Below are 72,089 nucleotides of genomic sequence, written 5' to 3'. Positions count from 1 at the left end.
CATTCTTCATCTTCTGTGTGGGTACAGATAGACTTTGCTGACAAAGAAGGATCATCACCTTTGCTGTTCCCTCTCTGGTTTCCTGCAGGGATCTCTATCTCCATAAAAGTGAGAGCCTGAGTCAGCAAAGCACTTGAGGTTAGTGTTCATAGTGTGGCTGTTTAAAATTTCATAGCGGGATTGCATTCTAGGCACAGGTCATTAGACAGTTCGTTCAGAGGCATGAAAGAAAACGTCTGTGAGTGCACGAAGGTACGAGATTTCTTGAGGACCCACCACCTGTCTGACCCCTGCCTAGCTTTTGGAGTGGTTGCATGGTTTAGTCACATCACTGTCATCAGAATTAGCCTTCCATTAGTCTACAAAAAATAGATGTTGTATTTAATTCTGAGTGTGCATTTATAAATCTGAGAAGGAATCATCTGTCTCAGACTGTTTCCATTCCAGCTTTCACAAACTGACTTAAAAGGATTGGTCGGCCGTTGGAACAGGCTGTCCAAGGATGTGGTGGAATCACCATCCCTGGTAGTGTTCAGAAAACGTAGATGTGGTGCCTATGGACATGGTTTAGTGGTGCACCTGGCAGTGCTGGGTTGATGGCTGGGCTTGATCTTAGAGGTTTTTTTCAACCTTAATGATTCTATGAAAAGTAACAGGAGGGCAGGGGGTTGCTCAACTCTAGACCAAGGCAGGAAAGCAAAATTTTTCCTGTAATAGAATGTTACATTTTTTATGCCAACTTTCTGCATACCTTTTTCTTCAAACCTATTTTTAAAAATCTTTTTCTTTTCAAACCAATATTTGATTAAATATTATCTCTACTTGAGGTCCAATTGTTAAGCCTGCAGGATGCTGGTGGTTTTCTTCCTAAAGCTTCACCTTCCCAAGAATTTGTTGACTATAACAGGAAAAGGATCTTCTTACCATCATGTTAGCTTGATCTGCTGTAAGGGAATAAACCAAGTGGTGTATGGTGCATGTAAGATGAATGTTGTGTACACTAAAGAAAACATAATCACCTCTCTCTTTCTGTAACAGTGGCCTGTTTTGTATTTACATTTTGCAGCAGTTACTATCTCACCTACTGCATATAATAATCTGTCAACATACTTACAGCAAGCTCAGTTGTTAAAGTTGTTTCTTCTCTTTACATTGGACCAAGGTGATTAGCAGGAAGAAAATGAGTCCTCTTTGCACATATTTTGTCTCCAATGATCTGGGAAGAAGCATAAATTGTTTTTAAGAATATGTAGATGGCAATTCAAACTGCTGTCTTATTGGTATTTCTGTTGGACGCAGCACTGAATCAGCAGCTCGGAGGGTTATCACAACCAGCAATGAACAGATACATAACTCAATTTCCCCATATTTTTCAGTTCTTTCTGTTCTGATTGTGAGACTTTGATTTCCATTTTCACCCTGGGGTTAGGAATATAAGAGATGACTGTACTGCATCAGGAAGAAGGTCTGTGTAGCCTGATATCTTATCCTCAGGAATTGATGCCTCAGCAGGTGTGTAGGAAAACAGTAATCATTCCACAATGCTTCCCCAGAATAGCATCTTGGATTATGATTGTGGCACGGGGATTTCCTCACCAAGACCTGGTGTGTGGCTTGAACAGCTCACAGTCCTTTCTTCTTTGGTAAATTTACCGGCAACATTTAAATTCATATAAATGCTACTTACAAATGTTTTGTGGCAACTTATTTGGCAATAGTTCACTCCCAGGAATTACACAGTCTGCAAATCATAGTGCCTTTACTGCCTGAAACTACTGATTTGATCACAGATATAACCGTATCACCATAATCATCACCACATTTTTAACTCAGTAGCCTTACTGCAGTTGTGCAGAGCTTTTTCTTCTGCCTGGTTAATGGTTTCTCAGGGCTCTGACAGGTTTCTTATACAAATTCCCTAAAAATTCTGTTGCAGGCAAGGCTCACATCAGTAGCTGTGTGTTGGCAACTCATAAATTCTTAAGAAACAAGGATTTTCATCACTGGGGAATACTCCTGAGCCTTTTGTGTCTTTATATATTTTCTCTTGTACACACTATATGTTATAGTCCCTAAAGGCTTACATTTCAAGGCATGAAGTTGATTCAAATAGTCTCTTTTTAGAAAAAGTCTACCTAGCATAGAAATGTTTCTTTCTCTTTCCTGCAGTGTAGAATTTTCTATTCCAAAACCTATTAAAAGCAGTGAAAGGAAAAGACTAAATTCTGTAGTGGAATTTATTTTCTGTCTCGTGCTGCATTATGCCTTGTGTGCTCCACTGCATTATTGCACTGCATGTCAGGGTTTAGTTTGTTATAGGTTTTATATGATTCATGTATCATGACAGTTTGCTGTTTTGGTCTTGCTCTTATCTTACTTTGTTATTGTTAGCGAATTATGGGTTTTGTAGTTCCCAAATCCTGACACATAGATGCTTTCTGTTGGATGAGCATTGCAGGCAATGTTTCATCCAGTATTGCAAGTTACAAAGTCATGAATTATGGAATCCTCACAGTTTAGTGAAAAGACTAATAAAGTTAATCTAAGAACAAATAAAATTTCTACTAATCCTACAGTAATTTTTGCAATAAACCCTTCAAGATTGAAGAGAAATGGCAACAAATATGGGAAAAAACCACCATCATCATGAGCAAAGACTTTCAAAATTTGTTTCCTTTTCTTCAGAAAAACCAATTGACTACTTCAGCCATATGTAATTAGTTTCTGTATGGAAAACCCCAGCTACATCTAAATCCCATTTAATATAAATGGTTGTAAGAACAATGATAACTCACAGAAATCATTATTCTTGCCATATTTTAAGTATTGCTTGGTTTCTGACTTGTCTAAGAGTAGTCTCATAGTACTCTATCTCTCCAGTGCACAGTGCTTATGTTTATCTATCTCCACAGTCACCAGCTTCTGATTCTTTGTTCACAAATCACCTTTATAAAAGTGTAACCTTTAATTTTATAGGTTAATACCTAAACCATATCACAAATGCAGCATTTTATAAGACCCCTTTTGACTTCTCTAATCTGGGACAGAAAATGCTATGCTAGAGGAAAGGAGAAAGCTTTCTTTATGATGGCTCAACCTTTTAAAACTCATTTTGTAAAACATAACTGTTTTAAGTAGTTCATTGGGCTGATATATGAAGAGGATGTATAGTGGAATAAGGTTCTCTATATGTAATAAATGCAATTTATCCCATGGCTGCCTCCACAACGGTCTGCAAAAACAGTCAAAAGCCAAACATACAATTTGGTTCTTTATAGTTATATCAACAACAAAGGGGACCAAGTATAACATCATTTATATAGGTATTGCAAATTAAGACTACCAATAGATTTTGTAGCTTCTCTAAATCAGATATCAGATCATGGGTGACATTAAAGAATCACACAGTCAGAGAATATTCTGAGTTAGAAGGGCCTCACTAGGATCATCAAAGTCCAGCTTGTGGCTGACAGCATCACCTGACTGCTGATCTGACAGCATTACCAGGTCTATAATCAAATGCTTTTTCTTCTCTCCAGTTGTAGAGGATAAACTTGTGTAATGTTGAGTTCCAGAGATGACAGTAAATCACATCACACTTGAAATCAAGACACTTTTAATGACATCGATGCAGTGAACAGCTTTCTTCTCAATATGTGTATGACTCAGTGGCTCAAGTAGTCAATGAATTGCAAAATGGAGTTTTCCTGATAGACTAGTGTGGAACAGTTTTATTCCTCTTTATTGAACAAAATTTCAAGGATTGAATCCTAGAAATGCACTCCACTCAGTGCCTGGAGTGCTCTTCAACTTCACGTTTCCTTGTAAAGTGGTAAATCAACATTGATGCCTCTTTCCTGGATTTTCAGTGAAACCAGGCAAAGTGGACAGGGCTTTGCTTGCTGAAAATAAAATCTAAATGCACTGTCTCCATCTCTAGGACAGGGAAACATCTCTCTTCCCTTCTTTTGTTTACATCTCAGTAACCCCACAATCAGCAAAGAATCTGAAATTCCACAGCCCTAATTCATTTACAAACACCCCTTCTCACTGAACTCAAAGACATCACATATGCTCAGGACAGAACTCCATGCTGAACATCACCAACACACATTACTGCATGTGCTTCACTTTTGAGCTTGAGCAAAACAATATTTTTCTGTCTTTTCTTGAGAATTTAATGCATATTGAGTAAAAAGATACGTACTATACACTGTCTTTCTAGATAATTTTACTTTTGCATACATTCTCTATTTCTTCAAAGCTAATATTGCATTGAAATCACAGTTATTCTTTAATTAGAGACAAATGTAACAGGAGCAAGAATTAAAGAATCACAGAATAATAGAATCATTTAAGTTGGAAAAGTCCTTTAAGATGAAGTCCCACTATTAACACAGCACTGCCAAGTCCACCACTAATCCATGTCCCCAAGTGCCACATCTACACAGCTCTTAAATATCCCCAGGGATGGTGACTCCACTGCTTCCCTGGGCAGCCTCTTCCAAAGCTTGACAACATTTCAAGGGAATAAAATTTTCTGAATAACCACTCTAAACCTCCCCTGGTGCAACTTGAGGCCATTTCCTCTGGTCCTGACACTTTTTAACTGGGAAAAGGGACCCAGAAGAAGAAAAGGGAAAACTATGCTGATGAGTCTAGAGTTAAGGGCACCAATGCACATATAAAAGGTCTATATTTTTGAAGTAGACAATTAACTGGTTTCATGTCCTTGTGTCCTGGCCTTCAAGGCTGGATTGAATGGGATTCCGAGCAATCTGGTCTAGTGGAAGGTCCATGGCAGGGGGATTGGAACAAGATGATTTTTAAGGTCCCTTACAATTTATGACTCTATGAATCCTGTGGTCACTCATGACGTTGTAACAACACTTACAAGAAAGAAATTTATTCTGGTAGCATAGTCAGCATTGTGACCCTTATTTGTGCTGAAATATCCTTTTCAAGCAGCTGATCTGAAAGGGTTTGTTCTCCGGCTTGTATTGTTGGATATATCCTGCAACAGTTCCACATCAGTAAAATTTGTTCATGTTCTGGGCATACTTCCTTAATTTTAGAACCACACCAGAGAACTTGCAACTGACCCTACCAGCAGCATATAATAATGGCAGCAGCTGATCAGATGTTAAGAGGCTGTGCATGACACACAGAAAGGTGTGTGCCACATGAGGGTGAGTGGTGCTGTGGGTGTAAAACCTTTCCCTGTGCACATTTGAGAGGAGAGTACTACCCACAATACAAAGCATCTGGGCAGCCCAAGCAAGTGCTAATCATACATTTCCTTTCCCCACTCCATCAGTCTGTTAGCTGGTATGTTGTGAAATGGTTGGAGGCTAATACTGTTTATCCTATCAACTACAGATTCCCAAGCTTACACCACCCAAGTGTCCTTCTCTGTGAAGCCTTTTGAAAAGTCCAGAAATATTTCCATAACATTTTTCTCCATATATTTTCAATGCAAAATAACATTCTCAATGAGTAAAGGATATATAGGACTAACTTTCCAGTCCGAATAATTTTATATCTTGGTAGCTCCTAGGGCTATAAGTTATATTTGGTATCCCACTGAGAGGCAAAAAATCACATTTTAACCAAAGATAAAGTCAAATTTCTTCTCCCATGACTTCTAGAAAATAAAGTTCTGTAGATTTTTATATACAGAAGACAAAAATAATGACTCAGACTGAATATGGCTTATTCATGGCCTCAAGCCAAGACAAATATAGAGGAAAATTTTAAAGGATTAAACTTGAGAGATGTAGAAGATATTCTCATATAGGAAAACTTATTTTAAATGGTAACTAATATTTTTTCTAGGTATGAAATATTACAATTAATCTGGGAAGAAAGGTTAGACAGCATCAAGCTAGTAAAGGGGTCAAAGGGAAATAATATATGAATTTATTACATGGATATCCATAACTCATGTATACTATATTTACTAGATAGAGGATGTTATTTCTTTCCATTAGACTTCAAAATAGAGAGAAATCAGTGTCAGTGTCAATGGTAACAAATGCACCTGGCTGCTATGTATTTACAAGCTGAGCAAGGTGATGGAAAAAAACCCTATGAATGCAAAATACATTTTCCAATTGAAAATATTAATGTATTTATTTTTGGTGCCGTTAAAGAAATGTTAACACACTAGCTGACGTATCATTTGAGAAAAGTCATGAGAAAAAGAAAAAGAAGAGATATTTTGAGAAAAGAAAGAACTGAAGACAATGTTTACCCTATCAGACAGGTGGGACGAGTTGAAGCGAAAGTAGGGAAAAGTGTGATTTTGGAGATTATTTTGTGCATATAAATGCATTCCACAGATGAGTGATTCACAGTGTATTGCTGGATGCAAGGAGCTGCAAGTTTGGTCTTCAGACATAATGTAAAACATGAACAGATGGAAAATTTGGGAGGAGAAAGGAGAACGAGTTGTGAGATTTCTAGAAGGAACACTTAAAGAAGCTTGAACTTCACAGAGTGCACATCAGGCAGCTGAGGGCAAAGTGGCAAAGCCAGAAGAGTGATTTTACTGGTTGCATTTTGAAGACTGTGGCATACTCTATGCGATTTAGAAATTACAAGAACATAGGAAGAACTCTACTGAGTCACACCAAAGTAGCACTTACCCCCAATCTTGACTCCATTAATAGCCAGTAAGATACTCCTAGAGAAAAACAGGATGAATCTGCAGTAAAGCTTTCCAGAATAATCTCTCTTGCTTCAGTAATTTGTATTTTTGTCCTTAGATGAGAGGATGGTATTTAACAACTTTCAGTGGACATCTCCCTTATGAAATACACAATAGTACTGCAAAGCTCTGCGTCTGTGATACACACTGTAGGAAGCTCTGGGTAAGGTAAAAGGCTGTGACTTGCAGTGGAGGGGGAGCCTGAAAAACAGAGAGCACTTTCCAACTTTTACTGAACAAATGCAGTTGTTTTCTGGGAAAGTGGCATATATTAAAAAAGAATCTGTTTGTCAAGTTGCTGATGTCATTCATTGTTCAAAGAAAGCTTTGCATCTTCCCAAAATTGATACAGAACCTTTCCCTGAGATGCAAGCTGAAAAAGCACAGGTGCTGTTCGAAGGAAAATACAAGTTCAGCAAGTGAATTATGAGGCCTTGCTCCTTTGGCTGGTCTGATAAGCTGCACTCCCTCAGGGAGGCATCATAGAATTGCAAAGACCTTTAAGATCATTGACTCCAACCATTCACCCAGCACTGACAAGTCCAACACTAAACCATGTCCCTAAGTGCCATGCCTACAAATCTTTTAAACACCTCCATGAATGGTGACTCAACCAGTGTTCCAAAGCTTGATAACACTTTCCATGAAGTGATTTTTCCTAATACCAGTCTAGACCTCCCCTGGCCCAACTTGAGGACATTTGCTCTCATACTCTCTCTTGTTACTTGGGAGAAGAGGCCAACTCCTACCTGGCTACAAACTCCTTTCAGGTAGTTGTAGAGAGTGATAAAGTTCCTCCGAGCCTCCTTTTCCCCAGGCTGAACACCCCCAGTTCCCTCAGCCACTCCTCATCAGACTTGTGCTCCAGACCTTTCCCCAGCTCCTTTGACACTGTGAACCCACTTCTCAGCAAAGTCTGCTGCCTCACTGGGGCCCGGGTTAAAGGTGTGGTACCTTCCTACCTTGGTACAGCCCTTGGGTTATTATTAATTATTTCTTTTTCATGTAGACAGCATTGAAGTTGCAATAAGAAGTCCAAGGGTGATCAACAGAGACTTCAGGACCTTGGCCCAAAACAATATCCGGTGTTCTAACTGAAGTCTCACAGGCTTTAACTGAAATGGAATAATTGATCCTCCTGGCCATTAATACTTTCCAGAATAAGATTTTCCCTTTTCTGCAGTTGAATTCTGCTGCTTGTTGCAGGAAATCTACATCTGGGAGTTAACTGCAGTAAAGCAGATTTAACATGCACCTTAGGAAGAGCATGGAAAAGGAAGGCAGTTGACAGCCCCATTGACAGTCACCACAAAAGCAAATGTGCAGGAAGACAAGCCCAAGAATTTCTGAAGGAGGATAAATAGTCAGACTACAGGAAAAGAAGACAGCAATGGTTTTCTGAATTGTTTTGTCCCATAGATGGGTGTGTGAGGAGATTCATTCAATTGCACTAAGAAACAAAAATGTAGAAATAATAAAACAAGGCAAGAAACCCACCAGCATAAACATAAGGTAAAAATCCTTCGCAAAAATATTTCCTGTTAAAAATGACTGTTTTAACTCAGCATTTTTTAGGTGAAAATTTTAATGTTCAGGATATTTGATAAAAGCTTATGTCAGGGCAAAACTTTGTGATGCAATCTGATCTTCTTTTTTGATTCATCATGAAACATATTTTTTATCAAGCCCTTTTAACTACTAGAATAAACTGCACAGAATAAATGTCTGACTATCAGGTATGGCTTTCCCAGGATACTCAGTCATGACATGCATGAAGGAAGGCACTGCACTTGGGGTCTTCTTGGGCAGGGACAGACTCTTTTTGGGTAGCAACAAATGTGGTGAGCATCAGACACAACCATCAATCATGATCAGCAAGTGCAGCTAAGAAATGGGAAGGCAGATTTGACCTTTACAACGTCTTTGCCCTCCCAAATGCCAGAGCAGTTAAAGAATTGCTCTTGTTTCATCAGACAGGACATTAATCTCTGCCTGGTCTTTTCAGCTTGTTATGTACCTCTTACTGAGATAACAGTTATGTGGGTTTGGAGAAAAGCCCCATCACAACAGATTCTTCGTGGGGAATTCATTTTTATAACTTTCTCAGTAGTGACGAAAAGAAATATTACAATGGAGCCAAAAACTGGTTCAGTAATTTTAGTGAAGTGTTCAATAAAGTTTCAAATAACATCTCCCATGTAGGATCTAGCTCATGGTATCAAGTGGAGCCTGAGATCTTCTCCTTCTTCTGTCAATGCTGAGTGCTTGTCTCCAAAACTGAAAATCCTTGTTAGGTGTCACAGCTTGTGGTGACTGTTTCACTCTCATCGCAAACTAAGTGAAATATCATCATTGAGCACAGCAGCACAGTTATATTCTCTTCAACACAGTCATAGAAGGAGTCTGCAGTGTCCTTTAAAACTCAAAGGAGTTTGCTACATGGTGCATCAATGAGTTTCATTCCACGAGTGTCACCACCGAGGCTGTACAGGATTCAATACGCTATACAAAAATATGCATGTTGCCAGGACATTGAGACCAAAGAGTCTTAGAGATGTGAACCTTCCCTACATTCATTGTCCATTTCCTTGTATTTTATAGCAACCATAAATTCCACCATATGAATGAAAGACTAAAATATTTACAACTCGGGGAAAAAAGCTTCTGCTCAGCCCCACTAAAATTACAGTTTTATGTCACTGGTGAAGTTACCTGTGATTTAATATGACCATGGCTTGAGGCAAATAAAGAACTTTGTAAGGTTCTTCCATTTAGCAGAAAGCTGGGTGACAAAGCAGCTTAGACTGGCACGTGATGACTTGTCTGAACAGCAAACCTGGTTTACATGGATAAGGAAAAATGTGAACATCTAGCTCTGCATGTGATTTATTTCTGAACTAATTGCTATATAGAAAGTCACAGTTCCTCTAGAATGATCTCTCAACTCAATCCCATGTCTTTGTCATCTGGCCTCAGCTGCCTTCACAGGTGACTCAGAGTTTTGGAAGCTCCCTGGTGAGACTATCACAGCATGTGAGTGATAGTCTCAGCTATTCTGGCTCAAGAAATATTTTTAAGGTTTACTACTCAAACAGTCTTCCAGATTAGGTTGCTCAGAGCCTTGTGCAATCTGACCTGGAATTTTTCCAGGGATGAGGCATCTACCTCCTTTCTGAGCAACCTGTTTCAGTGTTTCACCACCCTCTCGTAAAAAGCTTCTTCCTAATGTCTAGTCTAAATAGAGCCTTTCTGAGTTTTAAACCACTACCCTTATCCTGTCACAACATGCCCCACTACATTTGTCCTGAACACTGCTATTTAGTTGCCCCTCAGTACTCTCTTATTTCCTATCCTCAAAAGCTTTTCCTAGCCTTGTTGCTTTTTGTTCATACCTCTCTAATTAGTCTCTGTATTTAAGTTTATGTCAGTAGCTGCATATCCTCATCCATTCATAAATAAACATGAATAAAGAGAAATAATTTAGTCTCAACTTTTTTTCCACTGTCACCATTGTCGGCTGCACATTTATTGAAATTCGCTTTCTGCCATCATCCAGGTCTTTAATGAAGATAAATCAGTAACTGTGGATTCAGTACAGACTCTGATAGAAGCCTACTCAGCATCTCCAGTCAAACTGACTGAATACTTTCAAGAGTGACTTTCCAATCCATCATCCATACATCATCTTTTGCTCATTGTGTGTATCTGAAAATGTCACATTGGGTCTTACCAAAAGCCAGTAGAAGTCATAAAGTACCATTATGTCATTTCTCCTGTATCTGCTAATCCATTACTTTATAAGGAAGGTGAATAAATTGTTTTAATGGGATGTCACAGATTGTTGGACCCAAAAATTTAGCAGTCTGAGAACTTGAATCATAGAATCATAGAATCAGTTGGGTTGGAAGGGACCTCTGAGATCATCAAGTCCAACCCTTGATCCACTACTGCTGCAGTTGCTAGACCATGGCACTAAGTGCCGCATCCAGTCTCATCTTAAAAACCTCCAGGGACGGAGAATTCACTACCTCCCTGGGCAGCCCATTCCAATGTCTGATTACCCTCTCTGTAAAGAAATTCTTTCTAATATCTAACCTAAAGCTCCCCTGGCACAACTTAAGACCATGCCCTCTTGTCTTGCTGATAGTTGCCTGGGAAAAGAGACCAACCCCCACCTGGCTACAACCTCCTGTCAGGGAGTTGTAGAGAGTGATGAGGTCTCCCCTGAGCCTCCTCTTCTCCAGGCTGAACAGCCCTAGCTCCCTCAGCTTCTCCTCATAGGACTTGTGCTTGAGTCCCTTCCCCAGCCTTGTTGCTCTCCTCTGGACCTGCTCCAGGACCTCAATATCCTTCCTGAACTGAGGGGTGTCGGGTTTGGAAGCTATTAATTCACTTGTCTACCATTGGTTTCTGTGTTGCCATAGTTATTATACTGTCTCCTTGCATTGGCTAGCCAAATGGCCAAGCGCTTCTTTGGCCCAGCAACCTTTATAAGCTGCGGGAAATTTGAAGAAAGGCCTCTTCACTGCTGGATTCCCTGCGTGCTGCATGGTCTGTCTCTTGGCTTAAGTACCTCCGCCGCCTGTCCCTGCCACGAGGGATGGGTGGCGGGGGGATGATTCCAGCCCTGAAAACCTACACAGAGCAGCCGGCAGTGACCCCCCAGAAACCCCACGAACTGAGACAGAGGGACCCAGAACTGGACACAGTACTCGAGGTGTGGCCTCACCAGTGCTGAGTCCAGGGGAAGAATCACTTCCTTGAACCTGTTGGCCACACTATTCCTGATCCAGGCCAGGATGCCACACTGCTGGCTTATGGTCAGCTTGGTCAAGCTTCATGAGTGAGGATTGTACCCGGTTTTTAAAAGAAGACATAATCTATCAGACTTAAAAGCATTAGTCAATATCTCTCTCATAGGATTAGAACATTTTCCCATGCCCACAGCATCCCACAGTGATTGCCTATGAGGTTAATGGGATCATTTTTAAGTAGCAAAGATGACAACCATCAGATAGAAAGTAGATGTCCTATGGGTCTGTTTGTTCCTGTGGCACAGATGGGATGCGAAAGAAGACCTTCGAAATGCTTTTCAAGTTATTTTTTTCAATCTACTTTTGTGGGTTTGTTCACATTCTAAATATAAATTTCTATACAGTTACATGGAATACAGGCAGATTTCTTTAATCTCTTCACCTCTTCACCTGGAGGGGGCATTACACTAACAAAAAAGAAAGGTCCTTGTTGAATTGACAATTGCCACGTGGCAGAGCGGGTGCTTTCATTTGCAGACCCAAAGTTGTATATCCAGTACTCCTAAAAACAGCTTTTTACAACACTCAGAGCTGTGTTCTGTTTCAGGCCCTCCATTACAAGAATGAAGGGGCTGAGCTGGACACTATTCAGAGAGCTGGATGAACGCTCAAAAGTCAGGAAAGCATAACCTAAGCAAACACATTGAAAGGAATGGATTGTTTTGCCTAGCAAAGAGGAAATTGAGGGTGGACATGGCAGAAATCCTGAAATATGTAGGAGGTTGCTGAAAGGAGAAAGGTAGTAGATTTTTGTGCATACCCATCTGGGTTAGGTCAACAAGCAGAGGGCTTCGATTTTCTTTAGGGAGATAATGTGTCAGAGAAAAAAAACAGTATTCATACGGCTACTGAAATAGACATGTAATATTTATTCGTGAAAATTTGGGGCTTTGGGATGGTTGTGGGCTTTTGGGGTTTTTTTTAGAACTTGAAAAGCACTATTGGGACAGACTTGTATGAAGCAGAAATACAGACTAGGTGGGAGTCTCTGAAAGTCCATTAAACGCTGTTTTCTGTGATTCACTGTGCTGCAGCATTTACCACACAGCTGTGTCTCCCTGGCTGTGACTTCATCCCCTTGCTGACTGCAGTGGCAAAAATCAAATTGTTGTCAGCATAGTTATTGCAGAGACAGCAGTGATGGTACCAGAGAGTCTGTTCTGAATAGGCTTCCACATCTGTCGTTTATGACACTTGGACTCAGGGCCATATTTCCCCCTGTTTCACTCCAATAGTAGGGAAGATTTGGGATTTACATTCTTTTGCATGCAATGAGACTGCATGCTGAAAGATTTCAGGGCACATTTGTGTTCAAAGCAACCTGAGACCAGGTTTTGAAGATTTGCATGGCTTTGCTGTTGGGCAAACTCACTTTAATTCACATAGCTGAATGCTCAAGAACTACAAGATCATCTCACAGGACCATTTTTGTTTCATCTTTCCTTCTCCTACTGAGACAAATCAAATCTGTTTGCCTAGATACATTCAGCCTTTTCCCTCTTGTTCTGGGAAAGGGAAACAGCACATATTTTGGCATGACCCAAAAAGAATTTATCCAGAATAAAACTGCTAAGTACATTAGCAGTAACCGTTCTTAAAAAAGAGGGTAGAACCAGGAACGGAGTTTAGTGGTTTTCCTTTGGAGGGGTTGTGAATCTTTTCATGTCAGCAATTTACTTTGCTTTGTCATATTTGTCTTCCTTGAACTGCACAGGCTTGTTTTCATTAACAAATCCGAAGTGGAAAGAGAACTGCTGTATTAATTGATAGCCGAAGGAAATAAATCTCTGCTCTTTCCTGCAAATGTGCTGATGCATGATGTGTTTTCCTTGGGAGAATTTTATTCCTGACAGAAGCCAGCCATCTGCTGGAGTTCTGCTGCAATAACCCTTTCTAGGGCTGCAGGACACAGCCAATTGTTGATGTTTAAAAAATCAAAAAATCCTGTTTTTCTTCAAAGTTTATGAAAAATAAGCAACTTGAAAACGAAAGTGTGGAAAATATGCAGAGAACCCTTAAAAACAGACCATTAGACAGGTGTTAAATGCTGATGAAGGTGAAATTGTCTAACATGAGCAGGGAATGGAGCACAAAACATTGCATGCATATTTAACATCTATCTGCATGTTGAAAACCTGACCAATGAATCCAGAGCACTGAACCAGCTGCTCCTCAGACCTTCAGAGAGAAGGACTAGAATGTCAGCCTGGTATAGAGCCCATCAAGAGGAACCAACCAAAGACATTCCTTCCACAGAAAGCCAAGCCACCTGAACAGTTTGTTGCCTAAATGGATACAGTATTTAACACAGGTAGAGCACTCTGGAAATGCGTAAAATTTAGGGTGGAAGATTTTAAGGGGATTACGGAAATGTGCAAAATGTATTGTAGGATGGTTAGAGGAAGAATCGAAGGTGGGGAAAAGGGAGGGATTCAGGTGCACTGGGAAGAAACAAGAACAGGGAAATAAGGGGAAAAGGAGTCGAATATGAGTTACCATGTCCTAGATCCTCAGGAAATTCTATTTCCAGCCACCCTCTCTATTCTAAATGCACACGTCTCCATGTTAGTGAGCTGCCAGGTGAGTTGGCTGGTGACTGGATAAGGGGTCTGGATGCCAGCACCTAGAAAACACTGTGGTCCAAGGGTAGGGTATTGGGCAGAAGGGTGGTCCCAGACCAGCTGCAGGTGAGATCCACATCGTGGCTCTCTATTTCAGTAGCAGCCCTCAATCCTGAGCAGCTAGCCAGAAGGAGAGGAATGAGCCATCTTTGTTCATGTTCCTAAGAGTGCCGGGCACGTTTGTGGGTGGAGGTGTTGACAAAAAGAATAAAAGTAACCTGTTTCTGCATTGGTCTGTGTGTCTGGGCATGTGTGGAGCCTGTAGTGTGTGTGTGTGTATGTGTGTGCAACTAGGGGCAGCAGAGAAATTATCCAAGTCAAAAATCACCCAAATGACTTCATAGTGTATATTCAAAACTTAACTGAAGGAGGAGGAAGGAAGCAGGTGGAACCAACTGGTCAACATGGTCAGCTTGTAAAACTAGGACTGTGTTTTTATCCTTTTCCTCATGGAATCTGTGGCTGCTGGTCTCAAGCTTGTCTTTGCTACTTGCCACCACAGTCAGATGGAGAAGGGATCAGGTTATCCCACTCCTGAACACTCTGGTCTTTGCCCCACAGTTCAAGATGGTTTTTAGCAAGGGTGTAGGAAGTCATATCTCAGAAGCAAAAGGCTGAATATACTGCTTCAAGGCGAAGCTGATTAACATCTTTCCTTGGGCAGAGAGGTGTATCCCTTTAGCTAATGGGGCTGAAATAATAATGGCTTGCTTAATAGTCTCTGGCAGTAACCTGGTACAGCACTGCTTAGAAATGACAGCTTGATGATAGGACAAACTGGTTGATTTACCAAGTGAATTACCTCTGGAAGTGCACCCAGACCTCAAACTGTGATTTTTAACTTAACATCAAAGTTTACTTCCCGCCCACACAATGCTGGCTTGCTTACATTTTCATTACCTTCCACTGACAGATCCCTAAAATGAGAAAATGAGAAGAGGAAACCTGGTGATGGAAAAGCATTAATTGAATTGCAGACATGAAAAAGCACGCTCACTTTCAGGAGGAAAAATAAAAATCTTCCACACCTCTGTTCACTGCTGTTCTGTACAGCAGTCTTGGTTGTCTGGGTCTAAGAGGCTACTAAAAGTAACTTTACGTCCTTCTGCCTCCGGATGTAGAGGTTGCTCTGCTGGAGGGCTAGATGTGGCACTTGGGGACACAGTGTAGTGGTGGATTTGGCAGCTCTAGGTTAATATTTGGTTGGATGATCTTAGAGGTTTTTTCAAACCTAAATGATTCTGTGATGCTGTGATTCTATGAGTAGACCAGTGACTATCACTGGAATTCCTGTCTGTGGAAGAGTGTCAGGGCTTCTCTCTGTGCATCCAGTGGCATTGATGTGGCTACTGGGGCTTTTCACAGATGCAAAAATAGTCTCACAGCTAAAAAGTGGCCTCTGAAAAGATAGTAAATCCACAGCATGCTCCCTGTCATTCATCCATGGGGGCATCTTGGCACAACTCTGGAGTGTACTGGGTGTACAAGCCCAGAAGCAGCTGCCACAGAGAGCCCCAGGGGGAGCAGCTGTCCCTGAGGGGCTGCAGCCCAGGAAAGGGTCCAACCTGGGGCAAGGAGCAGGGAGGAGCATCCCAGAGGTGCTGGGAGTGACCAACCAGCAGTCTCATCCCCACCGCTGTGCCCCATAGAGGTGAAGAGTCAGGAGTGAAGGGGGGAAGTGAAGTACTGGGAAAGACCCTTGGGTAGAGAGAAGGTGTTGCTTCTATATTTGTGTCTTTGTGTCACTGTCAGAATCTATTTTAATGGAATTTCTTTTCTTGTTTCAAGTCTGTTTTTCCCTCGACAGTAACTGGAAAGTGATTTTCTTTCCAGTGGACAAAATGGAAATACAAACATTAGGGGAAAAGCTTCTCCCAAACTTTCATCTTGCAGAAAATTAACAACAGAAGCACCACACTTTTTTCTCCACTAAGTAATTAGTCATCAAGTAACTACTTTTCAATAATTTTTCCCCCACACTTTCATGCTAAGTCTTCACCTATATCTTAAAATGTGCAGCCTGAATAAAATAACCACTAGCCAAATAAGTCAGCCAAGTCACCCAAAGCTGAGATTGTAGAGAGGATGCCGTTTACACAACCTGAGTGAATTTCATCTCGGACATTCTTAATTTTGCTTTTGAGGAGTCTTTATTGCCTCCAGTTTGAGCAGAGATATGTGCCACTGTGCATTTGACTCACCTCTCACATACAGTGTAGTACTGTTAGAATAAATCCCTGCCCAGGTGTCTGTCAGGAGCTGGATAAATGTAACTGCAGAAGGCCTAAGAAAAAAGGTTACCTCAGAAATGCACTGAAGTCCTCCTGATTGATTCCCATTGACTACAAAGTCAAATAAAAGGTCTTGGTCACACCAAGATCTCTTACACTCTTTGCTCATCTCAACTTTATTGGCATTTTTGGACCTTTCTTGCTCTGAAAACCTGACTGATGCTTGCATGCTGTTCTCTGTTCCTTACTGGATCAGAAACAGTTACAAGGCCTTTCATAGCTTCTGTCCCTATTTCCATCAAGAATTAGCAGGAAAAGAAGGATGAGGAAGGAAAATGCACCATGTGTGTTGTACCTCTAACAGCTCATCTTTTGGGTTTGCCTCTGGAGGCTCCACACAACCTTTATTTTAACTGAACCAGTTTCAACTTCCAATGTTACAGTAAATTCCTGGAGAGAGAAGTGTCAGCAAGCTGCCCAGGGTAGAAGATGATGTACTCAAGGAAGAAAGTTAAAAGTACTCCCTGCTAATGATTTTCCAGCACTGCTCCTTTTATTGACATTCCTGCTGCAACTACCTGAAAGCATTTCACCCCCAGGGCCTTGGGGAGTATTCAGAGAAAACAATTATGTTTAAAATCATGTCTCACACACTGAAAACTAAGGCAACCTGTTGGCACAAACAGCCTGAGAGCACATTGATCTCAAAGGCAAGCACAGTGCCAGCTCGCTCCTGAAGTTTTAAGGCTGTTTTTCAAGGATTTAGTGTGCCCAGGTTACACGAGCAGGAGCAATCAGAGCCAGTGTGTTTACGCTCTTCCAGCCCCACACTGATAGCTAGAAATCTCAGTTTAGTATAACAGGCTTTTCCCTACTGCTGCTAATTGCTGAGCTCTTCTGGAAAGAAGCCTACAGCTGCTTAAACTCGAAGTCAGGCAGTACCAGTGGGATCACAGACTCAGTGGTGGGATCCTGATCCTTGTAGTTCACCCCAGAGAGATGCATGGACAGAGTCTTGTGCTGTGTCTTTGATTCATTATTAGTGATCCCAATTAAGGCTCCTCCAGACTTGCACGAATTGCTAGATGGAAACTTGGGGATTTTTCAAACTTTCAATTTTCACAGTTTAAAGAGACAGGAGGAAGTTTACAGCAAGCACAAATGGAAGTCAGAATAAGAACTGCCTCTGGAGATCTTCTTGGTTTTGTGCTGCTGCTTCTTATCTTTCCCTTTCTCTTGTCTGTTGATGACTGTGTTGTTGTTTCCTGTAATTTTTCACAAAATCCATATGGCAATCTCTGTAAATGTAAAGGCAATTGCAAAAGGAATCTAATAATAAGCAGTAATAAAGATTAAAAAAAAAAAAAAGTCTGCTGTTCTAGTTTATCACCTCTGAAAACTGGATTTCTTCTCTGTTTTCCTTCCATCCAAGACTGAGTTATCCTGTTGTAGGCTGAAAGGAGAAAGGACTGAAAGCAAATATTCAGGCAGTGTCTCCAGGGACATTTCTACACATCGTGGGGGGGGCAACCAAGATATTTGGCTATTTCGTAGTGTTCCCATCTGTTTCAATTTGTGATTGAGATCCGGTTATCTCTGGGTTTTCCTCTTCACACTTCCAGTTAGGCACCGTGTTTGGCTCTAGAGGTCTATGAGTCAATCAGAAATTTACCCTTTTCTCCTCATCCCAGGAAGTGCTATCCTGCTGTTCTGCGATACCTGTAAGACTCTCTGGCGGTGGAAGGTGTTGTCTATGAAACATGCACCATTCCTAAATTAGGTAATTGTGATATTAGTCTGTAACTTTCGCTCGTGACTCTGATTTAGAAAGGATCTCACTACGCCACTTGGTCTGTGTTGTGCCTGCCCACTGTCTCTTATTTTACATTGAGGCTAGAAAGTTTTTGGGGTGGAGACCATCCTTGAGTCCTGCTTTTCCACAGCCTGGGGGAAAGGGATGAAAATTGTTTTACAATACACAAAAGAAATTACCTGCTGGGTTCCTGAGTTGCAAAAATGTTGGAAATAAGAGCAGAAAAGCGGAATATGCAATCAAAGAGATTTTCTCTTGGAACCACCCACTGAACAGATACATGGATATGAATCCTTAAAACACTATTTATTCCTTTATTTGCATAAGAATGTATCCCCCTCATTATTAAGTTGCTGGGTTTTTTCCTTTTGTATTCAATATTTGAGAATGTTTATACAGGTCAGTAAGAGTTCAGCTCCACTGATTGCATCATCCACAGTTCAAACACATTCCTGAGTCATTTTCTGATGTCAGATTGAAGACAGAGCAACTGAGTTCACTCCAGGGAGTGTTGCTGTGCATTCAGCATGTAAAGTAGAGCAGAACATGGTTCCCCTTCCACAATACCCACCTTGACATGGCCAGAATTAACTGGCAAAAAAAAAATCCCTCTTTTGCCCTAATCTTGCCTTTCAGTGGGATCCTTCTGAAATTCCATTTGCCTTCCTAATGCTATTTTATATGTGCACAGGACTGCTTTTTTCGTGACTCACTTTATACAATAGCAAGCATTAGATAATATTGAATCACACCAAGGTTTTTTTTTTACTAGCAAAAGACAAGTTTGGATAAGCTGGAGAGTTCCCCTGATGCTCCCATGTTGATACAATTTGATGTTATGGAAAACATGACTTTCACCACATTTCAGACTGAATAGATTCAAAACTATAGTCAAGCAGCAGTATTAACAGGTTCAGAAGAGAGAGTGGAGCATGACATTCCCTAAACTGCTCTTCCAGCCAACACTGGCCAGGCATTTCTAAACCAAAGACACCATTATACTTCATTCCACAGAAGTCTCAGTATGGCTCAGATTTTTCAAGTATTTGTATCGTATCACAGAGCCCACTGTGATCCTTGTCACTTCAATAAAGTAGTTTATTGCCTTTAGAGTATAATTTAGATACATTTTAGCATGACAGAAGCACAGTCAGTGACCAGAATGAGTGTGTGCTTCCTTGTCCTTGCCTCCTTCATGCTGACACGAGCACCGCTGAAATCACTCACTCTGGTACAGATCCCAGTTGAATACTCACCTTTTGGGGGAATTTTCTAAGTTAAATTCACTGTTCCAGATCATGGTGCTGCAGTTTGAGAAGCAGTGACAGCATAAGGGGGTAGTGGGAAGGTCTAACCAGTGCAAAGAGCTGGGGCAGAATGCATTTATATTGGACAGCGGCTCGAGTTAAAAGGCTGCACCCAATGGCTGTATGAATTTCTCAAGGTTCAGCTTCCACTAAATCATTTATATCTTTTTTTCTTCCTCCTACTTAAAGAACCTTGTACAAAGTACAAATCAAACTTCTTCTCTGTGTCATAGAAGATAAGTTTTCCAGAATTCACATTAGCCTTCTAACACTTTTCCAATAAGTGAAGATGTTTTTTTGAAGCATGAGACACAAAGCATGATATTCCATTTAAAGTTAGACACCAGGTCCTGGAGACACCATTCCAGCAATGACCTTGCTGATGCTGGAGATGGAAAAGTTTAGTTCCTTCCCCTAATCCCAAAAGTCTCCTACTCTTGCATCCAACAAAAATTTGCCATTGCAGCCACTGGGTAAAGTTGTGACCTCTAAGTCCTTTTCCATCTCATTGCTTTATGTTTTTGAAGAAACATTGAATCATTTGTTCCCGGAAGCTTGTTTTAATGCATTTAATTGCATTAAATGAGGTAAGTAAAAGAGTAGGGGAATAGCAAGTCACTTTGATACATGTAGTAGCCTTCCTACAGTTCCAGACAATTGCAGGCTGCTCATCCTGGTTGAGTTGTCACTGTATTTCCAAGGCAGGAGTCTCCACCGGGGGGGCTCAAACACCCATTTGAGGCACCTTCTTACATCATGGCTTAACAAAAGGCAATATCTTCTCAGGTGAGCCAGGTCAAACTTAACTCACCTGTTCTCTCATGCCATCCCTCTCCTACTGAAAACTGCACTTTCTTTGGATATCCCATTAATAATGTCTGGAATGCTGTTTGGCTGGGATCTTGTGAGATGCCACCAAAACATATTGGAATTGCAGTTTCATGTCAGAATTAAGTAGGTGTAGTAAGTCAGACATGCAGTTGAGTTTATTAGTTAAATTATTATTTCTTCTAACTGCTGAGATATCACAAGGAGGACATACCTCTCATATTTTTTTTTTTTATTCCTGGTTTAGCATCTCATTTTAAATCCATTTTATGTGTTAGACTATTACAAAAATCCTTATTCACCTGGAATTGTCTTGCCCGCATAGCTTTGAGCCCTTGTTCCCCAGGTATTCTCACCATAGAAAATAGACAGATAAAGCTGGTGGCAAGTCACGGGGTGACTGGTTTGTATAGGTACAGCTACTGCTGCTGTGACAAACCTGGGCAGAGTTTCAATCCTGGCAATGTCTATTTTCTCTTCAGCAAGAAATATTCAAGAATGAATTCCAGAGGAATCTCTGGATTATGGCTTTTCTCTTACTAAGAGAACAATCAAGGAACATATAATCCAAAAAAAGTCTCACATTTTCTGAAATCCAGAAAAATACTCCAATAATTTTCAAGCCCTCATCTGCTCTGTCCTTGGCCGTCTTTGTCACATACACAGCAGAAAGAAGAAGAGGCAAAAGAAGCCTTACCTCTTGCCTGTAGGAAAAAATCTTCATTCTTTTCTCATCTCCCACCAACCTCAACATGTTTAAAGGCTGATTTCTGCTGGTTCTCCCCACCTTCTGTTTTTCCAAACATCTATGTATTTTTACCAACTCTTGTAGTTATATGGCAAGTCTCACCATTGTTTGTTTTATGTCCCAGCTTCTAAGATAATTTGAAAAATAGAAAAAACAAATCTAGCAACCAAAGAAGTGAACTATCAGAAAAAACTGAACATCCTAATTCTTTCTCAGAAAGTAATTTATAAAGCAAATTTTATAACATATTAACCTTATTAATAATATTTGGACTGTGCTAACATCTCTGGCAAACTGTCATAATAGCTGTTTGGAGCCCCACAAAATACGTTTTGCTCCCTAAAAAGATCCTGGAACTAAGCTGAGTCTGTATATGCTTGGTTTATTTCATATTACACGTAAACCTAATATTCAACCTTCAAAAGATGACTGAGATCTTAAAAGGTGACCAAAGATGAAAAGGTAAAAAGTGTAACACAGCCGTTTGAGACAAGACAATGAAAATATATGAATTAACTCTTCCTCCCTTTTCCAAAAAATTGGGAAAGAACGGGAGTAGGTGTGAGGAAATGAAGAAGCAGTCGTCTACTAGATGCTGCCTTCTGAAGGATTCAATTATTATCTTGACATTAGCTGTAAGAATGAAAAAGTATCAGTATGAAGCAAAAAGTCGCATTTATTGTACATTTCTGCACTACATGGTTTATTCAGTAGCCCTGCAAGTGGACAACTGAAAAAATAGACCATACAATGTAAGAAAATAGAGATTGAAGGACATTACAGATCATCTGGTCCTTGTGTGTGAATGAAGGATTAACTTGTCTGAAATCATCCTTAGCAGGTGTTTGTCTAATGCATTATTTAAAATTTCAAAGACAGAGATTCCCACCTCTGTAAACAACATTCTTCAGTATTTGTTGTTCTTAAAAGTTTTTTTCCTTTTCTAACTTTAGTGTTTCTTGCTAAACTTGAGCTAATTACTTTTTGTTCTGCAAACTATAGATATGAAGAACATTTTCATCTTATCTTTCTGAAACAAACTTGCCACAGGTGAAATTGGAAGGGCTGTATTCTCGGGAGCAAAAAGCCCCAGACACAGTATTTTCCAGGGTTTTGTGTTTCTCCTGGTCCCTCCACCCAGTCAATATCCAGATTTTTCCTTCATGGTCCACATGTGTCTTGAAAATTTGTACTCCATGCTGGGCTCAGGATATCTGGGACCTTTCTAGTATTGCGCAGAATAGGAAGGTATTTTCTCCATGACCCACTTGTTTGAGCATCTCAGAAAGGACAGTGCCCTTCAACAGTATTAGTTTATTTTTATTTTGTGGTGCACTAATGTCTCCAGGCACTCTTCTGAAGACTTCTATCCAAGCAGTCAGTCTAAAACATTTTACTGGGTATCTGTATTGTGATATTCAGTCATCATCCACCTGAATAATGTCTCCCAAGGCCATCCTTCGAATAGACTGCCTCCTCACAAGACAGGCTTCATCAATTTCCCCTTGTTTTGCTCCTCGTTCCTTCTGCTTTTTGGCCACATTTTCAATGAGCTTGCTGGCATCACTGAGGGTTTTCTGCGTTCGCTGACCTGCAGTTTTCTTTGTGCCTTCTCCCGAACTTGGATCCATGGCCTTTAAGGGTTTGGCTTTCCCGTGGTCTTCCTGTTGCTCTTTCGTGTGTCTTACTCTGAATCGACGCCGAGGAACATTTTGGGAAGAATCAGGGATGCTGTCAGGGCTGTTGGACTCCTCGTGCATGTCAGATACCTGGAGAGTGGGGATCAATGGTTTACGGAGTGTCTTGGGAGCCTCCTCAACACCTGGTTGTTTAGTCGATTTTGAGGTTGTCTCTGAAGGCAAAATAATTTGGATTTCTCCTAGGGGTTTGCTGCTTTTAGGAGCTGGGGGATCATCTTTATTCTCCAGAGCGGACTTCTCATTCAGCTTGACCTTTTGAAGGTTCCCCACCTCCCCCTGAGCCAGATTCTTCACCCGTTTCACATGAGGTTCATTGTTGATAACTGTCAGCTTCTGAGCAGCCATTTGGGCTTCTCTCTGGATGCTCATAATCTTTTGGAGCTGGGCTTCTTTTACTTCCATAGGGATTTCCAGAGGGGCCAACCTCACTGGCCTCTTCAGAGTAACGTTCTCTGTGCTACACAACTCATTTGCACGATGCAGGTTGGGAGACAAAGTTCCCTCCTTTTTCACCTTTTCTGACCACAATTTTTCCTCTCCCTGGGATAGCCTCTTCTCTGAAATCCTTGGAGAAGCAGGTTGGAAACCAAGGTTTCTAAGTTCATTTCCTGGCTTCCCTCCCAAAATGAGAGTTGGATTTTTCTCAGGCTGCAGGCTCACAATGGTGATTTCACTGACAGTGCAGTTATACTTGGGCTTTTCTTCAGCCATTGGGGCAGCCTGAAAGAAAACAAACAGATGTGGAGATCACTATTCTACGTCGTATTAATCATCACTGTCAGGTTTTTAAGCAATGTTTGGAAGTCTGACAAGAGTGAAACCTTGGTGTCTCTTGAAGCGTACTCCTCACAGCTTTAAATCCTAATCTCTGTGCTCCTCATTTTGGCTTACCCCAGAGTACTCTAAAATAAAGGGTAAATTTAGTCTCCATACGCGAAGAACAAATTATCCTGACAGCTGAGGAGCCAGGGCTTGTCTCCTCCATTTGTTACCAGTGCAGCTCAAACAACATCACCATTCTTTCTGCTACTCTGTCCCAACTTTGAGTGTCCTTTTTAAGCAGTGAGCAGTACCAGACTGCACACTGCAGTGATTAATTTAGAGGAAGTTTACAACCTTTACAACACATAGAAAATACCAGAGAATATATGTTAGCCTGGGGAAGCTGCTAGTTGTGGCTCAGGCATAAGTTCTTCCATTTTCATCTGACATTCTATGATAGGCATTTTTGATGAGGGTGATCATCCAGCTCACTCCTGTATGTACACTGACATATGCTATATAGCACAGGGCAAGTATCTTCATTTCCACCAAAATTCTGCCTAGTTTCACAAGGTGCTTTTCCATACAGAATAGATTATCAAACCGACAATGATTTTGCTTGTGTCAGTAGAAAATATCCTGAAATGGGCCTAAATGTTGTTCGGAATAGTGTAGATATTGTTCAGTTTCAAAAACAGTGTTTCTGAGGTGCTAAATAAGGAAACTGTTGGATGGCAGACGTAGCACACCTGGAGTTCTTTAATTTTCCTTGTTTGGAGAAACTTTATGTCATGGTTGAGAAAAGTTCCTCATTATCAACAGTAATATAAGAATCTCATGGTAAACATGCCTTTGTTGTTCAACTTTCTAGTTCTGAGTAAACAATGACAGGCTCACAGGCAGCATCAGGAGATGGGCTCTGTCCGTGCCTCTGCCCAAACAAGGAGTTCCTCTTCCCTAAGGTCCATTTTCCATTCCTATTCTGTTTTTTGTACAGACTGTACATTTTATAGGACAGACAAAACCAATATTCTTAGCTGTATCTTGGACTTCTAGGCCTTATTATTACAAATATATTTTATTGAATTATAATATTAACTGGCTTTTCCTCTGACGAACAGAGAACATGAGCTCTTTTCATCTCATCTAATTAAGTGTGGCTGGTGATTCCTGTTCGCTATTATAGGTGGAATTTTTTTTTTTAATACCCAAGCTTAGCATGATTGTAAGTAAAAATGATACTCCTCTTGCCCTTTCTGTGCCTTTCTGTGTTCCAGGAAAGGAAGGCTGCCTGTGGCTCTGTAAATATGGAGTGAAATAAAATAAACCTTGTCCTAAAATGCAGGCACACAAAGCAATGGGACAGAATGGAAGCTCCAATGCAAAGTGAGGTATGGCAATGGGAAAGAAGAAAAGATAAGCAATATAGTATTGACACATAATCTTTTTTAAAAAATATTTTGGTTGAAAAGCCTTTTATTTGCCTTTAAAAATTGAGTACCCATCTAAAACCCAGCCACCTAGTCAAGCCTATAGACCAACCTGCCTAAACAATGCAGCTTTCTAGCCACGACCATTTTTTGTTTTCACGCTTGTTTCAGACAAGAGTAAGTGATTGGATCATTCTCTGCTGCATTCATCTGAGGAAAACTGAGACAAGTTAAGAAGGCTTGGAGAAATCTTACATACCACCTAAATCCGATTGGAGTCCTAATGTTAATACACTTAAAAACCATCCAAGGCTAATGTGCAAGATAAGCTGTATCCTCTGTTACCATGCACACCTTACTCAGTACCATCCCAAAATGTCCATCTGCTATGTATATACTCCTACTTAAAATTTAATTAAGTAATTGGCCCAATCTTGTGTAGGTAATTGCTCTGTGCCCAAAATTCCCTTTGCAGTCAATGAGAGACCCATACAAAGAATGACTGCCTCAAGCTCTCAGGATCAAAGTATTATGATAGTGGTATTATCAAAGGGACCACCAGCCTTTATTTAGAAACCACAACCTTCATGTAATTTAAATACTTTCCTTCCCAGTCTCAGCTTGCTGATCCTTCTGATATAAACTGCAGAGTAATGGAACAGCAGAAACAGAAGGGTCACAATATATTATCCCTATTTAAGTAAATTTATTGTATGCCCTGTGGCAAATTAGCATGGAGTGGCCTCAGATCTAGGGAACCTGTTTTTCCCCATAAACAGAAATCTGATGTCCCTCTAAAGCCATCTTAGTATCCAGACTGGATGGTCCTCAGACAGAGATGCTTCTACTATTTTTAATTCATTTTGATTTCAGGAATCTGCTTATTGCAGGGCAATAAATACTTGACTATAGGCAGAAAGTGAGATCTGCAATAAAGTCCTGTTTTACTGACAGGTTCTCACCCATTACAGTCTTATGGAAACTTTTTTCATCAGCTTGATGCCTGGGTCAAGAGAAGGTTCCTTTCCGGTATTGGTCTTCACCTTCATTGTTCTACAGCTAATGAAACCAGACAGATATAAAGCAGCCTCAGGTACCCTGAGGTTTCTTGTTGGTATGTACCTGGCAGAAATGGGGAGCCAAAATGAGCCAAACACATAGCATGTGTTTAGATATTCTGACAACCAGCTGGACTTTAGCCAGAAAGTCAATCTGTCAGTGGCAGACAGCAGGTTGTGCTGTCACAAAGCTCTGCAGGGCTTGAGATCCAAACTCCTATTTTACACGTCACTTCCCTATATGTCTCCAAAATACTCCACCATTTCAATCCTGTTGTGAATGTAGTAGCCAGGGGTAATATTTGTTTTGCAGAATACATGATTATGGATACATAATGGTTAAAGGGAATCCTTCAAAAATCTGGAAGGGTTCAAGGCCAGGTTGGATGGGGCTTTGAGCAACCTGGACTAGTGGAAAGTGTCCTTACCCATGGCAGGGGGTTTGGAATAAATGATCTTGAAGGTCCTTTCCAACCCAATTCCATGATTTTATGATCTCTGCTTCCTTTAAAAATCACTGTTTTCTTAGTCACCCTTAGGAGGTTTCCTCTTCTTGCTCGATGAAACCAAATTTATAGTGCATTTCATAAGAATTTTAAAAAAAAGCGAGTGCACACACACAGAAAACCACCACTCTAAATCCCAAACTCTTCCTACATAACCAAAAGCTTTAATCTCATTGCTACAGGATAATCTGTAGTGATAAGCAGATGTTACACAACTCGGATGCTTTTCCTTCCCATCACGTGTATCAACTGATGCTGCTGTTCAAAGGGGAGGGCAGAAATACCTAAGAAAGGAAGTTCACAGATCAAATCCTCCAGCTTATCTGGTTGAAAGCTTTCCCCAGAGTGGATTTTTTTTTAGTTCAGTTCCAAAATAAACACCAAGCCTTCGGTGTGCCTTAATTCTCCATGTGATGCCAAAGCTTTGCCACTGACAAACCCTCTGGCATGTGGAAGTCCATTACACGTGCTGTCATTCATCCAGGGAGAGAAACAATTCAGTTTAAACTTCTAGAGGTGAATAGCTTTGCTTCCACTGTAGATTGTGCATGTACAGTATATAGCTCAGGTCACCATGGATAGATAACACAGCAAACTGAGCCAACATCTGAATAACGCCCAGAAAAACCTTGCAGATTGTCAGATGGCATGATAATCCCACCTGCAATATCAGGAACTTAGATCATGATTTGCTGTTCAGAAAAACTTAACAAAATTATGTTGTCTGTGAGCCAGTGGGTCTGAGGAGGTCGAGGAGTCCACTGGGCTGGGGAAGACAAAACAGCCATGTTCCTAATCAGCAGTACTGAGGACAGTGCTAACATCATACTTGGCTGTCTTGGAACCCAAAACAATCATGTACCAACGTGGACTGAGAACAGGGACTTCATACATAAATCCCTACTCTCCGTCCTCAGCGCAGGATCCAGAAATCATGTTCCGTTCTGCCACAACTACCTTTCCACTGCACTGCTTGGTAACCTAAAAAAAACAATGACAAAGCAATGAAGAGTTTTGAAACAGAACAAAAGACAGTTGAGTGGTCTGAAAACCAGCCCAGCCCAGCATCAGGGAACTCACTTCAAATCTCTTTTCTACCACAGGCTGCTCAAGTGATGGCAGGAAAGATGTTTTGTCTCTCTGTAACTGTGTTCCTCACCTGTAAATTTGTACTGATTTCCTCTCCTAACCCATAGGGCATTTTGGATGTAAGTATACTAGAGAGTATAAGCTACTCAGCAAGAGGTGAAATAAATTTATTTCAGTTCCCAAAATAGGTTTAATTCCAGATAACTTAATTTTCAGAAAACAAGTACTCTATAAAAAGTGGTACCTGTTGAATAATCAAAGCATGAAAAAATCTATAATCATTTGAAAATTATGTCAAATAATGTTAAGCACATATTCAACATTTCTTGATGCCATTCTACCAATTTTGTTACATTTCTTAGGATTTTAAAAATACTTAATACAGGTTTTCCTTAGTAGTAGAGTTGTTCTTACATTATGGGTTTTATTTTGTGGGTGAGAGGTTTTGGGCATAACCTAGTATTTGCAATCATTAATCTGAAAGAATGCTTAGTGAAAACATATTTAAAATTTGTCCATAAAATTTGGGGGATCTTAAGAGGAACTACACAATTTTTTACAATTTGCCACACGCTTATTCCTAGTGTTATTAATACTTTAATAGTTCCTCCCTGAATACATGAGGTGACCAGTTGGAGCTCTAGAAAACCTACAGCAGACCATCTCTTGCAAGCACACTCAAATTCCAAACCATGGAGGCTCCAGACTTCCCATAAGCCTCCCAAGATTTACTGAGCAACCTAAATCTTGGGAAGCTTCTTACTGGGATTTGCAATATTGCAGAATAGAAGGGAAGGTGCAGAACTCCAGGCCTGGACTAATGACTGGCACTCTGTGATAACAAATAACTCATGTAAACTAACTTTTCAAACTTCCACATCTAAATAGGGACATCATTCTTTATTTAGACCAAGACAAAGATTTATAAAAAATGAGCAACTAATATTAGACTTCTAAATCCAGTTTTAAGATATAAATAAATGACCTGATTCTCAACAGTAGGACTGGCTTTGACTCCTTAAATTTAGCCAGTTTATTTGAGGATCTAGATTGTAACTCAAGATTCAGGTTTCAGCTTCAAAAATCTTATTTTCAACTGTCAGAATAAGGAGATTAATCAATCTCCCAAAGTCCTGAGAACCTGCAGATTCCAACCATCTCAACAAGACTGTAAGAGAAGTAAAGGTCTGCCCGTGCACTGTGGGTGGGGGGGTGTGTCTGACATTATAGCATCAGCCTAAATCTCACTGCTGTGAGGGCAGGAAAACAGAAGTGAAAAATGTAGTATTTCCTGCGAACTCCCAGATCCTGCTTATGTTACATGCCCACAAAGACAGCAGTACAAGTAAAACTTGCAGAGAAAAAGAGATTGAGCTCTTCCCTTACTGTTTTTTTTCTTAATTTAGAGCTTGGCACTGTAAAATTCAGAGCAATGGAACTATCTGCTACAGTGGAAGCTCATGCCTAGGAATTAATGTGGTACCCTGCAGTGTTCCACTGATAACAGAGGCCAGCACCTTGGAGTCAGAGAGAGCAACTCTGCAATCATTCAATCTGCCTGTTTTCTGGGTGCCACTCATCCATTGCACTCAGAAATACCCAGGGAGACAAGCACCTTTTCTCAGCTCTCCCCTGCAATATTTCATTCAGAACAGAAGAGTGAACATCCCTGTCTTCTGAAAAGGAGGTGTCAGCAGTGCCATTATCTTTTCTTAAAATACATAGGCTAGAAAATTCACTTTTTCAGAGACCCTCAAGCCCACATATCCCATCTCCCCACAGCACTGGAGGATGATTTCTCCTGCCAAAATTGTTCCTTTTTGTTTTCTTAGACCAATTAGGTCTGAGGTGAAAAAATGGCATGACTGCACGCTCTGGCAGTAAGGGCACCTTTCGACATAACCTTTGACAAGGACAATTTAATACAATTGGCTTCAGCGCGAAAATCTTCTAGAATGCCCAGATACAAGTCTAAAAGGACCTCTCTCACTTTCTTACCCCTTACTGCAATACATTTTCATCTCCATAGATCCAAAACCAGTTGAGGTTGTTTCCTAGCCTCATATTTTTGGGGGAAACATGTTCCCAAGGGGTTGCTTGGGTTGCTTCAGGTTAAGCCTCATGAGAACTGTGGATTTCCTGTTACAGGAAAGGCTTTGGAGAGGCATTTGGGAGCTATTTGAAGGCTGTGCACAGTGGACAGGAGCCAGCCCCAGGTAAAGGAGGGAAGCTCAAACTAGGGAAGCAGCAGCGGTCTGGAGACTGCAAAGGAGGTTCCAGCTCTTTAATATCTGGGATGGGCCCTGAATATTTGTTCTACCCTATGTGATTATTTCCTTACCCACAGTCTATGGCTGTTACTCACTTCATACTGTCGCTCCTCAAATACATTTTTTAAAAGTTCCTATTAAGCTGTGGGCAGCATACAGTGTTATACTATTATTGATGTTAAAGCAGAATAAGCTGCTAGTCCTGCTAATCCACCCATGCTTTGACAGCAGGATTCTTACAAATAGAACTTCCTCATAAAAAATGGTTAAATATTACCTGAAAGGCCACATCTTCCAATTCCACAAAAACTCACCATTTCCTTGTTGAATGCTGTAGCGTTTAAGGCCAGAAGAATCAACGATAGCTCATCCTCTGATCCACTAATGACATGGATGTTGAAGGATTTGGATGTCACTTTTTTTATCCTCAAGCCTATTATCTGGACCTTCTGCCTTTCGCTCTTCAAACGGGGGCTGCTTTACAGAGATTGCAGTGGGCAGGTAGGGGATGTAGGAACTTTTTCTACAGACTTGGTCCACAGCCATAGACAAGTCACTGAACATCTCTGAGCCTTACAATCGAGGGATGTCCTTAGGATAGTTTTTTGAGAATTGGGAGTCTATTCAATTTGCTGCACTGTTTGAGGCAATCACTGTAACCTCTTTCAACCTATATTTACCTCTGGCTTCAGCAGGACACTGGTGCATTTCACTCTGCCCAACAGTTCTAAGATTGTGCAGTGCTGTTGGTTTCCTGTGCTCTGCTCTGGGAAGGGCTACATTTCAATGACATGTGGATCCGTGCGCCATTTGGAGACCGCTGTAGGATGTTCCAGATGGTGAGCAGAATACATTAATCTATGTCATGAAAATTTAATTCATTTGAAGGTAATAAATTGTTTATGTATGAAATAGGCAGGACTAATACATAAGCATTCAGGGCTGAATCGCACCAGGATACAGGCACAGTGAACTCATACAGTGAGCTCGCAGTGAACTCAGTTTTTTGGCTGCTACAACAACAATCAATTGAACAGAATTATTAGGTGCAGATATTCTGTATTTGGATAGGATATGCCAACACAATAGCTACTGCACTGTTAAAACAACCCGCCCCTCTCCATAGTAAATTTAACTCAATCTTAAGAAACCAACCATGATTGAAGAGAAAAAAAAGCACAATAATAGAGAGCATCTAACAGCCTGGGCTTGCTGCTGCATTTGCATTGACGTCAGAGCAAACAAGATTAAATGAAGGCAAGCACAGCTACAGAAATGTGACCTTAAACACAGCCTCAGAGTTGCAGATATTGCCAAAATCTCAGCTGCAACTCCACCTGGTTTGCTGACATAGCCACAGAGATAATGTCTGCAAGAAGCAGCCGGAGATCGCTGTGGCAGCTGGCACAGGGAGAGTTTTGCTCACTTTTGAGCACAGGGCATGTTGCCACAGAGAGAGGAACCAGGATGGGGCAGAAAGGATCCTGCTGACACTGTCCTCCACAAGGAACCATTGAGGCTGGCAGAATTTGCAGCAGCCTTTTACTGCTGGGGTTGCTTCAGCCTCTGCCTAGTCCAGGATTAGGGAAAAGATGAAAAAAAATTAATCTTATTTTCCCAGTCACTCACTCGCTTTCCCTTTGCCCGGTGTAACCTCGAGATCCAGTCTTGGAAAGCCCAAGCCACACAGAGAACCAGGCCACTGGGAACAATGGTTAATGGCACTTTCAAAAAGCTAAGAACAATTGCAGCTAAAAATTTGTTACCATAGGAGCAAAGCCCATTCAAGTCTACTCAATCAAATAAATCATGATTACATGGTGACATTGCCAAAATCTGAACCACTGTTCACTGAACAAAACTTAAAAAAAAATATCCGCAACCAGTATAAAAGCTCTCTGGAAAGACAGAATCCCTTCAAAAAATATAAGCAGGTAGATCCCAGTCTTCCCAGACACTGTGACTTGGAGTGAATGAACGTATTTTCCTTTGAATTAAGAATGGGATTACCTGCTGTGCATCATTTAAAACTCTCAAAAATAGGCTGAATTGGGATATAGAAGATTTAATGACTTCGCTGTGTCTCAGTGCTCTCACCGCTATTTCACTTTACATTTACCATAAAAGAAATTCGACTTCGGATGTATGGGGTAAAGCACCTTTCTAAGGATTCAAATGGAATCAACCAGAACCACAATTGTATGCTATTTCCCCTATTTGGAGACAATAATCCAAACACAAATATAAGTCTTTCTCCGTGTCTCTGAATAGAGGAGTTGTTCTGGAATGGTTCAAGCATATTGGCAAGCTTTGGCAGACAAGTTATACTGCAAAACCTTCCCCAATCGATTTGTCCCAGCTGAAGAAAACTGAAGATAGTTTATCCATGAACTACTGAGAATTAAATTCTGAACCCATTTCCTCCTTGAGGCATCTCTGTGTAGCTACAGACAACTGGGCAATTTTGTGTTACCTGCAGCTCAGAATCCATAATATAACCAGGTAAGTTCCCTGGTGGGGGTACAGATGCAATAATTAAACTTAGCCTAATAACTGCATTACACTCAGGGCTCCAACCAGATGCTCCTGTTGTAGGTCAAATGTGTCCTATGAGGAGCTAAAAACCCTTTCGAAATTTTGTCCCTGTTGCACGCAGAATTCATGGGGGTTTACTGCCTTTCTGATCTTGTTTCAGGCACAACATTCAGCCCATATTTTTGGGAAGTGCAGGAGGTTTTGAGAGCCTCTTGGATCAGGTTTCAAGATCTTGTATCACTTTCTGACCCCAGCATGAAGAAAGGGGTGAGAGGGTTTGTCTTTTATGTTGTTTGGTTTGGGATTTTTTTACCCATGCAGCTTTATGGGTGCAAGTACCTCTGCAGAGATATTTTTCGTTGATGCTGGTCAGTTTGAAAAAAAGCAACGCATCTCTAGTCTAATCAAATTTCACCAAGCAATTGTTCCCCATCCTTAGAAACCCTAGGATCTAAGCTGTATTATGGTATCCGGCTTTTTACTAAAAGGTCATTGAAGACTCAATGGATCCTTCACTGCATTTCTTCTGTTCTCTCCTTGACGTGTCAAAGAGCTGTTGTTGCAATAATTGCAAATGGGTCCTGTTTTAGGACGAAAAATCTTAGAATATCTCATGCAGAACTTGCTGTTCTGACCACATGGATCACTGATGCTATTCTGGAGACACTTAATGTACCACTGAATGCCATAGAGCAGCAGTTTTTGTTTCTTCTGAACCAGGAGGTGTGAGATCTTGGCACCTGTGACTTGTGCTTTTGAGCATTTTCTGGTCCGTCAATCAAGAGTTGCTTTTTTGATTCAACATTTAGTAGCTGACTTTACTTAATCTCAAAATATAAATGGACCCTTCGCTTCACTCTGACTGTCTATTTAACTCTTGGACAAAAGACAACCAATTTTAAACTAGACAAATCTCATTGCAACTACAGCACTGCTCCACCCTCTGTCTCCTGGCTTACAAGGAACCATGTTATTGGAATAAGAAGCACCTATTCTACCAAGCCTCGAAGCATCTGAATTTTTATGTTAGTGAAATTCTAGTGACTCTGCCAATGAACAGTACACCCTTGTTTGTAGATGGCCCCATTAGTCCAAGTGTTCATGTGGGTGGGGGAATCCATTAATTCATTGTGGATTTTTTGAATTCAGTCCTGCCAGCTTCTGAGGAATTTTTATGACTTTATTCAGTTCCCACTATTTTATTCATTTTTGTCCTACTTATTAGCATTGTTTTGCACCCAGGAGTTAGGAAGGAAAGGAAAATAGCTTTTGTCCTAGTAGTTAAACACATCTCGCTGCAAAGAAGAAACAAAGCCTGGAAAAACAGCAGCTTTCCAGCACAATGCCAGGACTAAGGCAGCTGTGTGCTTCTCCAGGTAAGCTGCTGTTCCTCAAATTCTCAAAGATCTCTTTTGCTATGTGAGCAGCTGGTCATGGAAACAATTTCAGCTCTCCTGGTAAGTACAGTCTAAAGCTAGAACTAAGATAGCACAGTCTTCTTTTGTACAGGAGAATTAAATTATATTATCCATAAGTAAATTATATTATTCATATGTTTGAAGATACTCCTAAAAAATTGGTTTAGTTCTGCCCTTGTGCTCAGAAATTCAGGAATCTTTCCATTCACTTTGGTGAGTATTGGAAGTAAATCAGATAGAAAATCTTCAGTATCTTCAGAAGTCAGATGTGCATGCTGTAACACAGAGCTGCACCCCGGAAAATCCCTCCAGATCCTAAAAAGCCTTGATCCTGCACCTTTCACAATCAATGATGATCCTGTCCTTGATTTCAACAGAGGCAGAATCAAAATGGGGATTATTTCAAATTCACGAGGACAATTCCATGAGTTGTATTTAGTCTTCACCCCATTTTATGTGTGGCTAAGATAAAATGAAGCCTCCAACCCATATTCCTCTTGGGCATAACACATGTCCCTTGGCTGAGTATTCAGTATAAACATCTATACCTTTGTCTCCCTCACTACACTTGTGCAGTCTATTCAGGTATTCTTTCCAGAAGAGAAAGGTGAATATGAAGCCCATACCCTTTCTAAACTCCATGCAAACTCCAATTCAAGTGTTAGTAGTCTTGCCTGCTCATGATTTTTTTGAAAAAACACAGAGTTTTCCTCACTAATAGAACTGTGTGCTTATGAGTTTCAGTAGGAGGAACCCTTTGGGTCTGTTAAAAATATCTCTGTCTATACCAACAGTTTTATTTTCAGCATCAAGTAGTCTCCAAAACCAGCACTATCTCCCAAAGACTCAGATGCTTGCTCTTAGCATTGTTTAGCACCTTAGATTGCTCTTAGCTGATGGACCTTGAGTCTGTTTCCTCAGAACTGTGGTCCCCTTGCTTTGTCTCACCGCAATTTCTATTTCTGATCCCCACAATTTACTTGTGAAGAAGGCAATTTCTCCCTATCAGACTTGGAAAGATTTTTGGGTTTGTTTTCTCAAATGAGAGGTACAGTGGGCTACCTTGGCTATCAAGCTGGTGTGCCTTGACACACGCTCACATCTTCTGTGTGCCTGTATTACTTATTCCAATTCAGCAGCCTACTGTCTTATCTAGTCAGAGTGGTTTGAAAAGCAAATCCTATCAGAGCATAATAGGAAAGGAAGTTAAAGCTATTAGTACTTAGCAGTTTCTCAGAGGGTCAGAAGACAGAAGAGGAGCTCTCTAATCATCTTCAGATACATTTTCTTTTCTTTCTCATAGTCTTGAATAATAACTAAATATCAGCTCCTCCAAATAGCTTCAGCTGCTATTAACACATTCTTTATCAACTCAGAAAGGCAGATAAAAGCACAAATACATAGAATCACACAGTCATAGAATCACAAAATGGTTTGGGTTGGAAGGGATCTTAAAGATCATCTTGTTCCAACCTCCCTGACGTGGACAGGGACACCTTTCACTAGACCAGGTTGCTCAGAGCCCCATGTGAACAGGCACTGCAGGTCATTGGCTGTGGAAGAGCAGTGGCTGCTCATTCCCCATCTATAGGAACAACTTTAGGGGAAGGGGTCCACACTCAGTGGAGTCATGTGCTGATTGTTCTTCCTGATAGTTATGTTTCTGGTAGAAAAAAAATAGAGGCATGGAGAAGCTTAGAGTGAGTCAGGAAGGGTCATGATACCTTTAAAAAGAAGGCCTCACCGAAACAAAAGTTGTTTCCTAACACCGTCCTGTGATCAAATAACAGAAAGAAGAGTCCTCCTTCTGCTCTCTACCTCCTTCATGGCCCTACACTGTATGCCTGGCTGAAATCCTCACCTGCAAAGCTGTATACCAGAGGAAGAGAGAGGATTTTTTCCATGGCTACTGTCGTGAATTACCTTGATGACAGTCTGCCTCCTTAAATGGTCTACTTTAGGTCTGAACTATTACTCATTTCCCATCATGCCCAACCCACAATACTATCTACACATCTCATTTGGCAACTGGACAGTATGTGCATTGCTGCCTTAATTAAATAGTTGGTACGATGCATATCTTATTACCCTCAGTACAGCCCCTAGTCAGGGTTGTTTTTAAGCATCTCCTTCCCAGGAAGGGTTAAAGCAAGGGTGAAGGAACTAAAGGGAATCAGAGAAGGTTGTTAGCGTCATTCAAGACAATCTTTAGCCATTTCAGAGCAATGAATAACACCTTGTGTACTGGAGATATGTATAAACTGTATAAATCACAGAGATTTTAGTTTCTCTTGCCATATCCAACCAATGGTGGGCTTAAGCCACACATATCACTTGTTTTAAATAACTAAAAATCAAGGCCTCTTGGTGCCCTGTAGGACATTTGGTCCACTCACTCATGGCAGATTACAAAAAGAAATGGAAGGAATTAGCAGATATCAGCTCTTAATTTTCAAGTGCTCAGGCTCAGGAGAATAAGGAGAAATAAAATCTTTAAATGTGGTTCCCACATTGAAGGCAGCATGACTAGCACCACTGAAACTAGAATAGAAATGCCAGCTCTTTCCCCATGTCTCCAGTAGTCATCTGAAATGCTTTCTTCATTTGAAAAACCACGGAGTAGGACCCCAAGTTTACAAATTACATGTGTGTAATAACCTTCTTGTGAGATTTTCCCCTCTTACTGCATTTTCATATTGTAGAAGTAAGACAAGTATTCTCTTCTTCCCATCAGTTTCCTTGTTCAATTCATGGATCTTGGAGATGTCCTTAAGGAAATTAGTGAAATGAGGCTCAAAATTTTCCTGAAACCTTTCCCTAATTCTGAAAAGCTGATGGTGGTTGGTATTAGTAGCTTGGCTTTAGAGTTGTGTGACAGGATACACTAGTCTACCTTAGTAGTGGCAATTTTCTAGTCTATCAGAAAACATTGGGGATTTCAACACAAATACATCATGGAAAACAGTAAGCATGCTTTACTTACAGAAAAATCCTAAGAAATGTAGTAAGAAAGGATACATAAAGTTGCACTTCCACCATCTTTAAAATACATAGAATTTAGTAGAGGTCTCCTGGGTTTTTTAGCCATCCTAGAGGACTGAATAGGAAGACTAGACATTCACAGAATCATAGAATGGTTTGGATTGGAAGGGACCTTAAAGATTATCTCGTTCTCGTCCCCCTGTCATGGGCAGAGACACCTTCCACTGGACTAGGTTGCTCAGAGCCCCATCCAGCCTGGCCTTGAACACTTCCAGGGATGGGGAGTCCACAACCTCTCTGGCAACGTGTTCCTGTATCTCACCAACCTTACAGTAAAGATTTCCTTCCTAATATATATTCTTTCTGATATCCAGTCTAAATCTACCCTCCTTCATCTTTGTTGGGATTCTGTGAAGTTGAGGGAAAATACTTTCCTTTCTTTCACAGCTACAGGCCTCTTCCTCTAAAGGTGACATCAAGTGATCCTCCAGGGAAAGATGCCAAAGGTTGAACAATCATATTACATAATGGGAGGCAGTCCCTGCAGATGAAGGAATTTGTAGAGCCTAAACATTCAGTTTCCAGCTGTGTGAAGTTGTCCCACTGCTAGTAATAATCAGAAGGATTGAGATTGCAAACTTATCTGGCATCTTTTTGCCAGCATTATTTTCAATTTTTACATGCTCCAAAGATCACAGGTTCCTCTTCTCAACCTCTGTTAAATATCCTGAAATATACCTCCTCTAGAAAACTGTTCTGTTTTAGCCTTTCTTTTAACTAGATGCTTCCACAAGGAGGGATTTTCATCCCATTTTTGCTGTACAGTTCATTGTTTCTAATGTCTCCATTGCCATTGCTATGGCAATCAAGTGCCTGTGAGATGCCCCAATTAGAAAATGTCTTTTTTATTTTATTAGCTCCCAAGTTGAGTCTTATTGCTTATTAATAACCTTATTCCATCCATGCTCTGCATTGCTTCCTCTTACCAGCACTTGCTCCTGCTCTCTTCTCAGCTTTCTCAGAGTATGTTTTTAAAGGTAAAATTTTCCAGCTACCTCTCTCAGCAGGATGCGTGTGCAATCAATAAGAAGCTCATCACTTCCACACTTACCAGCCGCCCGGGCAGTTCTTGCTTTGCTCGTTGTTTTATCATCCCCAAAGCGTCTCCTTCTCCTGATGAGATGTATTTACTTGGCAGTACTCAAGCTGCTATGGCAGGGCATGCAGAGACCAGGTGCCTTGCTTGCTCAGGAGGACTGAAAGGCTTAGAAATCTTACAGGGAGATAAGTGGGAGATTAAGGTCAGCATTACTGCAGGCACTTAGGGATTGAACAGATTCCAAATGCCAAAAAAAGCACATATGAATGTACTGTATTCTTCTTGTTTCTTTAAAGAGAAGAGTATTCTCACTTTAAGTACCCATCTTTAAAGAATCATCCTCCTCCACCTATCTTTACCTTTTCCATCCTTTCATTCTTCTTGCTCCTCTTCTGTGCCCTCCTTGTCCTTCACCGTGTCTTTACACTGGCCCCAAAATCCTCAGTCAAGCCTGCTCTGCAATTAAGGTGTAGATTCCTAAAACAGTGCCCTCACTTTTATGTTTCAACATCTAAATAGGAATTGTTTGACTTTCAGCGAAACCAGTGATGCAGTTTCTGGGTATATTTAGTTTCTGAGAACCCAGTCATTTATGATATATTCAAATTTCAGTGCATGATGGGGTGTCTCAGTCCAAGGAAGTCTGGTAGCCTACAGGGTTGTATGTGTAGCAAGAGGTGTTTCAAGCCATATCAAACTTTTGGTGTTACCCACTCGAGGAAATTGCAACTGCAATAAGGTCTCCCCTCAGTCTCCTCTTCTCCAGGCTGAACAGACCAAGTGTCCTCCCAAGCTTCTCCTCATACAACTTCTCCTCAAGGCCCTTCACCATCTTCATTGCCCTCCTTTGGACTCCCTCTAATGGCTTAATATCTTTCTTATATTGTGGTGCCCAAAACTGCCACAATATTCCAGGTGAAGCCACCCCAGTGCAGAGCAGAGCAGGACAATCCCATCCCCAGCCCGGCTGGCGATGCTTTGCCTGATGCCCCCCAGGACATGGTTGGCCCTCCTGGTTGCCAGGGCACTGTTGACTCATATTCAACTTGCCACCAACCAGGACCCCCAGGTTGCTTTCCTGGTACTGCTTTCCAGTCTCTCATTCCCCAATCCGTATTGTTCATGTGTCCTGCCACCTACAGGTTTTGCTTTCCCAAAATATAGTCCCATGGCAAGGTCATCAGAATTATGTGGATCTTCTGATAGCACACAGATGATTTGGTCTGTGCTTCCTCACACCCCTGAATCGTTTTAGAAGAAAAATCAGATCTCCAGAATTTTTTTCATTTTTTCCACAGATCCTTGTTTAGAGAAGATGCAGATGTTTCCCATTTGGCCAATGCCTCCACTGACAGATGCTTGGCAACGTCAGTGCTTATTTGCAGCCTCTCATCAGATGTACTGATGTCATGTTTGCAACAGTGTTGTCTCCTATGTTTTTCAAAACCATTCTATTGTGGCAAGCAAACCTGTTCACAATTTCTGTCCACCAGTGGGTCTAGCCTAAGAGTGGTTCCTGAGCCTATTTATTTTCACTTCTGTCTTGAACAGCTACAGGAGTTGGGCTTTTATCAGCACTAACAGAAATAGATAAATTTAGTACCAGGCATCGAGCAAGGAAACATGAGAACTTTGGAAATGTCCTGGAATCTACACAAATAAATTAAATGTGCTTGGGTACATTTTTTTCATACTGAAGCCAGCTATTCAAAGTGCAAAATGCCAGGCCTGGATTGCTGATCACAATGGGATTGTACATGGAGAGAATTCAATTATACAGCCAAGGATGGTGGCTGTTGCCACTAGTGTCACTGGGGAGACCAGTGTGCTCTCTCTTCTGATTTGAAGAGTCCATGATCTTAATCAGAAGAGACTTTATTTTTTTTTTGTAGAGGAGTGTTTTACAAGGAGATAAATGAATATCTAATGTTTTTCCTTTGCATTATTTATTCTGAAAGGTCAGTCATCTTCTCTGTGAACAAATAAAGGATATATCATCACTATTTCTACGGTATCCACATTTCCCATCCATCACTGGGTAGGAAGATTACTCTGCCACAGGTATGGAAGCCAGGGGAGCTGCATGTGTCTCTGAGAAGCAATAGATGAACATTCACTATCAGCAACAACCACAATAAACCATATCCCTCCAAACAATGTGGGACAGTGCACACATACCCTTAATATTCCTCAAATTATGCCTGTGCATAGGAACTTGCTTAACTCTATGTTCCTTCTGTCTGCATATCAAAATGAGAAAATCCTGACTAATGATGCTGTTGTTCTCGGACCTTGTGTAGGATAAAACAGGAATGAAAAATTCACAACAGTAGCGATTCCTAAAGGCCAACTTCAGTCAGTTCACACGCCACAGCATGAAGAGCAAGAGCAGTTACAGGATCTGAATGTGCAGCTGTTGGTTGTTGCAGGACCAGTGCATAAAACTTCCATCCTTCCTGTGGTCCAGTTGGCCACTAGGACATCCTGAAATCTCCTGGGCCCCATTGTGCTGGGCACAGTGTAGATACCATTCAACAACAGTCTCTCAAATATTTACAACCCAAATAGATAATGCATAGGCTGGGGGAGGATGTGGAGGGAGCAGAGGAGAGATGATCCATTCCAGTCCCAGCAGGAGGTTAATTTCAGTCATTTGGGCAGCCCAGCTGATGCTGCCTTCCAGCTCCTGGCTGTTATGGGCTGTGTGTTTCCAACCCTTTGGACTCTGCTTCCTTCTTGCCACCAAAGTGTTTTTCTTTGGGTTTGTTGTTTTGTTGTGGTTTTTTTTTAGCCTGATTGACCTGGATGTCTCACGATAACTTTGGGAAACACAGTCCTGGGCCAGCCCTATCTCCAGTGTGGAGCTGATATTCCTGAAGACTCCCAGGGCTTTGTACTCCCAGAAGGACCAGAATGACTCCCTACTCTGTAAGGCAGGTCTTAACTTTTCTAGTCAGGACGGATCCTTCCACGCAGTGATGATTAATGGCTGTAAAGATTCATCGGGGCCAGTGTCACTTTAAAAAACAACAAATATAGAATATGTGACTTTTCCAGAAATAAAAGTAAAATAAAATACTGCATTTTGCTGTTAACGTGATGATTTGAGCTAGGCACAACACTGTGGGAACTGCCTGTTTAAAAGAGTTAGATCTCTGCTACAGGACTTTGTATGTGCCAGGATCCTATCCACAAATAACGCGGTCTGTAGAACAAGTCCTTCAACCCCTGTGAAAATGGGCTATTGATTTATTTTTTCACTTAAAATTATGTCCTTTTTCATCCCTGATGTGTTTTGCTGTTGTTTGTCTAGAGTACACTGAGTTGCACTGAAGTGAACAGACAAAAGATATGTGCTTACAGTTTGGCAGGGAATTGCTGAGGTGGGGAGTTTCCAAAAGCAAAAAGAAGGATGGAAATGCGTAAGCAGTTATTTTAATCAGTTGCTCTTTCTAATGAGAGCAGCTCAGGGAGTGAAGTAAGCAACTCAACATTATGTGTTAATATTTAAAATCCTTCTAAATCAAAGCTTGGAGTGGACTTTGCGGCTTGGGTGTCAAACTACAATTATTGAGACATATCCATACATCACCAAGGCATTTCAGGCCCCCTAGTTTGTCAATACTAATATGAATATGTATATTAACAAGGATATGTATAATAACATAAATCTTTTTTAACACACAAACTTAAAAAGGTCCAAAAAGTATTCTGGAAACAGCAGTTAACATCTCTAGGTCGTTGTGTAGCGTTCCTGAAGGATTTACATTTTTACATAGGCAAATAGTGATAGGACAAGGGAGAAGAGCTTTAAACTAAAGGAGGAAAGATTTAAAATAGATATATGATGGTTTGGGCCCAGCACAAGACATTATTTAGAAATTCTTTACTATGAGGGTGGTGAGGCACTGGAACAGGTTGCCCAGAGAAGCTGTGGATGCTCCAGTCCTGGAAGTGCTAAAGGCCATGTTGGATGGGGCTCTGAGAAACCTGCTCTAGTGGAAGGTGTCCCTGCCCATGGCAGAATGAGATGATCTTTAAGGTCCCTTCCAACACAAACCATTCTGTGATTCTTTGGTTATGTGACTCCTCCTGACTCCCCCAGCTATTCCAAAAACATCAGCAGTAGACCAACTCTCTTGTGAGACTACCGCACACTCACTCTCTTGCACGCATTTGTTGGACACAAACAGAGTCCAGCCATGTTTCAGGTTCTCATGCCAATGCTCCATCCTGTTTTTTCACCTGCCTTTGAAAACAAAATATTCAGAAATTGCCTTAGGCACAAGTAGGTATGGCTCTGGACAGATTATGTGGGGGAAAAAAGGCTTTTGCAAGAGAAGTTAAAAAGAAAAAAGAGGATTTGTTTTTCAAAAGAAACACTATACAAAATCTTGTTCTAAAGTATACGTGAGGAATAAAGGAATAGCAAAAGACAAATTGCACTGAAGACTGAAATACAATGGAGATGGGGGTAATCAGCTTATAGGCTGCTTTCATGCAATAAAAACCATGCATAATTTCAGAGGCACCTTCAGATCTCACTGCATTCAAACAACATCCTAATGTAAACAGAGGCTCATCAGAGCAGACCTTTTCTGTTTTCTGCCTTCCATTTACATCATTGTAGACATGAGTGACAAATCTGATCAGAATCCTCCATTCTTGTGAAAATGAGAAATAATTTCAGCTGCATCTGTTGCACACAACATGTTAAATTACAAATTGGTTACTGTCTGTAGAAAAGAACTCTAGGTGACCTCTTGAACATTTATAAAATAATATTAACAATTATGATATATTACAGCAATTTTCTTTTCAAGTCCAGTACAGTTGCCTCTGTGGGATTAAATTCATTAACTGCTTGCAGAAGGAAGTTCCCCTTTTTAATTTTTGATCCTGCTTAAATGTTGCTGCAGCCAGAAGATGGGAAGCTTGAAAGTAGGTGCAAAGAAAAGCAGAGTCAAGCGCACTGTCCTTTGCTAATGTTCACACTTTTATGGTAGATAATAAACTAGACAAGAAGGTAGCCAGAAATATCAATAGAATGTCTCCACAGGTAAATTTTTGATGGTTAAGACTGCATATAATATATCCTCATTCCCCAACACAGACAGATGAGGTTTAATCTTCCATACAGTCTCTCCCCAGATCACTACTTAGCTCACAAGTCTCAAGCATGAAACCCAAGGAATCGGAAAAGAAAGAACCAGAATGCTAATTGGTGCTTATTGATGATAGACTTCTGAGCTGTCAAACTCAAAATCTTATTATGGGCAAGAAGGGAGCGTACCTCACAAAGACATGGACCTGGATGAAGCCATTGCTAGTTCAAAGTTTTCATAATCTAAAACAAAATCTCCAATTTTTATCTGTGCTCATTCTTCCAGTGCCTGTCTGGCTTCTATCACTGACCATTTCAGCCTTACTCAGGAAGAGTAGGAGGTGGATTGTGACATGTTGCCAGTACCCTGAGACGTCTGTCACAAGTAGTATAACATTTGTAGTGGGACTTTCTTCACCTTCTCTTCTGAGAGTTCTGTGATATTGATGCTGTTACTTTGCTATTCTCAGTTTTGGGACTGCTAGGGTTTATTTTTATATATTTTTAACACATTCTTTCTTCTAATTATGCTTATTATGTAGTTTTTCTGTTCTTTGTATCTCCAAAACTAATTCTACCTGAGCAACATAGGACTGCACTTCTACAGTGACCACTGATTGATCTTTAAGGTTTGTGTTTACAGTTTGGGATCTCCGGTATCATCCCATCTTTCACACCCCATTTTATTTTGAACTTAGAGACTGTTCAATCTGCACTGCAACTCTTTGTTATCACTGTGAACTGAAGTTGATCTAAAACAGACATGGGCCACAGTTATCTGACTGCAAGACAATTGCTATTTTTTAAAAAACAAAGTTAAAATCAACTCGGCCTGGGCAAGCCAAGACTAGTCATAGGTCTGAACTGACTAAACCTTGATTGTCAGGTCAATATGTCCTTTAACTTTTATCAGCAGAAATCATAGTTACTGGACTGCAAAGTCTCCCTGCTATACCAATGTCAAGAGCCCTCTCAGACAGCTCTCAAAGAAGACATTTCTTGGAACGTTGTCGCTTGTACGTTCCAACCGTCTGATAAGCCCTGACAACTCCCATCAGTTCAGCTGTAGCACCAAGGCATCCCTGGGTTAGTATGTCAGGTGGCTGTTCCTTGGCTGCTCCTCGCTACTTAGCTCTTAGTCACAGGGTCAGCACGATCCAAGTGTCCTGCTTTCCAAGTGTCTCTCTGTAGTCTTTAATCACTCTTAAAGACCATCTCCAACATCATGTACTGATCATGAGGTTGGTTTGCCAGAATTTTATGTTACACTGCCATGCTTTCTAGTACTTTTAGCATTGATCTCAGCTTCCTCTGTAATAATCTGCTTTGCATTGCAATACAAATCTGTGGATTTTCCTGCATTACTGTGTGTCAGTAAATTATAGAATCACGCAATGGTTTGAGTTGGAAGGGACCTTAAAGATCATCTCATTCCAACCCCCCTGCCATGGGCAGGGACACCTTCCACCACCAGCTTGCTCCAAGCCCCATCCAACCTGGCCTTGAGAACTTCTGGAACTGGGGCATTCACAGTGTCTCTGGGCAACCTGTTCCAGTGCCTCACCATGCTCACAGTGAAGAATTTCTTCCTTATCTCTAATGTAAACCTACTTTCCTTCAGTTTAAAGCCATTTCTCCTTGTCTTGTTACTACATGCCCTTGTAAATTATACCTTTCCTTGTATTGCAAACCTAATAAAAGAACATTTAACCTCGTAATCCTCTTAACTAACTCTTCCTTCTCTTAGTTTCCATCTCACTACAGTACTCCAGTCTTTGTGTGGGTGCAGGCTGCCATGAAGCAGACACTGATTTTTCAGCAGTTTCTTTCAAATCTATTCACAAATTCAGAAGTGTTACACAGAACAGCTCCCAGTCTTTGACCAAGAAACTTCTCACTGAACTGAAAGGTTAATTAAACATCGCGTACTTTGACTCACTGACTGCATATGAATAAAAGCTGTGCAAAAAAATTAACTTTGGATTCCTGAACCTATTAACTTCTTGGTATTTGTCTTCTGTTCATATCAAAGAAAAGTCAAAGTTAAACCAGGCAAACAAATAAATACCTCAACGCAAGCTGGTGATTTGGAAGGTTCCCTGAAATTTTGTGATTAGTACCCAGAATTACCTGCTGGACAGGACCTCTAGATATCATCTCATCCAACCTCGCTGCTCCAGGCAGGGTCAGCTAGAGCAGGTTGCTCAGGGCTGTGTTCCCCTCACTGCACTGACTCACAGTGCAGCTCAGAGCTCTAGATCACTGGCCAGGCTGGTTAACATGATGATTTGAGCAGTTTGACCACAGATACCCTTCCATGCAACTGTTCTTTGCATGCTTTGCAGAGATAGCAGTGCTAATATTTAGTTTTATAATATGTTCCTCTATGGACACCTGCAGAATGCAGGAGTCAACAGCCTTATGAATCCCTGGATGTCTTCACTCATCCTCTGGTGTGAGGCATGACCTTACTCTTCCCCTCTGCATGAGGACTGGTTGAGGTTCTGCCATGCCACAGTGGTGACTCTGGTCTTCCTCTGCTGTGCTGTGTATTATTCCAATCTAATACTGCTGTTTGGTAACATAGCTCTGTATAACCTCTTCCTTACCCTAAAAGAATGCTGTCATTTGCAGTCGTGATGCCTGGAGGACTCTCTGGTGGCTGGTACAGTTTTTATGATATGCTCAGGAGATGGGCTGATGTCCCCAGGCTTTCATACTGCTGCAGTGCTACTGTAACTGGTATAGTGATCTCTCATTTTAGATATGACAGTTTCTTCTTCAGTGGGCTCACTGGACCACATCACAGTCTGTGTTTTGAGAAAGCAAAAGGCTGTAAAAATTGGGCCGCCTTCTGTTTACCATGTTACTGTGTTGTCTTTTGAAACTGTTATCTGGTACTAATGATCTTTAATGCTAATATTAAGATATTACACTCAAGCTAAGTAATTAGAGGAAGAAAAGCATCTATTCTTATTAACTAAACTAGCTAACAAGCACAAGCAGACGCTCACTTGTTCCAGTTTTCTCCTGTTTCCTGCAATTTACCAGTTCAAGTGCAGTTTGGTGGCCTCCAGGGCCCACTGGACTGATATTGAGCCCTCATCCTTTGTGTTTGAGCGTTTTAGCAATGTTCACGCTGAGAGCATTCACAGACACACACCCTCTTTCAAATTTCCCACAAAATACAGAAGGACTCTGGGACTGTATGAGCTGACACAAAAAACATACTCCTCCAAAGTCATAATTGCTGAGTTTGTAAGCAACAGTTAAATCACTGGGGGAGTCCTTGAAGATTTATAACATGTCCCATATTTGAGCTCCAGACACTTCGCTCTTTCTTAGTACTGCTCTAAACACAACTCGTGTGAAGGCAATTATCTGCTGGAGCTGTTTCCCTTGTCTTATGTGGAGGGTTGGACTAGCTGGATGGCTACAAGGTGCACCTACATCTGATCTTTGGTCAGATCTCAAACTGCAGCTATTCATCATTGGGCACAAACAAACTTCTCTATGTTCTGCAAGTGAAAAGTGCATTTATTCTCCTTAACTGTACTTTTCTCCTCATAACCAGACATCCATCTTCTTCATGAATATTGTTTTACTCCACTAGAATGACTGGATTTGCATGGGTACAGCTTCATGTCAAAAGACCTTAGGAAATCCATATTACAGATACTCTCTTCCAAACAATTGCAGAATCTCATTGTCTCTTTGTGCTTCTAGAGCTTCATCTTGACGTGATTATGTTTCTCACCTCTTTTCTCCTTTGCCTGACTGTAGCTTAAACTGGTTTTTGCCTATCTTTTCTCGCTCAATTTACATTCTTGGCCAGCCAACTTCTTTCTTCATGTCTTCTGTTTTCCTTCAGCCTGAACCTCTGCATTCATTCCTCATTACTTGTTTTTCACATTGTTTAGACAAAATGTCCAAGGTGTGATCCCTGATCTCATATCTGTTATCACGACAACAGTAGACCAACAATTGATTCAGCTGTAGTTGAATACAAAGAGGCCTTGGTGTCTCCATCATTTTTTCCCTCATACCCCTGCCCTCTGCCCTTTTAATTCCAGTGAAATCTCTGCTGTCTCAGGAGATGCATAAAACTCCCTTCACAAACTTCTGCACTTTCTGTACAAAGAAATACACTCTATCCATTTTCAAAATTGAAATTACAGATGAAAATCACTGTCCATTCCCATTGGACTAATACAGGATTGATTGCTCCATACGGAATATTATACGCGATGACCATAAAGGACATAAATGACAGCTGGTTTACTTCTTTCCTGGGGGACTGTGACACATCCTGATCAATGGCTTTGTAAGGAGTTTGTGCTGATAATCAAATTCATTTTTTCAGTTTTAAATTCAACCTGTTACTCTGAGTTACTTTCCATTGTACAGTCCTTAATCAATTCATCATTATTATTGTGGCTGTTTACATTAATGAAGTAAGGAGTGGAAATTCTTGGCTCCAGCAGAATTTTTGCAGGTTTCTATGTGTCTAATAAAAGTCTCCCTTGCATTTAAGAGTTCATAATCTCCGTATGACTTAAGATAACAGGCTGTTGCACTGAGAACTCACAGCACAAGGATAACAAATTCATATAATGAACCAGGCTCAAAAACAGGTAAACTGTCTTTCTGAAATCTGCTGTGCATTACTCGATTGTGAAAATATTTAAAATAAATATTTATGATAAAATATTAATTTTATTATTTTCCTGGGCAATAACTGCTGTCCTTTTGCATAGACAGCCTCTGCCCCAAGAAGTCCAGAGTGTAAGTAAAGGGTTTATCAAAGCTACAGATAGATATTCCAGCTTCAAACACAACTTTCCTCGATGTTACCTTGGCATCTTTCTGAAACAAATTAATCAGTCTTCAAATTTCTTAATAAGGTATTCAATCTGGTGTCTAATAGGGTCATCCACACTGAAGCAAAACACAGCTGTGGGTTTTTGGAACTAGATGATCTTTAAGGCCCCTTCCAACCCAAAACATTTTGTGATTCTATGAATTATAACAATGCAAGATTACAGAAAGAGAACAATGCAGGATCACTGTTTCTGTCTGTCTTTCTTGCATGAAGAGTGTCCATATTGTGCAAACCCACCCTACTCATGTATAACTTTATCAGACTAAGCTCTTAGTTGAGCTGTCCTTGGATTTCTATGTCATGGTAAGTGGACACAGGGCTTGACCCCTTCCCCTCCCTACTTCTGAAACAACAATGGAATTACTTTTCTGGGTATCCTTCTGCAGCCCAAAATCTTCCTCAGAGCATGCAAGTTCTCACTTTATCTGATTGCACAGGTTCACCAAAAATGCAGACCCTGCAAAATTGCCTTTTAGCTGCCTATGGCTGCATAGAGCTGCAGTGACAAAAGCAACTGCTTTCATCACAAAACATTACTTACTTGTTCCTTTAAGGTACAAAGCTTTCAGAACAAAGTCTGACAACCACACTCAGGCTAAATACATGGGTATTAAGTTCATCTTCATAAATTTGCATCCTTTCATCCTTTAGAGTTAGAAATCTCACTCCATCACCACATCTTTGTATCCTTCCTTTCCATTAGACAGGCAAACTGTCAGCCTTTCACTAACTTATATTAGCCTCACTTACCCAAACTCCTGCCTTCCTTTCAAACACTGTTAAAATTTTAGACCCTCTTTGATTTTTATGTCATTTTTAGATTCAGAAGAGCACTGCTTTCTAGCTGAATGGAGCCATCTAGATTGGGGACAATTTATCCCTGTAATTCATGACTAGTTGTTGCTATGTAACTCCAAAGCTACACACCTGAACTGCTTAATCTACGTGATGGCTTTATCTTTCTTCCTTGGTAAAGTGCCTTTTTGCTTCAGCCAGACTGGAGAAAAGGGGGAAAAAAACCACATACAATCAGATTAACAACTTAATTTAAATTAATGGTGCATAAAGTTAAATAATATTTTAGTAAGTTAGGTGCCTCCAAGCCAGTGGGGACTGATGAAATATGCTGCAGAGTACATCAGTAACTACCAAAAGCAATCATTGCATGATAGGAGATTATCTTTTAGATCTTGTGGAGGAAAAGTAGCAGAAGAGAAGAAAAGGCAAAACAGTGCTGTCATGAAAAGAAAAGTGAATTCTACATGAATCAGCCTAACTTTGATGCTTGGAAAGAAAATGGACCAAATAATGAGACAGTTGACACATAAAGGAAGATTATAAGAAACATCCAACATTGATTTGTCAAAAACAAACTGCTTCCATCCAGACAGTGGCAGGATAATGTATCTAGTTAGTAAGGGAAAGCACAAATCATTGACATTTCCCATAACCATGTTCTGCCATCACTGGGAAAGTTGTAACTTCTTCGTTGTAGAAATGTGCCTGCATGGTTTTCAGCAACCTCCTCTGGGTAGATTGTAAATTTTTAATTTAGTTTAAATTTTAATGATTTTTTTTCTTTTAAAATTTGTAGCCTAATTTGCCAGTTTATTGCAGTTCTGAGTTAGTGTAATAGTGATTAAAGTAACAGTACTGCTTCCTTGAGATGTACCTGTTTACCCAGTCAGTGGTGCCAAGGGAATGATATAGCCTCAGCATCATAAACAACCCTCTGAAACAGAAGCATTTCTTGGAAGGAGAACATTTCCTTGTGAACAGACAAAAATCATGCACATATTCCTGGACAGAAAAACATCTAGAGGCAACTCAAACCGTACTTATCACCCATGTGTGGACAAATGGAGTTGAGCCCTAGGCACCCTGTTGGAGAACCAACCAATACAGTGACAGATCAGAGCAAATGGGGGAACTACTCATGGCCCCTGGAGTTGTGCCCATTTGTACTACTTAGGTGATACCCCTGTGACCTCTACATTATAGATTGCAGTTTGTCCAAGCAGGACAATCAAGAGCATCTAAAATGGAGGCAGACTTCAGGGGCAGCATGTGCTGCATCTCCATCAGCTAAATTAAATGTAAACTTAGAGACCTAACTTGCATACTGGCAGAAACAGTTCCATAGGCCTCCATGGCTTCTTAGTCAACAGTTTGTCACTCCTGGCAAGAGATTCAGCTCACCCTGTAGCAGACACCAGGACTCAGCTCAGTTGTACACAATAAGGTGATTAATATGGCTGAGATTGCTTAGCAGACTTCCAGGTTGGGCTGGGACACATGATACAGAACCTAATAAAAACCCAAGCCTGTTGGGACTGGGTGAGGTGATATTCCCGAGACGGCTTTCCTTAGGACCTCAAACCTCACCACACCCCTGAAGTGGCTAAATTAAGGCACCTTGCTTACAGGCAGACTCCTGTTTGTGGGCACAAAAAGGTAGGACTTCATGTGAGCTGAATTTCACCTTTGTTCACAGTTTTACCTTTGAAGTGAAATAAGACACTTGTTGTTAACGCAAGCCCGAAGAGTCCCCACAAGGAATGGCTTTGGAGAAGCCAGAGCATTGTACACAGAAACAGATTTTACAGTGACTTTTTTCTGTAGTCAAACCCTGTGACAGTGCTGCAAACAAGGTACATGGTACTCAAGGACTTCTTATACACCATCATTTACTTAAGGCCACTGGGAGAATTATTTACTGAACCTGACAGGGTGGAGACTCCAGCAAGAGGTCCTGTGCTCAGCACTGCTCTGTAGTAAAGAGTTGGACAATTTGAAGGGAGCCCAGAGCAACAGGATTCAGGTGCTGAAAAATACAGATGATGAAGAAAGAATGAAATCATTTGTTTTGTCATTTGGTGTTAATCACATTCAAGCACCTAAAGGATTGATATCAAGAGAATTCTAATTCACTGCTCTCTGTGTCCATGGAGGGAAAGAAAACCCAAGTGATTTCCAGCACAGAGACATGCTAGCTAAGAGGAAAGGGAAAACAGACAACAAATCCTCTAACAGAAAGGCCAGTGGAGCCCTTACACAAGTTGCCTCAGAAGGCAGTGGATTACAAGCTAAGAAGCATCTAAGATGTTCCACAAATTTCTGCTAGTGGTGGCCAAAATTTATTTAATTTTTGGCAGCGTGGACAGGTTACCTTGTCTCATACATCCCTTCTAGTACTACTTATTTTATAAATGTATTTCAGCCCTAGTCTCTAATCATTTGATTTTGTTGAGTTGGACAGATGGGAACATAGAACTGAAGAAGGAAATGGGGATGCTCCTGTGCTTCACCCAAAATGAGAAAATCATGCTTCCGGTTTAATGATCTTTCATATAGACTCTAACATCCTTATTACAATTTAATGAACTCTTGATAGCAGTGATGGGACCACTATCTCTAAAAACCGTCCCTATAAATCCTCCTGGTGAAGTCGTCTTTTGGCCCAACTCTTCTTTACAGCACAGACTGGAGGATCGACATGAGGGAAATAGAGGGATAGGGGAAGGAAGAAGGGAAATTAACAGAAAGTGAAACTAGGAAAAAAAAAAAAGAGAAGGAATTGGTGGAAAGACAAGTGATATGGAAATGCAGAGTAAGCAATGCCATGCAAAAGATGACAGCAAAAAGAAGTGCCCTATGGTGAGAGAAAGCATGGAGAAAACAAAGAAAGTTGTATAACAAGCAGGTCAGTGATGTTGCATTAGCACAATTCCATGCATCTCCCTTGACAGAGAAGGTAAACATTTTTTCCATTCAAGAAGACCAAGGGGAAACAGGTATAATGTACCTGGCCATCCACTCTTTTATTGAGCAAGACAAAGTCTGAAGGTGAAATGTTGTTGCTAGCTCGAACTAGAGGTAGGAGAGTGGTAGACAGCATGGCAGGTTTAACCATCACACGAAGAAAGGAAGACAGAGGAGTGCCAAGGAGCCGATGCAGGTGCCTGAGCTTGCTCCAAGGCCTGTGTGAGTCCCACTGAAGCACAGGGTAGCCTGATTGCCCACCACGTACAGCTCAGCACAAGTCTGACACTGAGATCACGGACTCATGGCAAGAGAGGATATTTTTTCCTCCTGTAACTGATGAGAAGAGAGACTTGTGTCTGTCAGGCAGAAATGATTCATCTCAACTCAATGGTTTGTATTTCAGCAAACACTGCTTTTCTCCACGGTGCACTATTCCCACACGTTTTCCAGAAACACATCCATTTTTCCAAGAAAGCATGATACCTGAAAGCATAGCCTACACTGCTGCCTGGTGCAGAGCAGCAGCAGCAGCCAAAAGGCAGATTGAAATGGTGACTGGCAGAGAATGGTCTTCTTGGACAGACAGCTGCACACCAGACAGGGGTCTGTTATCTTCTTTATATTCGGATGTCATCTACAGTGCAGGTCTGCAAGTCCCTCACACAGGCTAAGTTGTTGTTTTTTTTTTTTTTAAAAAAAAGGAAATAGAAAAAGAAACACTATGAGAAAAAAAATCTCCATATTCAGAGATGGAGCAGTAAGTAGGGGGATCGAAGGTGGTGGTCACTCTCCTCTGTAAAACCATCTTGAGAGCAGAAGTATCAATACATGAAAAATACAGTATCTTTATTAGGAACTACACAGAAACACAATTTTTTCATTCTCAAACATTATCCTGTCGTGTGTGTATACTAATCTCCCACTCATGGCAGTATTTCTGTACAGGCATATGGATAGTACCAGATCATTCTCAATGACTCAGTATTTACATGCAAAATGTCATGAACATCTGAGTGTTTTACACCTGGAATACTATATTTGGCAGCACCAAGTGATTCAATTTTGCCAGCAATGTTAGCAACAGTGAGAAACATAAATGGCAATTTTAATTACATTTTATAGATATTTTACAGCAAGAATTTTTATTTTGGCAAATAAAGACATCTGGAGTCTAAATATTTTACCTTCTCTGCTCCCACTGCTTTAACATGGCAGGGAAGGGATTCTATACATTGCTGTTCCCATATGTATTTTCTGTGCTATTCACAGAAGTATCAGGAAGCTCCAGTCAAAAACAACAGCCAGTGCTGTGCAGTAGCCACGGGATCTACTGAAAGCAGGGGATGTTGTAGGGGTGTATTTTAAGGTGATATTAAGCTGTGCACAGGACAGAGAGGACCCACCAACTGCATGTGTTCACTTCTGCCTTCCACAGCCTCCATAATCTGGATGCCAGGTTTTGGGCCACAGGAGCCCTGCTTCTCCTGCACACACCAGCCCTGCCCACACAGTACAGGCAGGAGGGCTTCAGATAGATGCCAACTTAGGTCAAGCCACTACACAATATGAATGCTTGTGTTTTTCTTGCTGTGACAGGTGAGATGGTCCAAAAAGCTGTCCAACGACAAAGCACAGTAAGAATAAGAAAAAAAAAACGAAAAGCTGGAGGTTTTTTTAAAACCATGGTCTTCTAAAATAAGAACTCACAATTTTGCTCTCCTTCGTTGCTAAATATACTGAGTACTATAAAAAAATTCAACTCATGTGCTGGAGACTATCCATAAGGGACATTACTTTAAATGCTTTCTCTATTGTTGCAGCAAAGAAGTCATTAGATCCCGCTGCAGAGCAGGGAGGTACATCATATCCTCTCCTGAATTTATGATCTGGGAGCTAATGCTCTTCCTAATAGAAATGGTTAGTGACTAACGAAAAAATAAAGAATGCAGATAGGCTTGGCTATACATTGGGAAGTCATCAATATGCATTTTCCCATAATGTTCAAAGATATTTCCCATAAGAAGGCAGGAATGAGGCCATGAGATATGAAGGCATGAAGCAGATATCCCTACCCCATTTACCCTGAATATTCAAAATATCCCTGGACACAGCAGAAACCATAACTCATACTTTAAAGTCTGAACCTGGAATAAATATTTCATATACCTCCTAAAGCTCCTCCTTTAGCTTCAGTGAAGCTGTGCTTTAAGATGTGGGATATCAGATTTCACATGGGAAAAGAATCTTCTCTTTGGAGATGTGGATGTATACGTGCATTTGATTACTAACCATGGATGTGGGAACAAGTAGGTCTGCTTATACAGAGTACTCCTTTGCAGCTATGAAATGGGAGACAGCTGGTTTTAGCAATATTTAACAAATGGTGTGTTAAAGGACAAAATAAATAAATAAATAAAATATACTATTTCACTGAATTTAATTAACTTAAATTGAGAGAAAAAGACAGACGTGAATAGCAGAGCAACTAAATTACTCCCATTTGGCTGAGGCAAAGCACCAGCAGCATCCTATGTGTCATTTACCTGGCTTTGTGTTGCTAGGAAGCCTTCTGCTAAATCCAATTTTTAGCTGGAAGATTTCTAAAGCACATCAGATCATGTAATGGACAGAACTTGTGTTGAGCTGGGATAAGTTAAAGTCTTTAACTTGTTCAACTTAGCCCCGATTTAACTTTCCCTTAAGCTAAAACAGGTCAACCAAACCAGGAATATGTGAACTGGGAGTCACACATCTAAATAAATAATTTAAAAAAAAAAAAGTAGTATAGAGTGATTACCAGCCTGTACACTCAAATTCTCCTTGTCCAGCTTAGCTTCAGAGGGGTTGTCCAAATAGTTTCCCAGGTTTGGAGGCCATCCACTGCCACACAACTGAATCCAAAGGTGATTGATTATCTTCCATCTGGAGGTTTTCCCACACACACACACAAACACCACCAGAGGCTAATGCAAAGGCTCCTTCGCCAGGCTGAGTGGGAAGTGGAGGTCTGTATCTGTCAGACTTTTTAGCTGAAAGGCCAACAACAATCTCCCTTGGAAAAACAAATCCTCTTTGTTTGAATCTCACATATAGGATGTTGAGTAGAAATAAACCCTCTAACCTTTGCGTGCTAAACTGAACAAGGCTTTGATACAGACCTGAACACTACCCATCACTGTTTACTATGCTGTTCATCACAGTTTTGGCAGCACTCCTCCGTCAAAGCCTATGATGACTCTGGAGCTAGCACAAGCAAGGGATACTTCCAACAAACAGTCTGGACATGGACACCCTGCTCACCCACATGAGCAATGCTCAGCAACTCACCAGAAGGCCAGAAATAGCCTTTGGCTCATTTTACTTGCTGACAGAGATGGAGTTAAGGAAGATGACTGGTCAGACCAGATAATTAGGATGGTATTAATTTTATTCCTCTCTCTGGTAAATAGAAAACTGAAAGTGTGTCTCCCTTCCCATAGGATGCTGTCAGGAGGCTTCTGGCTTTCCATATTCCAAGCTGTCTGATGCCTCAGCTAATAGATTTTCTCCCATCCTCCACTGCTTCCGCCTCTCATTCCAAGCCTGTTGTCAGTGTATGCATTAGTTTGCAGCGCCACACTCTGTATCAAAAATGAGGGCTCAGGGAGTGGAAAGAGGGAGGAAATTATTCTGATGTGACTGGACTGGATGGGAAACTGGTAAAGCAATATCTAATCAATCTTCTGAAAGATATAGTTGGAGGTGGAGGAAGGGTTAGTGCCAGAGGAAAATAAATCTGTGTAATTTCTGTGTAATGCCTTTGCAAAATACTTTTCATAACTGCTCAGGGATTTCTTGCACAGACCCTGAGTTGAGCCACTCTGGTGCCAAGCACGCAAAAACCTGCCATGGGGTTCAAGTTGCTCTGGGCTGTGTTTATCCCAGGCTCTCCCCAAAGAATGAATTCAAAGTCAAAGTAATTAGAGCATTGAAAAACTGCCATGAGTGCAGAAATATTCCTGTGTTTTCATGAACTGCTCCTCTTCAAGCTGACTCTCCACCATCTTCTAGAGTCACTTCCACTGCTCACAGAGAAGCAGAGGGAAACGGGAGATGAACTTTGCTAACCTCTGGAAACCCCACACTCCAGACCTTAAAGCTGCTCCAAGGATCTGCTGCTGCTTTTAAATCTATTCAGTGACCAAGGTACTAGGGGACTTTATCAAAAAAGGAGGATTTTTATATATAGAGATGAACTCTTCATTGCATGTGCCATTAGCCCAGTATGCCCCAGATGCACCAAAATGCATCACTGGACATGCAATTTCTGGGACTCATTGAGGCCCTCAGCAGGATGAACTCAGCAGAAGCTTGCACTGAGTACAGATACTCTGTCAAAACACCAAATCAGCCAAAAATAATGGAAATGCAATCAGCCTTGCTAAGATCCTCCCTGTTCTTCCACCACATTTATACTGGGCGCAGTATTGATTCAAGCCCATTATTTTCAAGCATCATTAGGAGTACAATGAATAGTGATAAATTATTATTTTAATGTGAATATAATGACATAAAGACACTTTTAAAGTAATTAGATTCTCAGCCTTCAGAGTTTGGAGTGTGTTTTTCCCATCAAGATCACGTGACGCTGACAGTAGCAAGGCTTGAGATATGCCAAGGGGGATTGACTGCTGCCCAAAGAAATACCAGCAGAGGAAAGGCTCAGTTCCCAAAGAGGGGAAAATTGTCTTCAGGACTTCTGCTTGGTCACTGCAGAAAAAGAACACGGGATTGCCAGGAGGGGAGAACAGCAAAGTCTTGATTACAGTGTTGGTTAAGTGTTACTGCCCATGACTAACACACCCAAAAAGTGTCCCCTGATATTTGCACAGCTCCATTTGCCTTTCCTGCCATGGGAACATGCTTCTGAAGTGAGGTGTTGTAGTGGTTTGAACTTTGTTTCCCCCTGAAGCTAAAAAAAAGTGGTAACCCCCAAGGGGTGGTAACCCCTGGAAGTTTTGAAGTTTTGTCCAATGGGTGCTCCTGCAAAATGTAAACATAACACAAGCAAATGGAAGAGAAGAGTTGTAGTTTGGTAGTAGAAGAAGTAGCCGTGTTGTAAGACAACAAGGAAGGAGCTCGGAGCCCCCTGGGGCTTCTGGGGCCCCCCAGCCCCACTTGGGGGCTACGGAGACGTGAAACAGTGTTAAGCTGGACTATGTGTCTGTAGCTATGAAGGCTGAGAGTTTTCTCTCCACCGTGGGCAGCGGCCAGAGTAGCAACAGCCAGCAGTGACCGGAGGAAAAGCGGCGGCACAGAGCCAAGAGATAAGGGAGCAGCAAGCAAAACATGCAGCAAAGCAGACAGAACTTCTGCAAGCTGAAAGAGAGTCAGCAGCAGAGCTACAGAGTTTTGGGGGTAAGAACTAAACCAGACACCCCCCCCCAAACTCCTTTGAGACCTCTGAGAAAGGAGGAGTAGATGGACTCCTATTTGAGAGGAGCCTTGGAGTACAGCAGTACCGGAGAGAGAGGAACTAAGAAGCTCAAAGACGTCCCAGAGCTGGACCAGGATGGCCAGATGGAATGCAGAGGGGGGTGACCTTGGCTTTCCCTCCCCCCCTCGCCACTGCTGCCAAGGTGGCAGCCTGAGGCAGAGCACAGGAGCTCTGCAAAGGGGAATTTGAATCCCCCGAGGAAAGGGACTGCCACGAAGACCCCTGAGTTTCGTGGTATGACGTGGTGACGCGAGTTTGTACCTGCTACGCAGTCCACGGAAGAGAAGACCCTCGTTTTGTAGACGACGGGCCAAGGGGCTTGGAGACCCCCTTGTGTGTATTGAAAAGAGATCCAGCTACAACAACCCAGTTGCAACTGCTGCATGGAAGACAGATGAGGAGAACCTGCTGCCTTAGAAGACACTGCTGTTCAGAGACTGGAAGGGATCTGTCCTTCTTCCCTCCTGGACTTTTATTTGGAGGGGAGAAGAGATCTGATCCATTGTAAATACTATATGTCATGGTAGAGATAGTTGTGATCGTGTGTATAGTGTATTATAATATTTATTTGCACAGTCATTGTAATATATTCCCTTTCCCCCATTTGGAGTCTGGCGTGTTTTGTCTGGAAAACCCATTTCACATTAGGTTGAGATGTGGGAGGGGGCTTAGACTAGGGAATTAGTCCATAGCTTTAAACCCCATTCCCAGCTAACACTGGGCTGCTTATTACATCCTACTGAGCACAGGCTAGTTATAGGGAACCCTGCTCTTTTGTGCCTCAGTTTAGCAAAAGCAGCTCTTCAGTGTTTGGGACTCCCTAAATCTTTGCATACACACTCGCCTTCTCAATAACATTAAGTCTAGCATATTCCTTCACATGAACTGCTCCTCATACTATCCAGAAATCCCAGGAACAACCTTGAGTTGTTCTGGGATGCCATAAAGAGGGGTAGGAGCACAGTGGAGACCTTTCCAACAAAAGGTAAGCTGCTGTTCACTCCGAGACCTTTCAGGTCCTGGATGCTGCACTGGGAGAGAGGTAGTGCCGAGGTAGCCAGAGGCCAGGTTGCTTTGGTATTCACACACAATGATATGATAAATAACCTCACAACAATGAGGCTCCAAGTTCAGGTTGCTGGTGTCACCAAGTGCTCCTGCTGAAGAACCTCTACTTTTCCACACCGTTAAACAGGAGGAGATCATTGGGATGGGAAAACATAAAGCTCATTGCTGTAAATAGCCCCAGAACAGAACAGCTCATACAAAGCTAGGAGATATCCAGGTTGAAGGTGCACTTATAGAAAAATGAAGTAGTATTAAAAGTCACCGGGATTCAGGACAACAAATTGAGTTCCTCCTTTCTCAGTACAAATTGTTGTAAACAGCCCTCTAGATTTGATCAGGAATGGTTTCTGAGTTTTAAATCTTCTAAGAAATTAACTGCTTCTCATGTTACACAGTGATTTATACAATCTTGTCTCATTGGTCTCTCATGATGATTAAAGACTAAAGTAATGACCAGTAACTCTGGGATTAAAGCTTAAATGTCACTGCCCAGAACCAAAGACAGCAAAAGTGGCTAAATGGATCCACATGAATACTGAAGTGTCATTCTAATGAAGATGAGGTAGTAGCAGCCATACAGTGATTAGAACATGATATGGGGGGGGGGGGCTGTTTTGGGTGGAGACCAAAGGGCAATTAGCTTAAAATTAGGTTGAAGAAGGCTTGAGCCTCAATCTCTGCTTCTCTAAGTACAGCAACTGGTTGGATGAGGAGAAACAGCTGAGGTTGCGTTAGAGCTAGAATTTTTTTAATCCAGAGCGCCTCAAGATTAGTTGATACAGTTCACTTTGGATGAGATGTTTAATTAGAAGCAAACCTGACTGTGAGCCTACATAGAGAGGTTTACCCACAGTTTAGGCACAGTGTAGCTATTTTGTGCTTTTAGCCTTACAGATTGTATGAGCAATGAGCTGCAAAACAATTAAATGCAAAACAACTAAGCTGCTGATTAGGAGCAGTAGTAAAGGTCCTGAAGTCCTTATTGGTCAAAGATTCACAATATACCAGTGCAGTGTACTTGCTTGTGCCTGGCCCCTGGATGGAGACTTCTGAGTTTTTAGAATGTCTCTAAACCTAAGCACAGCAAATCCCACATCTACACATTCGAAATGAATTTAATTCACAGGGAATGAATTTCTCAAGTGGAGGATTCAACCTGTCTTAAAAGCTTATGAGGGTATTCACCCAGGGCTCCCTCTGTCCTTAACAGAAAGAGCAGGCATTCAGAGTTTAGGATGAGAAGAATTGTTCTTTGAAGGTCTCTGTGCCTTGCCACTACCTTCTCTCTTGGAAGTTCCCTTAGTCAGGGTTTTAGACAACCCTTGAACTTAATTGAAAAATTTTGCTGCTTTCATACAGATTCCACCTATGGAGGCTAAAGGGAACCTTATTATTTTATTTAAAACCTGTAACCATATAATTCTTGCTAATGACCTTGTAAGCTTTCAAAAGCAAAACAGGATAGAGTCAGTACTGTTATGGTGGTTTGTGGAGAAATAATAGGAGTGAAGTGTTTGCCATGTAGCACCAGCTAATGCAAAAGAACTAACCTGCTACCATCATGTGTCCACATTGCTCAGAGACTGTTCAGGGCCCTAAGAATGGGCCTTAGGGGTCAGCTTTGTCAAACTCCATGTGCTGAAGTCTCTCCCTGACCCATTACAGCTGCACCTGCAGACTTCAGTGCCACTTGCTATAAAACCCCTGGTCCAAGGGCTGTCTGAGTTTTGCAAAACCTAACACAGAGGCGTCCTGATCTGTAACTAAGGTTTTCACTTGCTATAGCAGTCCAGAGAGATCCAGTGATGGTTAGTTTTAGTACACAGGTTGTCCTGAACTACACAGGGAGATGCAAGAGGACATGGGTTGTCCTCTTAAAAAATACTTCCACCAATGGATAACACCATCTTTGCAATGAAGGTCACTCTCACCTTCCCACTCAGAGAGGACTTTCCCAGTCTTGCTGTTTGGCCCTGTGCTGGAGGTGCTGTTTCTTCATAAGAAGGGGACTAGTGGGTTGAGATGCAGTTTTTCTCTGGGAAAACCATCTTTTCCTGGACACCCACCCCTTGGGAAGTTCTTATTTGTTTAACAAACACAACACAGTCCTATCGTTTGGTATATTCAAAGTATTGCTTGCTCAGAGGGATCTTTATTAGCCAGAGCCATAATAGCATCTTTATCAATGAAGGATGACAAATTAATTGCATTAATATTTGCAAAGTGACTGGAAGATTTAAACAGCTCTATATGTTCAAGTTAATTAATATTTAATATGTTCCAGAAGAAGACACAAATGTCACCACAGGCCCGGGCATTATACAGTCCCACTCCTTCTTCACTGGCACACATGATCTTCATTCGAGTGGTGAATACCCAAGCACACTGTTTGGTTTTCTGGTTATGCTGATCATCAGAGATTTCCCTTTTGTTTTAAATGGGATGGTTTCCCTGACAAGTATAGGAATATATTAAGGAGAAACATGGTTTGGTTTTTGTTGGGGTTTTGGGGTTTTTTATGTATTTAATGCAGGAAGCCAATGTGAGCCTTTGAAGGGGATGTAGCAGACAAGTTCAGGACAGTTGAATTTTGTAGGGAAGATGCTGTGATCGTTGGTACAGATACTTTTGAGTCGAAAGAAGTGGGAAAGCCTGAACTGAGAAAGCCACAGAGGAAAGTAAAGACAGCTCTGCAAAGGTTGGACAAAGAGCTGCAGAGGAAGTTTCAAGGAGAATGGGCAAAGTTAAGAGGAACCTGAAGCTGGAGTCAAACATGTTCTACAGCGGGGGAGGCAGCAGCCAGAGTACAGAGGAGCAAGAGCTGTGAGTACACACACACTGAGGTTAATGAGCCCTTCTCTTTTCTCAGATGCCAGCTCACTGCATAGCCCTTGGCAGGAGGAAGACACATGATCAGCCTTCCTTTTCACCTCTGCACACATCATTTTTCCCATCTGCAACATGACAGAAACGAATATTCCCCTATGGCTGAGATAGTGAATTTTTGATTGCTGGAGAATGCTACAGGAATGCAAAGTGGGTTGTTATGAACAAAGTGCATGCCTTTATTTTATGGCTGACATCCTTTCCCTGGGAAAGGCAGAGGAGAGGGGACTGGATGAGATGTAGGACATAGAGCACAGCAGACCCATTTTCAAACCAGACCAATGCTGCCACACTGTGCTGGCTGTTGACCCTCAGGAGAGTGTGTCAGATGCCCAGGGACATGAAGGCGTAGCACCCTCCTTGCCCTTTCACTGGAGTGCCCCACTCCTGTAATCTTGTACTTCTCAAGGATCCTCCACTTGCCCAGGTTGTTGGAGTACACACAGAGCTCGAAAAGAGGCATGGTGGAGAGTTTGTAAATCAGGTGGAGAGTCAGAATCTTTGTCTTTCTTGCTAGGAAATCCTTTCAGTGACTCCATAAAAGCAACAGGAAATGACCCTCTCCCAAAGCTCTGCACCCGAGGGTGACATTAAAGGGTTTGGTGCATCAGATACGTCTTTTGGCCTAGAGTAGACCCTGTGGTGTCCAACAGAAATAACAATCTGGGTAATTATAATATTGTGTTTTATACTGTGGGAGCATCAAAGAGAGTGAGACAGATCATGGACACACTGTGCCCATTAAGGATTAAGACTCCTTAATGGACCACAAACTTACAGTATCTTCTGAATATTAGGGCCCAGCATCTTCCCTCCTGGTCTGCAGTACTTCTAGAGTTTTCTGATCCCAGTACTTCAAATTTTTGAGTGTTCCTACCCATCCTCCTGCCTTCTGTGCACATGGTGCCCCAACACCAGACCGGGGCTCTGTGGGGTGAAACCTCTAACCAGCTCTCAGCCTTTTGGGCTGCCCGAGTGCCTTTCAGAAGAGCAAAGGAACTGTACTTATTTGGATTTACATGGCATTAGGGACAGCTCTAGGTGCCTTTGGCATCTATGTAAAGCACAGATCAGACTGAGTGGAGCAGCTCTTGCAGTGAGGAAGTGGTTCAATCAGCAGCTCAAGTCTTAAGGGACATGTGGAGGGAGGTGGAGGAACCAGACCAAAACTCATCTTACTGAAAGGTAAAAATCTGAATCAATAACTTTCCCTCCCTGCTCCCAGTCAATACTTGCCTCCCCAAAGATATCACCTGACATTATTGAGCTTCTTTTTCAAACTCTTCAGTGAATTCCCGACTTCTGCCTGACTCTTAACAGGAATCTCGGAGGTTTTCAGACACAAGGGCTTTGCCTTACAGCAGGGAGTTTGCTCTGGATGAGGAGCTAATTCCCTACAGCTCCTGCTGAAAAGCCACATCAGCAGCTCTCTTTCAGTGAGCAACCAAGCCATGCTTCTGCTCCTGCCAAAAGGCTGCACTCTCCGATACGTGAAGATTTATAGAGGGGCTCAGATAAATGGAGATGAGTGCTTTTATTATCTGTATGAAACCATGCAAATGCAGAGTGCAGGTTATGAGGTGATGGAAAAAGGTTTCATTCAACGAGACAGAAGAGCCAGTTTGGGAAGTAAATAAAATGTTGGCACTTCCCCTTGTAGATACGGTGATGGAGGGGGAGGATGATTTCCACCTGTGAATGTGGTTTCCAGGACTGACAGTAAAAGACTGCAGGGAAATGTAATTACAGAAGTGAATTTAATGAGCAGAAGTCTCATCAGGGAAAAGAAAGACCTTAAATAAAAAGCAATGGGGAGTAGCAGGACACAGTTTATCTGCTGGAGCCTCTCTGACTGTGGTTAAAAGTTTCTGTTGAAGTTAGGTAGTGAGGCTCACATCAAAAAAAAAAAAAAAAGAGAAAACCAAACCAGTTACACTCTGAGGAATGGGAGAATCCATTTACAAACAGATATTTCTGCAAATTCCCTGCTTTAGATCAAGAGATGGCAGATATGACCCAGACTTACGGAAAGATAAGATGGAATTTGCCCATGCAGAAAGGCTTAGGAACTGAAAAGACTCATGATCTCTTTTGTCCAACAAAAAAAAAATACCCCCAGGAGCCACTGGAGGAAGAAGGCTGGCGAGATGACCAATGCTTTCTTTGAAGACCGAAAGCATATTCTTTTATAGCTGTAGACTAAGAACCCAAAGACAAGATCACTTTTTGAAACCACGCTATGGAGGAAAAAAAATTTGAAAGTTTATTCCTGGAAGCAAGACTGATAAAAGTCACCCGGTGACTTCAGCAGGACTGGTCATGTGAACAATCAGTACTTTCATGGAGGTAAGCCCCCGGCTGGATAAAAAGCAAGTTAAATATAGCATTCATCAGGGTGAAGAAACTGAGGTTAGTTTAATTTAATCTAAAATATTTTTGTATCCATTTAAAGGGCAAGACTACGTCTCTACTGGCAATTTCCCAAAAGTGTCATCATCTGGGTAATAGTTTAAGACATTCACATGATATTATCTTCAGATATGAATAAAGTGTTTAAGGATTTTAATGGAAATTAAGGTACAGTCAGGGACATGAATGAAGACTCTTGACTCTTGTTGACTCCGGCAAGACACTAATGCTCAACACCCAGACCTTGGTGTGTGATAGGATCACACCCTCCAAAGGCAAAAGCCAATAAGTAAATTGTCAACTGAGTAGACACACTAATGATTAACTCATATTAATGTAGTTAGTTGTGAAGCTATTAGCAAAAATGCCCAGAATTTCTTAGTCTGGCACTTTTAAAGGGAATCCTTGGACCCAAGCACCAAGTTGCTGTGCAAATTAGGAGAATTTGTCTCAAAGAAAATAAAGCTAAACTGTCATAAACTTCATCTCTCCTCCTTAAAGCAGGATTAGGTACACATAAGCTATTCCCACACAATATTTGTTCACACTGTTCTTAAAAACTTGATGATGGAACACCCCCATCTTTCCCAGTTCTTTATTATTCTCACTGTTACAAAACATTTTCCTGATCTAAAACTTTTCTATGATTTAAGCTTTCTACCTCTTGCCCTATATACCCTGGGGAGGGGGAGTAGTATATTTTGTTACTTTGCACAGCAAAAGTCATTTCTATTTTAAGAATCTTTCCCTCCAAGTTGAGAAAACCCAATTCCTTTACATCACTTCTTTTTTGCCACTGTCCCCAAAAGAAAAATGTAAGTTAGAAGAGTCTGGTCCTTTCTATACACAATTTTTTTTTCAAGATCAGTGGTGAATGAAGAACAGTAGGAATGGATTGATCTACATCTCTGTGGCTTGATTCTTGTCTCCCCTCTAAGATGACTCCATTGTCCTCAATAGGATTTGGCTCCGCAGCATTTTCTGTCGTGCTGTTTTTCTGCCCTCACACAACCATGCCTGTGCCCTGTGGACTCAGATTTGGGGAACTTCCAGCGCTGCAGACCTGCTGCTCTCCATATTCACTGCCACTGGATCTGTCCTAGATCAACCCTTAAAACAAATTTTATGAGTAAGTTTGGGCTTGGATCAGCATTTGTCTACTAGGCCCTATCTGACCTCCAGTATTTCATCACTAAGCAACATGAAGAAAACAGGTATTACTGGAGCACAGTCAGACCCAGTTTAACCACTTGCAATGAATTTATGACAAAGAGATCTGCTGAGAGAATGAGACTCGACTCATCACTAATTGCATCTCTCACAAGCACTGTAAAATGGTCAGGTATAAAGAAACTTGAGTTATTACAGATTTTCCTTTATTTTTTTTTTTATTTTATCCATTTCTTTCATTCTTTTTCCCTCCCCATTTTTGGATGTTTCTAGTAGATTTTTTATCTGTGGAGGTAAGACTCTGGAAATCTTTAACTGAAAAAAAAAAGATATTTCAATAAAAACCAGAATCCTCTAAATTTATGAAAAGATAACATTTTGAAATACTGTAAAGCTTCACAGCTAGTAGTCTGTATTTTACATGCTAACCATGTCTCTGTAAGCAAATTTACAACCACACTTACCTGCCTGATTTGCTGCTAAGATGAGGGTAGTAAAAAAACCCACCCAAAGCTGAGTGGAAATTCTAGTATGAAAAGATATGAGACCCTTTTTATTGCTCTATGTGGGCCTGCTGAAGCACTGATACTTTTAATTACCTTCACCTGACCTGATTCATTATGATTAGCTCAGAAAAAGCACATGATGTCATCAGTGACTCTTCAGGAGCAAGAGAACAAACAACAGATATTTTTTAAAGACTCTGAGGACCCAGTACCTCAGAAGTTTGCTTCAGTGTTGAGGCTTCTAGGCCAACCACAACATCCCCTGTGCTGCACCATGCGCACTTTGACAGACTGCCCCGAGACACTCTGGTGTGCCAGAAGGTGTTTGCTCTCACAGCCGTGAGATGGGACAGGGTGGGACGACTGGACACCCTGAGCTGTTGAACAAAGCCCATTCCTGGTGCCTGGGGACAGGTACTCACACATGGTATTGAATTTCTTCTTGGTACAGCAATACCTAAAGATCTGAAATCATATAATCCTAGAATCCTAGAATGGTTTGAGTTGGAAGGGACCGTAAAGACCATCTAGTTCCAAGACCCCTGCCACGGAAAGGAGCACCTTCCAGTGGACCAGGTTGCTCAGAGCCCCATCTAGCCTGATCTTGAAATGAGAACAAAAGTTAATTGGGCCAGGTAGTGTATGGGCATGTGAGAAGTGATGAAGTCTACACTAAAAAGACAAAAGGAACAATTAATATCTATGTTTCATTGCAGGGAAACATCATATAGCCCGGAACAGCAGGTGGACCCTGGAACTATTGGTACCATAAGACTGCTCTTTCATACGTCTTTCCCTTCCATCTGGGACCCACAAAGTGAGTTAATTTCCTCCACTTGTCTGGTCTGCAGCCCACACCTGCTCCTACGGAGAGGAGAGCAGTGTGTCTGTTCTATTCCATGGACTTTTCTTTGATGAGACTCAATTAAAAGTGGGGAACAGAGCCTGAGTGCCATCAGACCGTTACTGACTCCACTTTGTTGGGTCTGTGCTCACCAACCTGACAGTGTGGAGCAGAGACTTCTGACTAATTCCAGGAAGCATCATACAGCACAATTTATCACCTTGAGGCTAGCACGAGTGCAGCCAGCCCCCACAGTAGGACTAATGGCTATGCAGAGGAGGTACTGACATCAAGGAATTCATTTTCTCATATGAATTATTGGTATAAAGAGACTCCTACACTGCCGAGGACCTGTGATGAGAAGAACCACAAGCAGGATGACAGCTCTGCTCCTGTTCCCCAAGGGTGCCATGTCTGCGTGCCCAGCACTCACACTGCTGCTTCTGCAGTGAAAGCACAACCCGAGACTGGCATTTGCCAGCAGCTGTCTTATATGGATATGCTTGGCTTGATCACTTGCACAGTCAGCCTAAGAATAGCTTCCTCTCTAACATCTGATTTCTCTTAAAGGATAAAAATAAAACAATCAGAGCCTGGGTATAAAAGAGCAAACCGCTGAACACTGCACTGCATTGCATCTATGTTTAATGAAGGAAAATTTCACTTTACGAGGGGCACGAGTTATTTGTGTCAACCATATTTGGCCTCAAGATCAGTATCTAAGCTGCCACTTCTTGGTCTGACAGCTAAATGACTTTTCGTATTACAGAGCGCTTCAGTGCTCTGTTCATCCCAGGCACTTCAGTTTATCATGACCCCAGTGGGCTTGCAACCCGTGACAAACTCTCCCAGCCAGTGCCCAGGAAGGATGCAGGTACCATCCCAGTCGGGATCACGCCAAAACAGCTTTTTGGAGGTAGGCACATGGCTCTGTGCGTGGACTGTGCCGTGTACTTGTCCTCAGTGGCAAACAACAGACCTTGGCTGGTGTGGGTTGTAGCTTGAGAGTCCTGGGGCCATACCAGGCAGCCTGAGAAAGCTGCTTTGCTTAGGCAGACAAAGGTCATGATGTATCTGTTCAAGACTGGTGTGGACAGCCCAGTTTAGGCTTCACAGTCCAAGTCCCTGCACTGCCACTGGAGAAAAGTAGTCACAATACTTAGCCCAGATTATGTGAATATAGGCTATAAATAGCACTCGGTCCCTTTCCTTCTCCCCTCCCTATTTGCACTCTGCATTCTATAAGCATTTCTCTCATACTGAATCCTCATAGGACATCTGCAGTACATGGCACCACTTATAAAAGAGATTTTTCTTTTCCTCTTCAGAAACAAACAAACAAAAAATCCTAAAAAAAAAACCAGTGGGAAATCAAATGTGATCATCATTTTTCCCAGGATAGTCAAACTGAAGGATTCACTAAACAAGGAGGAAAGGCTGAAATCAAGGTAAATTTTTATTGTTTCAGAGGAGTTTTTTGCCACGAGCAACAGACCTGTATCTGCTGTGCCAGACCACCTGTCACCTTAATAAGACATGTTTCCTGGTTCAAAAATAGAATACAGCATTCTGAAGTCAGATACAAATTAGCATGTATGCTGAACTACACGATTAAACTCAAGCCTTCAGCCAATTGCTGGGGGCTGCAGCACAAAAATCGGAGTGTTCAGAGCAGGGGAGGGATATCAGTGCCAGGCTCCTGACAAAATCTGGTCTTGCAATGTGCTCTTTGACAGGGATGACGTCAGAAAATGGTGAGAGCCCTGAAGGACAGCCAGCAGTGCAAGTCAGGTTTGTGAATATATTTGTCCTCAGATTCTAGGAGTGGGGAATGTGATACCTGGGGATCTGATGATCAAAACCATCTCTAATACCTTGTAACCAAGCCACTTTTTGCCCCATCAAACCACAAGAAAGGTGCTTCTAATCTTATCATCTTCTCGTGATGGATCTTCTACACATTTGCCACACACCCGTGATCAAAGCCAACAAGACCTTCCAAGGGTGGGAGAAGGGAATTGTCGTCATCTCCACGTCATTCCCAAGACACTGGAAAACAATAAGCAATTTGACAGATGTCACATGAATGGTTTGTGTCAAAACTGGGACCTGGGTGGACTCCTGAGTGCCAGTGTAATGCCCTCAACAAGGGTCTGGTCGTAGCCCTTGAAACGTGTTCTATGGCAGCTGAGTTTAGCTAGATTTTGGCTGGTATTTTTTCCCCCATTCTTCTCTTTCTCTCTTCTTAATTACATTTGATTTTTCTTCAGAAAAGAATTCTCTTACACGGTTATATTTTTATGGGAATTTTAATGAGTCACTTGGCATGACATTAATCACTGAAGTTTTAAAGTACCTTCAAACTGTATTTTCCTTCCTCTTGAATACCAGCCACACATTTTTGTTTACAGTGAAATGCTAGGAGAAAAAATCCTTCAACCTATTTTCCTCAGTGCTAATTGGGGGTTTATTACTGCTTCATTTGTTTACAATTGAATCAAACAAAAATCTCCATCCCTTTTGCATGATGCTGCTAATTGAATTGAGTGGGTTTAATGATATTACTGTATATACATAAATGAACATTTTTAAAATAAATAAATGAACATTAAAAGTTTGTCTCCAAGGACAGATACTAAGTAGTTGTCTGCATACTTTTCTGAAGCAGGTTTTATAGCTATTCTCAAATAAATGTGCACAGCTTATCTCTGCATTCATCTTAACACAGAAAACAGCCAAAGGTAGTCCTGCTAGAAAGGTCCAAGGATGGGATTTTCCAGACCACCAAGAAGACTGGAGTGCCTATTTTCAAAGGAATTCCACTGGGATTTTGACACCTAATTTCCATAAATCTCAGGGGACAGCACTGCAGTTGACATTTCAGATGGCTGATCTGAACAGGTAAGGAAGGGATCACAGGCTGTAGCTGATCAGTTCAACACTTCTCATTAATTATAAGCTCAGGATTTATTTTTTGAAAATTGCTATTTAAAACAACCAGTGTTGCCAAAAAACATTTATTGTGTCTGCTGATCATTCGTGGAGAGTATTTTATATAGTTCCTATCAATGTAGCCCCAAAAAAAGCATCTAGCTTCTTCATCTGCATCAAGGTGAACCACTGATGTTGATCTCTCAGGCTCCTCTGTAGAATGCTGGGGGTTTTTTTCATATTTCTTTTGATCCATAAAGTTTTTCTTTCAGTTAATGTGTGTTTAGAGAAAACAATCTTTGCATATCCATGGTGGCTACCTGGACTATATTACCTAGAGATTTAAAGCAGGTATCTGATAAAGACATCACTCTCTTATGAGTGAAAAATTGTGCCCATAGTCAACTTTCCATTTGGTGTAGCACTTCTTGGAGCGAACATATTTTTTATCTGTAAGTGCAGTGCAGCTATTTCATGGACAGTCAGTGCCAAAGTCTGCCCTCATATCATCTCCTTTTGATTCCCAACAACTCCAGGAATGGCCAGAGGAATACTTGATTTATACAGACATACACATTTTACAGAAGGAAAACTGGGATTGTTCAGCCTGAAGAGAAGGCTTAGCGGAGATCTTACAGCATTCTTCCAGTGCCTAAAGGAGCTACAAGAGAGTTGGAGAAGGACTTTTGGCAAGGGCATGGAGTGACAGGAGAAGAGGGAATGGCTTTACACAGATAGACGATAGATTCAGGCTGGATATTACGAAGTAATTCTTTACTACATGTTTGCTATAGGATGCTGTTGAAGATCCCTTTCAACCCAAACCATTCTACGTTTTTACGATTCTATGAAATCTGACACCTGAAGCAAGAAAAAAAATCATGAATGGGTAGGAGAAAATAGATCTGAAGTATGTATTTCCTATTTCTCATTGTACAAGGATTTAAAGCACATACTGAAATGCTCAGGCAGTAGATTTAAGGCAAACCATTGAAGATACTTTTTCAGAGAGCTTATAACCAAACTACCAACTTATTGCCACAGGACATATCTCTACCTAAAATTGCAAAAATATCCATATGGGGTTTACACATATTTACAGAAGATAAGTGTATCACTGAGTACAATGATCTGGATGATGTCTCTGACTCAGTTGGGTTGTTGACTGCTACAAACTGGGAGGGAAAGACTCCTCTGGCTCTCATTATGTTTGAAATATCCTTTCTCTGAACTTCCCTGGAGCCATGAACCGGGCAGCCTTTTGTTGTGGTGGTTCTTATGTGCACTTTTATGCAGTCGGTTCTTATGTGCACTTTTATGCAGTCTTTATCTTTAAATACAATAGATGAAGGACACTCTCTTGAAGTTTATTTAAAAGCAGAGGTTTTAGTTCAGTAGGTGTTTAATCCTGGCCTCATGATACATTAAATGTTGGGTTAGCTGAGGTTTTTTTATTTTCTTTGAACGATGTAGCATATTTACCAAAATGTACCTAGAATATAAATGAAAAAAATCATGTTAAATAAATTACAGGAGGATTAGCTTCATTGAGTCTGTTTTTAATTTACTGTGGAATTAATAGTAGGACAAATCTATCGGTGACACTTTATATTTCACTGGAACAAGGATCTAAATAAGATGCAATACAGTACATTGAATTTTTATGTACTTACCTGTTGTTGGATAATAAAGCATAAATTATGACATGAGTGTACTTATGTACAGTAGTTAATAGTCAATCTTGTCAATTTTAATGATGTGCTCCCTAGAAAGATGCTGCCTGAGTGTTTTTAAAAGTAAAATATGTTTAAGCCAATGTTCATATATTAATCCCCTAGAAGCTTGTCACTAACTTATTACTAGGTCTCTTTCCTTGGGTGCATATACAAATTGCTGCTTAGTTATTGAAGGGCTGTTCATCACAAGTGCAGTGCTTCAGGCATTAAGGTTTTTTTATACCTGCATGGAAACATTTATTTAAAAGCAATTATACACATCTATATTGCAGAGCACTTCTGAGAAGAAACACAGTTATGCTGTAGGATAAAGACTGGCACACCTCTGGGTCTGGTTTTGTCCTATCTGACTGTAGGCACCTAAATCATAGAATCATAGAATAGTTTGGGTTGGAAAAGACCTTAAATATCACCATCAGTTCCAACCTCCCATGGGGGCAGGGACAGCTTCTACCAGACCAGGTTGCTCAAAGGCCCATCCAACCTGGTCTTTAACTAACTTGCCTATTAGAAAGGCCCTTATTGTCCCTATCGATTAAGGAGTGAGGACAGGGAGACAGGAGGAGCAGGCTACACCCTCAAGGCTTTGCTTCTAAAAACATGCACTGTTTTCCCAAACTTGTCTGTGGAAGAGAATGGTAGAAAACTGTACTCTATGTGAAACAGTAGGTTCGTCTGTCCTTGAGCCCCACTCCAGGGTTTGGTTGTTGCAGTCAGTAGCATTATTGTAAAGGCTCCTGCTTTGGAGCATTTCTAACTGATTTAGCAACTGCTGATGAGGTAACCTTATGAGAACTAAGTTCTCTGCTTAAGCTGCCACTGGATTGCGTTTAGTTAAGAGCTTGGACAATTAAGGAAAGCCAGGACAACATTCCCCCTTTTTCCAAAGTCTAGGTCATTCTGCAAGGTAGAGGAGTAGGATCATCTGCCTGAGTAGAAATGACTGAAAAACTGTGGGCAGCAGCTTTGTTCAAAATAAATGCAACATTTCCAAAGGTCTGTCTTTCAAAGTAGGGTCATGCTGATAAAATCCCCTGTACTCCTGCAAAGAAAACAAACAAATTTTGTGCAAGTGAAAAAGACACCCTGGAAGGCCGTAAGACTATCACGGAGTCATAGAATCATTAAGGTTGAAAAAGACCTTCAAGATCATTGAGTCCAAACTTTGACCAAACACCGCCATATCAACTAAACCATATCACGAAGTCCCACATCTACTCATTTTTGAACACTTCCAGAGATAGTGACGCCACCACTTCCCTGGGGAGCCTGTTCCAATGTTTAATCACTCTTTAGAAGAAGAAATGTTTCCTAGTATCCAACCTGAAGATCCCCTCGTGCAATCAGCTCAGTTGATTAGAGAGCATGGCTCTAATAGTTCCAACATCATGG

This window comes from Lepidothrix coronata, unplaced genomic scaffold (genome assembly GCF_001604755.1).
Source record: "Lepidothrix coronata isolate B3197 unplaced genomic scaffold, Lepidothrix_coronata-1.0 Scaffold67, whole genome shotgun sequence".
In the NCBI taxonomy this organism is placed as follows: Eukaryota; Metazoa; Chordata; class Aves; order Passeriformes; family Pipridae; genus Lepidothrix; species Lepidothrix coronata.
The sequence above is the reverse complement of the archived record's forward strand: the minus strand, read 5'-3'. Positions refer to the sequence as shown.